Consider the following 71,324-nt stretch of genomic DNA (forward strand, 5'->3'; position numbering starts at 1 on the left):
GCTGGACCATAAAGAAGGCTGGTCGCCGAAGAATTGATGCTTTTGAATTATGGTGCTGGAGGAGACTCTTGAGAGTCCCATGGACTGCAAGAAGATCAAATCTATCCATTCTGAAGGAAATCAGCCCTGAGTGCTCACTGGAAGGACAGATCGTGAAGCTGAGGCTCCAGTACTTTGGCCACCTCATGAGAAGAGAAGACTCCCTAGAAAAGACCCTGATGTTGGGAAAGATGGAGGGCACGGGGAGAAGTGGACGAGATGGTTGGACATTGTTCTTGAAGTTGTGGGAGGCAGTGGAAGACAGGAGTGCCTGGCGTGCTCTGGTCCATGGGGTCACGAAGAGTCGGACACGACTAAACAACAACAACATTATTATTATTAATACACCACCCATCTGACTGGGTTTCCCCAGTCACTCTGTCCAGCTCCCAACAGAATATTAAAAAACATGATAAAACATTACATATTAAAAACTTCCCTAAACAGGACTGCCTTCAGCTGTTTTCTAAAAGTCAGATAGTTGTTTATTTCATTGACATCTGATGGGAGGGAATTCCACAAGGCCAGGTGCCACTACTGAGAAGGCCCTCTGCCTGGTTCCCTGCTTCTTTATCAGACTTCTGAAGCCACTAATGGTTGTTGCTTTGTTTATGGCAAGGCGGAGGGTGTGCCATGGAACAGAGGCAAGAGCAGAAATTGCCTGTTTTGGGATCACCATCCTGTGATATTCTTCAGGTTGTGATGCCACAAGTAGGACTTCCCCCGATGATCTAAGTGATCTTACAGGTTTTTACAGAGACAGGCGGTTGTTTAAGTAACAGCTGTTCCCAAGAAGTTCAGGACTCTATATGTTAACAAGTCTTTGACTGTGCTTGACAGTTCCCTCAGCACAGGTGTAATATGTGTGCATCCACAACTCAGCAGCTTGGTTGTGAGATTCTGGACCAGCCACAGCTTCCAAGGGAAGCTCCACACAGAACACACTGCAGTAGTCCAGCCCATGAGCTAAAGTGGCACATCGCTTTCCATTTTTTCCATATGCAGCCATATTGGGAGCAATTTGCTCATAAGTGTGTGAGAGAGAGAGAGAAAGAGAAGAAAGAGAAGAAAGAAAGAAAGAAAGAAAGAAAGAAAGAAAGAAAGAGAAAGAAAGAGAGAGAGAGAGAGAGAGAGAGAGAGAGAGAGAGAGAGAGAGATGTCTGACTCCTGTACCCTCCGTTTTTTGCCTGCTAGCAGTTCCCCGACCCTCACTGTTTTTACCCTGCAGGGGAGGAAAGAGTTAAACTTTATTCCATTTAGGGGTGTTGCAAGGGGTGAAAACAACATGCTGGTAATTTACATTATCTTTTACAGAAATCTCTTTGGAATGCAAGGCTGGCTATCAACACAAGGTGGCACTAATTAAGGCAAAATCTTTTAATCTGATCATTTGAGAATAATAACACGACAATGACGTGGATTTCAGCAGCTGGATTCGAATTAGGGGCTGGCTAAACCTCCCTGCAGCTGAATCCCAGATTATGTAGGGGAACTGCGGTTAGTCTGTGGTGAGGAAAACGAGCTCTGCACATGCTCACACAAACTCCATTTGCTGCTACACTGCATATTCAAAGGCTGGGCCCTGGTGCTGACAGGTGCTGTGATTTGGTAGTTAAAAACTTCCTAAGTTGTGTGTCCAACTCAGTTGCACTCGGAACAAACCTTTTTCCTGAATATTCAACTTCCATTCTTTTTTAAACAAACAGTAAATCTCTAGACCCTTTGCTTATCCTTATTTTGCTACCATTGCATGGCGGGACCTCTTTGTGTGGGAGCATAACCCGCCAAGCGTCCTGGGAAAAATGGGGTACCCCGTATTTCCATGTGAAATCACAGCAGCCATTTCAAGTGCTGCAATCTCTCATAGTCTCGCGCCACAATCTGCCCGCCCCCCAGCGCTTTTCCTGGGCAAGATTGGGGTGTGGGTCACATGACTCATCTGGGAGTGCGTCCCAGAAGACTCACATCCTGATTTTTCAGCTGGACGGTATGCGGGAAGCCAAGCCAGCCCTTTGATTGGCTGCTGTGCGGCTGCATCCCTGGCAGAACTCATCCCCAATAGCCAATCACGGGTCTAGCTAGTGCAGCTCCTGGGAATGGAAGTTGGAACTTCAAGGCCCCAGTCTTAGTTTGGGAGGCAGAAGCCTCTGCAATATACTCCAGTTTCTTTTCTTTTCTTTTAAAAAAGTTTTTATTTCTACTTTTCAAGTTTATACATTTCATTAGTTTTACAATCAATTCAGAATTTCAAAGTTTGACTTCCTTCTCCCTCTTTCTGCAGTTCTTTAAATTTATTTTTTCATATCTTCTGCATATCCAAATTCATTTCACTCGTTCATTTCAATATCTACTGTACTCTGTGTGTGTGTGTGTGTGTGTGTGTGTGTGTATGTGTGTGTGTATACACACACGATATCGCTCTATAGGACGCACCCAACCATAGGATGCACCTTGTTTTAGAGGGGGAGAACAAGAAAAAAAATCTCCCCCTCTCTGCTCAGTGCCCCTTCAGCGAAGCGGCAGGAGAAGCGAAGCCCCTTCTATTTCTCCTCCTGCTTCGCTGAAAGGGTGCTGCGCAGCTCTCCCTCTCTGCTGAAGCTGGGAAAGTCTTGCTCTCCCGGGTTCAGCAAAAGGAACCCGAAGCCTTTGGAGCGCAGCGCAAGGTCCCGTGGCGCTCCGAAGGCTTCAGGCAGCTATCCCTGAAGCCTGGAGAGCGAGAGGGGTCGGTGCGCACCAACCCCTCTCGCTCTCCAGGCTTCAGCGAAAGCAACACGAAGCCTCCGGAGTGAGGAGGGAGCGCTCCCTCTGCGCTTCGGAGGCTTCACGTTGCTATCGCTGAAGCCAAGGAGCCTGCATTCGCTCCATAGGACGCACACACATTTCCCCTCAATTTTTGGAGGGGAAAAAGTGCGTCCTATAGAGCGAAAAATACGGTGTGTGTGTGTGTGTGTGTGTGTGTGTATCCTCTTGTAAAACTGCAGGTTATTACAATAATCCTGCCAGTGTTTTTATCTGTCTACAATTTATCTGTAAATATTCAATAAGCCATTTCCATTCTTTTATAAAAAGTTTCTTATCTTGATTTCTTATTCTTCCGGTAAGTTTCGCCATTTCTGCATATTCCGTAAGTTTTTGTATCGACTCTCCCTTTGCTTGGACTTCTGCTTCTTTCCACTTTTGGCCAAGTAATATTCTTGCTGCTGTAGTTGCACACATAAATAAATTTCTATAAAATTTAGGTAATTCTGTCCCTATAATTCTCAGAAGAAAAGCTTCTGGGTTTTTTTACAGAAGTTATTTTGAACATCCTTTTCAATTCATTATACATCATTTCCCAGTAAACTACAAGACCACCACATATGATAAAAATAACCTTTTTCTCTTTACATTTCCGACACTTGTTTAATTTAGATTTATACATTTTTGCCAGGTTACACGGTGTCAGATACCAACGATATATCATTTTCATATAATTTTCTCTTGAACCATAAGTAAAGGTAAAGGGTAAAGGGACCCCTGACCATTAGGTCCAGTCGTGACCGACTCTGGGGTTGCGGTGCTCATCTCGCTTTATTGGCTGAGGGAGCCGGCGTACAGCTTCCGGGTCATGTGGCCAGCAGGACTAAGCCGCTTCTGGCGAACCAGAGCAGCACACGGAAACGCCGTATACCTTCCCGCCGGAGCGGTACCTATTTATCTACTTGCACTTTGACGTGCTTTCAAACTGCTAGGTTGGCAGGAGCAGGGACCGAACAACAGGAGCTCACCCTGTCGCAGGGATTCGAACCGCCCACCTTCTGATTGGCAAGTCCTAGGCTCTGTGGTTTAACCCACAGCGCCACCCGCGTCTCATAACATGCTGTAAATTTTATATCCATATTCCACAATCATTCCCATGCTTCTACGTCTATTTCTGCTTCAGTTTCTGGTTGATTCCTCAGGGACAGCCTGAACCATGGTGGGTAGTGGTCCCTTGCAGCAAATGGGACGCTGCTAGTAACCACGGATAGCCATGTGAATTTATCCAGTCCTCCTTTAAAGCCATCCAAATTGGTGGCCATTGTTGCCTCCTGTGGCAGTGAGTTCCATAGTTTAACTGTGCTGTGCTAAACTTTCTTTTCTCTGTCCCAACTCTCCCACCACCCACCCCTAAAATGCCTATTGCCTTCCATCCCACCTCTGGCAAGGTGATGACACAAAAGCACTTAACACTTTGTTTTTGTAATTTGATAAAAATTAAGTGCGGTTTTATTTACGTTTTCAGCTAAAGTTATTTCCAACATGAAATAACTTTAATTCAGACTCATTAAGCTGTTTATATTTCTCCCTTTTTGTTGCGGCGCACACAGATTTACGACACTCCCTTCTCCTCGTAGCCTGAGGCTCCAAGCCGCTTTGGTGTGCCCCTGCGGAGCTGCGTTCTACGACATCGCCTGATGCTGTCTCCCTTTGGTGAATAACCCTCGTCTCCCAACAACTTAATTTGCAAATGGCAACGGCATGCTAAGATGCTAATTTGTATGTACACGCTCGGCTTGTTCTTCAAGGTCTAGCTATATAATTTTCTCCCTGGCTGCCTCATCCCCTTTTGCGGGGATTTGAGCCAAGTCAGCAGAAAGGGTTGTCCATGCTTGTCTTTGGCACTTGGGCTTCTCTGATGAGAAGCCCAAATGGCTGACACCAAGTTGTGGCTTTCTAGTTCCCCCCACACCCTCCCAACCCCGGCGAGGCTGACTGCCAATGCTCGGAGCAAAGAATTAATGCCAAAGATTAAAAGCGTCTCGTATACACCAGTGTCATATATAATTTCCACCCCGTTTTGGGGGGGAAACAGCCTCCGGCATTCTCTTAAACGCTGCCTGCCTCTCGGTTCTGAGATCAACCAGAAAGGAAGAGGAAGCTGTTCTGATGCGTCGGTGCACATCCAAGTAGGACCGAGGGACCTGCAATTTGGTGGCTGGGCTCATCGTATTTTGCTTGGAATCGATGCGATTGCAGCTGCAACAAATCCTAACCCTTCCTCCCACCACCAGATGCACAGCGGGAACGGGCTCGCAGCATCTCTGAATGCAGGCCGTGCTGTCTGGGGTAGATGAGAATTCAACGATATAAGGCTCTAACAGCAAGAGGGTTTTGGGGTTACCTAGGAGGAGCCTTCAGGGGTGTCCTGGTGCGTCTGGGAGGGGAATGGTGGCTGCCAGACAGCTTTCCGGGTCATGTGCCCAGCAGGACTAAACTGCTTCTGGTGCAATGGAACACCATGATGGAAACCAGAGTGCATGGAAATGCTGCTTACCTTCCCGCTGCAGCGGTACCTATTTATCTACTTGCACTGGCGTGCTTTTGAACAGCTAGGTTGGCAGGAGCTGGGACAGAGCAACAGGAGCTCACCCCGTCGCAGGGATTCGAACCGCTGACCTTCTGATTGGCAAGCCCAAGAGACTCAGTGGTTTAGACCACAGCGCTACCCGAGACTACAGCTTGAATCCAATTAAGACATTGTGCAAGGGAACACTGGACCAAATCTGGGGGGCCCTGGGCGCCCGGATACCCATCAAAATTTTGTGTTGGGTGCTCAGCATCCACTCAGTGGGGCCTTGGATACAATTTCTGGTCCTGTTTGAGGCCTTGGGAGACCTTGGAAGCAGCGTCCCAGGCCTCTCAGGGCCTCTGACTCCACTTCCCAGGGGGACGTAACATGACGTCATGATGTCACGTTACGTTGGCGCCACTGGGCACTCATGATCTGGGGCCCAAGTTGGCGCCCCAGAAGAGGAATGACCTGCTCATGCAACAGAACTTCCCCTCCATCTCTTCCCTCCCTCTGCAGATCACTACATACTTCCAAATCTGTTTCAAAGTGTTTGGAGAAGCCCTGAACAGATTTTTTTTTGGGGGGGGGGGGAGCTTGTGCAACAATAGGAGAGGAAGATGAAGTTCCATTGGGTGAGCTGGGGGCCTTCTAATTGTAAAATGACTTCACTGGACTTCACAGCCATGGCAGATTGTATCCATGTGGCTCTGGGTGCCCACCAGAAAGGTCCCACTTCCAGGAGCCCATTCTCACCTTCCCTCAAAACTCCAAAACTTAAAGCTTCCCATGGAAATGGCATCAGAGGTAGCACAGGGAGGGATCCACACTGTGATTTCAGCTGAACATCAACCTGTTTATCTTTGCCCTAGGTGGGCCTCATGGCCTGATGTGGACAGAAGCAGAAGATTCAGCCCTTGTGTTTCTCAAAATTTCCAGGAACTTTGGCACCACTTAAATATACTTTTCCAGAAAGGGATGGTGATAATATTTACTTAGCAACTGCATCAAGGAGATGACACTGTTGGTTAGAGTGCCACCACTGAGCGAGTGATCATGCTGCGATGATTGATTCTGGCCATTGTGAGTGTAGCAGAGAGAGAGAGAGAGAGAGAGAGAGAGAGAGAGCTTTGAATCTCCAAAGAGTGGATGGCCTTCCTTAGGGAGGTGCCTACTTAGTTCCTGAGCTGAGAGAGCTTTGGTGGATTCATCCTGGGATGAGCAATACTCAGGGCAGAGAAGGGTCATCATAGCTTAATGATAGAGCATCTGCTTTGCATGCAAAAGGTCCCAAGTTCAAGCCCTGGTATCTCCAGGTAGGGCTGGGAGAGATCTCCTGCCTGAAACCCTGGATAGCTGCTGCCAGTCAGTGTAGACCAGGGGTCAGCAAACTTTTTGAACAATTCGGGGCAATTAAAATGTTAAAAGTTATATAAACCTTGTGGATGGAGGAGTGTTAACCTATATAAAATTGTACATATGGTTGATTTGAATATGTTATTATTGATTATGTATACCCAATGTACCAGCCACCTGGGGGGTTTCACTGTTCGTGTTTGGTTGTTGGTAAAAAATATGGGTTTTTATCATATTAGCTGGAAGAGACTCTTGAGAGTCCCATGGACTGCAAGAAGATCAAACCTATCCATTCTGAAAGAAATCAGCCCTGAGTGCTCACTGGAAGGACAGATCGTGAAGCTGAGGCTCCAATACTTTGGCCACCTCATGAGAAGAGAAGACTCCCTGGAAAAGACCCTGATGTTGGGAAAGATGGAGGGCGCAAGGAGAAGGGGACGACAGAGGACGAGATGGTTGGACAGTGTAAATTTGGTATTAAAATTCTCTATAAGAAATTTACAAAACAACTGATTTTACCTATTTAAAATGGCATCAGAAAGGATGCAGAAAACAAAGACACTTTTCTAAAACAACCTTAAGCTTGGTTAAAAGTAATGTTTTGTTTTAAACCAAGTATCAGATCTAATTTGCAAGGGCTATTCTGTCCACTCCCAAATAGCATCCACTGCAAATTATTTGTATAACCCCTACCTACCTCCACACTGTCGGATCAAACCTTTTTTCACTTATATAAACGTTTATAGAAGACAGGAGTGCCTGGCGTGCTCCGGTCCATGGGGTCACGAAGAGTCGGACACGACTAAACGACTAAACAACAACAAACTTTTATAAATCATTTATGTCATGGGTGATCAAAACGAAAACACATGAAGCTTCTTCATATTGGTACAGACCATTGGCACATCTGTTAAACCACAGAGCCTAGGACATGCCTATCAGAAGGCCAGCTGTTCAAATCCCCGCAACGGGGTGAGCTCCCGTTGTTCAGTCCCTGCTCCTGCCAACCTAGCAGTTCGAAAGCACGTCAAAGTGCAAGTAGATAAATAGGTACCGCTCCGCTGGGAAGGTAAATGGCGTTTCCGTGCGCTGCTCTGGTTCACCAGAAGCGGCTTAGTCCTGCTGGCCACACGACCCGGAAGCTGTACGCCGGCTTCCTCGGCCAGTAAAGTGAGATGAGCGCTGCAACCCCAGAGTCGGCCACGATTGGACCTAATGGTCAGGGGTCCCTTTACTTTTACTATTGGCACATCTAGCTCAGTATTGGGAAGGGCCATAGCTTAGTGAGAGATCATCTGCTTGGCATGCAGAAGGACTCAAGCTCAATCCCTGGGATTTCCCGGTAGGGCTGGGAGAAAACTCTGACTGCAACCCTATGGCCTATGCCCAGTATCCTGCAGCAGTGAATTCCACAGGCTCTTGCATGTTCATTGAGCGATGGATTTCAGTATTCCTGCAGCCACTGGGGAGTGGCAAAGATTCTGACTGGGCAAATAATCCAGGGAGGCAGGAGGTGCCATATTCTTCAGCAGCCCAAATCCAAAAGCAGCTGGTATTGTCTCTGAACTGGAATTTCCTGTAAGCATTGCACTTCTCGCAATAAAAATGAAAACAGTCAGGAAACAGCTGTGCACATGGCAAAACACTTTTTTTAAAAAAAATCCCTACTAGCTGGGCATTTTCCTTCCCATCCATTTTTCAATCCCCCCTCCTTCTTTCCAATTGCTAAATCCTGTGCAAACAACTTCATTTTCACCAGCTTCCCAGCCAAGAGAAACATCTCTGGGAGGTGGGGGTTGGGGGAGGAGGTGGCGATCGGCCCCAACCACACACCATATTGTCTAGGAATAAGGGGAACGGGGATTATACACTGAAAGCTGAAAAATGTCTTAAGGTTTTATCGGCCGCAGAGTAAACAGATAAAGTGGGAAACCAATCTCTGCTTTCCTGAAACGGCAATAATGGGCCGATAATCTTATAAACGAACACATTTCCTGCGATTGAAGGGGAAAGGAGGGACGCCGTGTACTGAACAGAGCACAATCGTGGCACGAGAAAGGAGTGCATTTGTAAAAAGAAGCGGTGCACACAATTCCCTGTCTGCCTTTTAACATATTCAAATCCACAAATGATGGGCTTTAGTTCTACAGATTGTGATGCGGAGCGACAATTCCCAGAGCGGTTTAACAAACAATCCCTTCTTCCCAGGGAACTCTGGGAATTGTAGCTCTGTGTCGGAAACGGGGGCGGCGTGTTGACTCCTGAGAACTCCCTACTCTCTTACTCAGAGTAGACAACACTGCACAGGATGCACACACAGGGCAAATTCATACCATACATTTTGAGCACAACGCTACTCCCGCTGTCAGTATTTATCATTTAGCCATTCTTTCATCCGTAGCACTGCATTTATGAATTGCTTCCCATCGACCTCCCAAAGCAATTTAGCAATAAAAAGCAGCAAAAGCACATTTTAAAAGCAATCTGATGTCGCTTAGCTCCTCCAGAGACAATTTCCAGAGACAAAGGCCACATTCAAGCCATGCATTTTAGCACTATCAAAAAAAGGTAAAGGACCCCTGACAGTTAAGTCCAGTCGCAGACAACCCTGGGGTTGCGGCGCTCATCTCGCTTTACTGACCGAGGGAGCCGGCGTTTGTCCGCAGACAGTTTTTCCTGGTCATGTGGCCAGTGAGGACTAAGCTGCTTCTGGCAGAACGGAACACCAAAACTAGAGCAGCACACAGAAATGCCGTTTACCTTCCTGCTGGAGCGGTACCTATTTATCTACTTGCACTGGTGTACTTTCAAACTGGCTGGAGCTGGGACCAAGCAATGGGAGCTCACCCCGTTGCAGGGATTCAAATTGCTGACCTTCTGTTCGGCAAGCCCAAGAGGCTCAGTGGCTTAGACCACAGTGCCACCAGCGTCCCCTTTAGCACTACCACACCCCCTTAAAAAGTCATGCCTTCCCCCAAAGAATTTGGGGAGCTCTTGTTTGCTAAGGGTGCTTTGAGTTGTCCGGAGGCCTCTGTTCCTCTCTCAGAGTTCCCTGGGAAGAGGGATTGAGTATCAATCTGGGAATTGTAGCTCTGTGAGGGGAAGAGGGGTCTCCTAAAAATACTCTCAGCAGTTTTAACAAATGACACTTCTCAGAATTCTTTGGGAAGAAGTGGTACAAGAGTTCATTAAATGGATGGCGCAGATGGGGCCTGAGTCATGAAGAAGGCTTTCCTATATTTAGCTGGTTCGGGGGAGGCCTGAGGCAAAAAATGGAAAGGCGCTGCCCCTCTCTATCCTTTCTCCATGTCTGCAGAAACCTCCTTCACTTGGTGGCACCTTCAAAGCAGCGAAAATGATGTCAAGTTCCAGTTCTCACAGAGCTTTCACGAGATCTCACGGAGCGCATAAGATCTCGTGAGATTTGGGAGGAAGTGGTGGAAGTAGCAGGGTGGGCACGGAGAAAGCCTCTTGGGCTTCCAATGCCCGAGGCAACTGCTTCAGGCCATCTTATGGTTGGGCCGGCCCTGAGCATGTTGTTATAAACAGAAAAGGAGGTTGATAATCAGCCCTAGTTGGTAGGGCCTGTGGTGCAGGACAGGTATGAGGGGAGAGAGACTTTTTACTGTCCATCAGGCAATGACTGATGGCACAGCAGAAATAGCTGGGAAGAGAGGAGTTCAGGGATATTTTTAAAAAATAATTTTATACGTTGTGTGTCCTTGTTTCTCAGTTTGACCCTTTTACATGGTTTGGTATGTTTTATGGTAATTTTATGCACTGTGACCTGCCATTATTTTTATTGTTTATAGTTTAGTAATTCTTTAGTGTAATGAATAAGTGCAAACTCTTTGATTTTTATTTGCTGATATTTAATTTTACTGTTTACTTTTATATTCTGATGGTTCATTGAATAGTGCTTTATTTGATATAAGTTGTATATTTTAAAGTTACTGTGATTTATTTATTTTTTGTATCGGAGCAGATTGTTATTACATATGCGATCTTTGCTGTCTATGTTGTTGTTTCTTCAGCTTGCAAACCGCCTTGTGTACAGGAATATAGAAAGGCGGTATACAAATTAAAAGTGAAATGAAATGGGGAGCTTCAGTTCCCAGGGGCCAAAGGCAGCTCTCCATGCCTAAGCCTAAGCCTTATTATGCCTTCCCCAGTCACATGCCCTCCACCCAGAATATGTCTCTCTTCAATCCTGTTTCATAGTCTCCTTAAGCATTTCTCCCTCTCTGGAAAGTGCCCTTGTACGCTGATAACGGCTCTTGTTTGTCTGGATTGAGTGCCTGTAGAAACCCGTGTTATAAGAATTCCAAGGTTCCAAATATAAAATAAACATTCATAAATGTACAAGGCAAACACATACATAAGTATACAGACCACATGTCTGAAATAGTACAGGGTAAAGATAAGGGACCCCTGACCATTAGGTCCAGTCGTAACTAACTCTGGGGTTGTGGCACTCATCTTGCTTTATTGCCCGAGGGAGCCGGCGTACAGCTTCAGGGTCATGTGGCCAGCATGACTAAGCTGCTTCTGGCGAACCAGAGCAGCACATGGAAACACCGGTTACCTTCCCGCCGGAGCGGTACCTATTTATCTACTTGCACTTTGATGTGCTTTCGAACTGCTAGGTTGGCAGGAGCAGGGACCGAGCAACGGGAGCTCACCCCGCCGTGGGGATTCAAACCGCCAACCTTCTGATCGGCAAGTCCTAGGCTCTGTGGTTTACCCCACAGCACCACCCGCATCCCAATAGTACAGGAGAGCAATCCTAAAGCCATTTTGACTCTCCCAAACCATTTTGACTCTCCCAAATTGACCTCAAATACTTCTATGCAAGGAGGAAGGAAATGGGAAAGCCTCTCCATTGTCTTTTGCTTACCTGTCTTAAGGGCATATTTGTGTATGGATAGGGTGAGCCCGTGACCTGGATTCAGGAATTAAAGTATTTACCATCACAAAAGAATGGCCGGCTGCCCAGGTAAAGCAATCAGTGACCATTAACAGATATCCTGGCAAACAGGATTTCTGCTGTAGACGGCCTCCTTCTGTGATGTATTTCTGCTGTAGACCGCCTCTTTCTGTGATGTATGTATGATGTTTTTTGGGGGTGGTCTTCGGCTACGGGGTGGGCAATTTCAAAAGTCTATATAAGGGCTTGCGCACCATTGTTCTGGGTTCCTCCTCCCTCCTGCGTGTGGTGAGTGAGGACCCTGTTGCAACAGTTTAATAAAGATCAGGCTTACTAGCTGCTTTGCTTCTCAATATTCTCTGGTTGGCCTCTGTTATTTTCTCCTACTGATAGGGAACCCACTTAAGGACTCTATACAGGCTCTTGGATACCCCATAAGGGGAAAGGAGCATGTTTTTTCTATAACACCAGACTACTGTACAAAAGGCTCAGCATTGTGCCTCTCAACAACAAGTGCTGGGAAGTGGGAAAAGTGCTGTTGGAGTTGCGCCCTGCTTGTTTCCTTCCCACAGGCATCTGATTGGCCATTTTGAGAACAGGATGTTGGACTAGATTAGCCACCGGCCTGATCGTGGGCGCCAGCTCCTGGGGAATGGAGCCCTTTTGGAACCACCCCCACCCACACCCCAACGTTGAAAAAGTGTGGAGGCCAAGGGTGGCACAGCTCCAGCAGCCAGCTTCTTCTCCTCCTCCTCCTGCCGCAGAAGAGGAGGGTAAAAGCAGACTCCTGTTTGTGGCAGTGCCAGGGGACGTTGTGGCTGCCGCATTCGACATCCTGACATCACACAAACAATGTCACATACAATGTCACCCCAATCGCCCGCACAAGCTGGCGCCTCTGGGCCTGATCCAGCAGACTTCAATAATAATAATAATAATAATAATAATAATAATAATAATAATAATAATAATATTTATACCCCGCCCATCTGGCTGGGCTTCCCCAGCCACTCTGGGCGGCTTCCAACAAAAGATTAAAATACAGTAATCCACCAAACATTAAAAGATTCCCAAAACAGGGCTGCCTTCAGATGTCTTCTAAAAGTCTGCTAGTTGTTTTTCTCTTTGACACCTGGTGGGAGGGCGTTCCACAGGGTGGGCGCCACTACTGAGAAGGCCCTCTGCCTGGTTCCCTTAACTTGGCTTCTCGCAGTGAGGGAACCAACAGGCGGCCCTCGGTGCTGGACCTCAGTGTCCGGGCAGAACGATGGGGGTGGAGACGCTCCTTCAGGTATACTGGACTGAGGCCGATTAGGGCTATAAAGGTCAGCACCAACACTTTGAATTGTGCTCGGAAACGTACTGGGAGTCAATGTAGGTCTTTTGTGTTCTTATGGTTATCAATGCATTCTCCCAAGAGTGAATGGAAATTCGAGCTGAACAGACCTTACCTGGTACAATTCCCCTTGCCAAAACAAAATGAAAAAAATCCTTCCAGTAGCACCTTAGAGACTAACTAAGTTAGTTACAGTGGTACCTCGGGTTAAGTACTTAATTCGTTCCGGAGGTCCGTACTTAACCTGAAACTGTTCTTAACATGAAGCACCACTTTAGCTAATGGCGCTTCCCGCTGCTGCCGCACGATTTCTGTTCTCATCCTGAAGCAAAGTTCTTAACCTGAAGTACTATTTCTGGGTTAGCAGAGTCTGTAACCTGAAGCGTATGTAACCTGAAGCGTATGTAACCCGAAGCGTATGTAACCCGAGGTACCACTGTATTGGTATGAGCTTTCATGTGCATGCACACTTCTTCAGATACGATTCCCCTTGCGTATCTAAACGCATGCTCCTTGCCCTGGCTGATAAATCTCAAGGAGAGTCAACAACCCCAGTACAAACCAATGGTTGCCAGTTACATTCCTTCAAGACATTGCAGGGCCTCCTTCCAGATTCTGCTGCTGGTATGCAGAACCGTATGAGCAGGTGATTATCCTGCTGCCAAAAGTGCAAATTCCTTAGACAAATGTCTAAGGAAACGCATGGCAGAAAAAGTACCTCGGGCTTTGGCAAGGGACGCTCATCTTCAATGTACCCATTCTGGCTTCCTAGTTGCAGAATGGAAAGAAGGGGTGAGTATCATGCTGGGAGCACGAGGAATACCTGTGGTTTTTGTTTTTTCTGGTCATTTCACAATTCTGAGGGATGGCAAGGAGCCAACTGAAGACTGGGCTTCTCAAATGGATGACCAGATGCCTATAGGAAGCCTGTAACAGGACCTGTGTTTTTCAGTGACTGGGACTCAGAAGCATCTGGAAGCAGAGCAGAGCCATTGTGTCAAGGTGCCATTGAACTGAATGTGTATGCCAAAGGCAGCCAAAGTAACTCATACCCTTCAACATTTCTCTGATGAAAATAGGAGCGTCCTAAGGAAAAGCGGGACATTCCGGGATCAAATCAGAAACCAGGATGTGTTCAGTAAATCCAAGACTGTCCCTGGAAAATAGGGACACTTGGAGGGTCTGGCGACCTCCTCCAGATGTTGTTGGACTCCAGCTGTTGTAGGAAAAGTGGGGTCTCCACACGGTGACGGAAGTCAAAAGAGGGAGCCCTGGAGTGCTTTTTGGCATCATGTCCAAATATCAAATGTGTTTCTCTGCTTACTTTTGCCTGTGGTCTGGATTCACGTTGGTATCTGGCCCCCAGAAACTTGCTTAGATGGGAATGTGGACCTCAGGATGAAAAGGGTTCTCCACCCTGATGTAGGGGAAAGGGAAACGGGGGAGGAGAGAGATTGTGTGTGTGTGTGTGTGTGTGTGTGTGTGAGAGAGAGAGAGAGAGAGAGAGAGAGAGAGAGAGAGAGAGAGAGAGAATGGAACAATTCATTAAAAAATGACAAAAAAATGACTGAAGGGATTCAGAGACCGTCTGGCACCCACCCTTGGCTCAACGTACAAGCCATGTAAACAGTTCTGGTCCTCGATTCCTGTTTGCCTTGAGTGTGAGAGAGACACATGAGGAAAAAGAAAAAAGTAGTTAAACAAATGAGTCAAGCCTACCGGCCCAGCCAAGTAGGTTAAGCCTTAACATAATGTTTTCTTCTATTATTTCCCTCCTTTCTTTTCTTGCTGTTCCCACAGCAATAACTAAATATTGACACAGTCCATTTGCCAAACGAGAAAAACCAGCGGATGAATAAATATGAAATCAGACACATGGGTTTTCCAAGTCGGCTGTTCACTTGGACAGCTAAGTTTCACGCCGATGACCAGTGTTGCCTTGAAAGCGGAAGCATGGGGCTGGATCGACCTTATACGAAGCATATTCTAGAGCAGGCCCCTGGCCAAAAAAGGAGGCCCCGCTGATGTAGAACCTAGCCACTGTTCTTGAGCAGCCTTACCCAGCATGCTGCTTTCCAGTTGTTCTGGAATTCAACTCCCATCAGTTGGCGGTGCCCAGGGATGGAGAAGACATTTGATTCAGTTTCCATTCAAAGCCAAATCTCTCAAGTTTTTGCTTTCATAAACCATAGATGGACCAAAACACATCACTGCCCCACCTTCAAGCAGCCCCACACCTGCCTGCCTACAGCCAGTTCATGGAGTCTGGTCCTGGCTGTCTAATAATAATAATAATAATAATAATAATAATAATAATAATAATAATTTATTTATATCCCACCCATCTGGCTGGGTTCCCCAGCCACTCTGGGCGGCTTCCAACAAATGATTAAAAATACATTAAAATATCAGTCATTAAAAACTTCCCTGCCTTCAGATGTCTTCTGAACATCAGATAGTTGTCTATTTCTTTGACATCTGATGGGAACCTCTGCCTGGTTCCCTGTCTTTGCTTCTCGCAGTGAGGGAACAGCCAGAAGGCCCTCGGCACTGGACCTCAGTGTCTGGGTTGAACGATGGAGGTGGAGACGCTCCTTTAGGTATACAGGGCTGAGGCCATTTAGTCTTAGTCTCAAGGTTGCCTTTGGAGAACTTATCAGGGAAGATGATGCTTCAGCTTTTGGTGGCCTCTCAGTTTTCTGCCCTACCAATCCCAGACGTCACCACCCAACCACCAGAATTAACACAAGAACCTTGAACCTGTCCCTGTAGCAAATTGGTAACCAGGGCAGCCTAGGGTTGCCATATGTCCTCTTTTAATCAGAGTATTGCGAAAGAATGATGTCAATCAACATTTGATGATCTCCTTCTACACAACAGAAAGTGTCCTTTCATACTGCATCACGGTGTGGTACGCTGGTTTGACATCCACTGATAGGAAGTGCCTACAGATGGTGGTGAATTCAGCACAAGATATTATGGGCTGTCCCGTGAATCCACTGGATGAAATAGCGGAAGAACATTGCCTCAGGAGAGTGAGGAAAATTCTCAGAGATGATTCAAACCCTGGCCGGCACTTTCTTGATCTCCTGCCCTCAGGCAGAAGATAAAGAAGCATGATTAGTGGCACCAACAGGGTAAAGAACAGCTTCTATCCGTGGGCTGTCAGGCTGCTGGATGAAAAGATAACAACAGGGCAACTGACTTTCGGGTTTGGTGGGTGTGCGTCAGTAAATGAGGGGAATTAAGACTAAGAGAGCTGAGTGGGGGTACTCGTGTAATCTCGCTGTATACACGTTGTACAAGTGACAATAAAGTATTTCAAAATTTCAAAATATTTCCAATTTCAAATTTAAAGCCACCTGACCCAGAAAATTGTCTGTGGACAAACGCTGGCTCCCTCGGCCTGAATCGAGATGAGCGCCACACCCCATAGTCGCCTTTGACTGGACTTAACCGTCCAGGGGTCATTTACTTTTACCTTTAAAGGGACATGCCCTCTTTTTCTTTCTTTCTTTTTTTAAAAAAATTGCTTTATTAACAATCTCTTATATCATATGACACATTTCATAGAATATCTCGTATAACATATACATATGTATTGTACATCTTCTTGAGTAAACATACAGTATATATAATCCGTGTAAGCAAAAACCATATACAAGTTGTATTCTGATTACTTACATAAATTAAACTAATACGTACTTTTACTATCTTTTGTTGTCTTATCTATTTATTAACATGATTTAAGAAAGAAAAAACCAGAAAAAAAGAAAAAGGTGAAGTTGGACTTCCTATCTTTTCCCGGTGTATAGCCTTATTCTAGTAATGAATATACCTAACATTACTGAGTTATTCTTTATATTCCTTTTAATACATTCTTACAACAGTTAGTACCTTTTGACTTTATTTCTCATAAGTTTCACTATATAAGGGTCAATCAAATGCTTCCATAAACGTTATACCACTGTTTTCATGGGTAGAGTCATCATAGCGATCCATAGTTAGAATAAAACAAAATCATTATAAATTAATTTGGAGATGGCATTTAACACCAGTCAGATTAAATCATATAAACAAGGAATATTTGGTGTTATGTCGGAGGGGATGCCAGGAAACAGGGAATTAAGTTCACATGTGATGGGAGTGTAAATATGTACAATTTTGCGGGCAAAGGGTGTTTAAGGAGATAACACATCACCGCGTTAAAGCTGACCAAAAGTCCAGAGGTAGCATTATTATCAATTTACGATGGGGTGGAAGGCTGGCAGGCTATGAAGGACTTGCTCACAAACTTATTGACAGCTGCACAAATTATTATAGCCAGGAAGTGGAAGGGGCAAGCAGAATATAAAACCGAAGAATGGTGTAAAGAGGTGTGGGATATAACTATGAATGATGAATTAACATGTGCCATTAAGGTAAGACAGGGAATGTGCAGGAGAAATGATTTTGAGGAGATATTGAGGGTGTTTGTGGAACTTGTACTGTTAAAACAGAAAGGGGTCAAACCATCGCAAGAGGCGTTGAATTTTGGGGAGGCTGGGTAGTTACAATGGAGTGGTCTCAGTGGTGGGGTGCACATTTTTATTCTTATTTATGATTATTAGTTTGTCAATATAAAACACCGTATTTTTCGCTCTATAAGATGCACCAGACCACAAGACCACCTAGCTTTTGGAGGAGGAAAACAAGAAAAAAATTATTCTGAATCTCAGAAGCCAGAACAGCAAGAGGGATCGCTGCGCAGTGAAGGCAGCGATCCCTCTTGCTGTTCTGGCTTCTGTGATAGCTGTGCAGCCTGCATTCGCTCCATAAAACGCACACATATTACTTTTTAGAAGGGAAAAAGTGAGTCTTATAGAGCAAAAAATACGGTAAATAAAAAAGTTGAAGTTGGCAAATGTGTCCTCTTTTTTTGCTCTTCAAACTATGGCAACCCTAGCAAATTATCACCCTCATCCCAATATGCAAACGTATTGTAGCCTCCAGCTATCACAAGCCAACACCATCCATAATAAGATGCTGACACTATCCACACGGATTTCTCTCTCTGCCGTTGCATCTTCTCTGCCCCAACAGGTGCTCCCTAGTTCCCTCGGGGCTGTGAGACAGTCTCTCCCCCCTGAGAAATCAACGTGGTTTTCCAGCAAAGCCTGGGTTTTTCACACTACTGTACATCTGTCCTGAGTAAAGCAAGAAGAGATGAAGTCAGACTCAAGGAGGTTCAAAATGTTAGGCTGCGGCTTAAGCAGGATTAGAACCTAGGATTTTCCGAGATTAAGCTCGATGAGAAAGTGGGATTTGCCTAGATCAGTCCGTTACTTGCTCTAACGACGGCTGGACACAGTACTTCTCCTTGGGGTTCAGCAGGGAAAGGATTGCAGGGCAAACTAACCGCATTAGTCTCTTGTGAAAACAACGGAGCATCAGGTGGCATCTTAAAGGCTGGCCATTTTATTCTGGCATTGGATTTCACAGACTACAGCATCGTGTGCTTCTCGCTGAATATTTCCATCTGCTTTTTTTTAGACTCCGCAAGTATGTGATAGACAGTCGATCTGCAAAAGTACGGTATCTTGATACACAGCTAATTATATCGTACTTAGTACACCCGTAATTGCTGCTTAGTTTGCTTTGTGCTGCTTCCAACGTAATAAAAAAAATGTAGAGTTAAATTATATCATACTTCAGACACCCATAATTGGGATTCATTTGTTTTGTGTTGATGCCAATGTAAGGAAAACTGCAAGCTCCCCACTTTAAAGTCTCTGTAAGTTGTAACCTATCCTCCTGTATCTGCTCATATCTCATCATGTTATAACTTTGCATTATAGTCCATATTTTTCTCTTCCAGTGGTCTGCTGGTGCAGTGGCGTAGCATGGGTTATCAGTACCCGGGGCAAAGCAAGTAATTTGCGCCCCCTAACCCATGGATTTGCACCCCCTAACCCATGGATTTGCGCCCCCTAACCCGTGGATTTCCCTAACCCCCAGATGTTGCGCCCGGTGCAGCCGGGCCCCCCTGCACCCCCCACGCTACGCCACTGTGCTGGTGGGACTACCTGCGCTCCTGTTCTATAGAAGAGTTTGGATTTGATATCCCGCCTTTCACTCCCTTTAAGGAGTCTCAAAGCAGCTAACATTCTCCTTTCCCTTCCTCCCCCACAACAAACAGTGTTGTGAGGTGAGTGAGGCTGAGAGACTTCAAAGAAGTGTGACTGGCCCAAGGTCACCCAGCAGCTGCATGTGGAGGAGCGGAGACGCGAACCCGGTTCCCCAGATTACGAGACTACTGCTCTTAACCACTACACTATACTGGCTCTTGATGCACTTAGCTTTATTGTACTTTTGTTTTGCTGTGTCTTCTATTCTGCTCCTGAATTTTGCTTTGTTATTGGCATCTGTCTGTCTCAGGAGTCAATTGAGGAGTGTGCCTTTGGGGGTGAAGTCAAAATGTTGGTCAGGTGGAGCTAATAACTTGTAACTGCTGCCTCCTTTATTGTTTTGGTTGTGTTTCTAGCACCAAAGTGACCTTCCCAGGGTGCAAGCCTGGGCAGTGTGTCTGGAGGTCCTGATGACAGGACTTCCTCTCCCAGCCTCACTGATGTGATCCGAAGGAAAGGAAAGCAAGACTCCACTCCGTATTTGTGTAGGGTTTACGCCTTATCCTTCTCTTTTGCGTGTTCAGACCCAGATACCTCCCCCCTAAATAAATTCACACAGGACTCAAATTTTGGTTTTTGGCAGAATTTAGGCCACAACTTTATTGATTACAGAAAGTGACTGGTTGCCTAGGCTCTGGTTCGACTAGCTCCCTGCCATGCATGATTATTTTCAGTTGTTATCCTTGAGAAATGTAGATATATTTATCCCAAAGTCTTCAAACTTACATGACCCTTTAAAAAGAAGGTAAGGAACCGAATGTTATATAATACTGTTTTATAAATTATAATAATTTAGAATTTAAATGTATTTTCATGTAATATTTGATACTTCCAGCTGATGAAGGTGAATACCGGTACATTGAAACAGGGCCTTGTCCTAGTTTCTAATCCATAATTGACTTCTGACTTCTGCTCTGTAATTGAAACTAAGACCTCCAAGACGAATCTAACTATGGACTAATATGAACTTATCTCTGCTCATAAACTCTTATCTTTAATTCTGTAACAAATTATTGTGTTATACATATTTTTATGAGTTTGAGTTTGTAATCTCTGTTAGCGTTTGTAATCTCTATTTGAGTTTGTAATCCTTGTCAGGCTACATACTTTTGAATGGATTAGTTTTTGTTACTATTGACTATTGATTTGTGAGTAGGGACCACTCCCACTATTGAAACTTACATTGGCCTGAGTTCTTGGTGTGCTTTTGTCATGGTATATTTAACTGGAGTTTTCCTTCTCCTTGACGATCTACCTTCCCAGGTTGATGAGCCCCATCTGCCCTTCATTTCCCTCTTGAATGGGGCAACACCTCCCTACCTCTTGAAATCAAGCAGGAACCTGCTTAAAACAGCACTAAAGCCTATCCAGACATGTTGACATTATCTGTTTTATTTCTTTTTAGCCTCTGTTGATTTTAATAAACTTTTGGACACTTTGAAATATCTGTAATCAACCATTTTTAATCAACTTTTGAATTTTATATTTCTGCAAACTGCTTAGAGGTGTGTGGTTTGTTGTGGGGGTTTTTTAAACACCCAATCAAATTAGTTAAATAAATAATAATAATTTAATTACAGAAGTAAATTTGTGGAGCCAGCACAGTCTGCCAGAGTTTTCAAAGCCTTTAATTTGTTTGCAGTTCCTGCCTTCTCCACCTAGTTTGGATGTTCGTATATTGACAGATCTCTGCAGCAAACCACTCCTGTCTTAATTGTGTGCATTGTTGTGTTTTTGCTGTGGCATTTCACTGATACACACATCTGTAAAAAGCAGCCCTTTAAAAAAAGAACCTGATTCAAGTATACAATCATATCAGGATGGCTTTATAGCAGGGTGTGGTCATATCTTGATGGTAGACCTTAAGAACATCATTTTGAGTTTTAGGATGAGATGACATTGGGATATAAGCAAGTTCATATGGCCTTAACTTCATGATTTTGTTGGGGAGTCAAAGGTCTCCAAGACCACTCCACTCACACTGGCAGCTTCATGAGAGTGAAACTCAGATATTGCTGTTTTCAGTTACATTCATATACCACCTTTTCTTCCTAGGAACTCAAGCTGGTCACATGGTTCTCTGCCTCCCCATTTCATCCTCACAGCAACCCTGTGAGGTAGTTTAGGCTAAGAGACAGTGAATGGCGCATAGTCATCCAGTGTGCTTCATGGCTGAGTGGGGATTCGAACTCTCGTCTCACAGGTCATAGTCCAACACTCTAACCATTACGCCCACACTGGCTCTCTTTAGCAGCAGTCATCCTGAAATTGGGCCTTAAATGGGGTTTGCACACTGCAAGGGAAATAGGGCTGTGTGACCCCAACAACTCTCAGCACCCTTAATGAACGGCAGTTCTTTGAGGGAAGCCATGACTGCTTAAAGTGGTATGATATTGCTTTAAATGTATAATGCAAATGGCGCCCTGGTGTAAGGTAATTTCCTTTGTTCCTTGGCAATTATTTTTCTTTTTTCTGAAATGGGACCAGTAGGGGCAAGGTGTTTGAGGGATTACAACTACTCATTGTTTCCTTTGTCTTTTTTGTTCTTCCTGGAAGAAGAATATTATTATTTTATTCTTCCTGGCAGGAGTTTCGCAGGTCTCCAGATGGTAGTTTCAAGCAGCAGGGAGAAACACGATTCCTGGCTTAGCGGATAAGTTTTGCAGATCAAGTCTTTTGTTTGCTTTAATGTATTAGAGAACACAAGGGCAGAGGAGATAAAGAGAAAGTGACAGAGAGCAGGGAGACAATCACAGAAAAATCTGAGGGCCACACTACATTATACAGAGGAACCTGAGGGCCGGACTACACATTACATCTAAATGTAATTAAGAGTAGCTATGGATCTAAAAATGCTGATCTATATCCCTTACATTCGGCACTGTTTTAATTCCTCTGCGGTTCAGCTTCTGACGAAAGTAGTTCTTCATATCCCTGCTACAGAATTTTATGTAATTAATTACATAATTAATCACAATAGGTTGTACACAACTAACATTAACTGGGGTAGATGCTTTTAAATTAATGGCCATGACTAACATAGGTTCATTAATTTCAGTGGGTCTATCATGAGTAAAAGTTACTTGAATTTAACCTATTATTATTATTATTATTATTATTATTATTATTATTATTATTATCATTCTACACCATTGATTTTGAAGCAAAGGAAGGCAATGCAAATAGGAGCAGGTGGGGTGTCATCAATTACATTTCACAGACTGGAAACAACAACAGTGAATACCAATCGCATTCAAGAACTATGTTCTGTTCCAAATATAGAATGAATAAGTGAAGACTGGCGATTTCTGCTCCGTTTCTGTCAGAATTCTCTGACATTCTTAATAGCAGCCCATTAGTGTCCTCTCTCTTTTCTTTCTTGAAAAGCCACTGGTGCTAACCTTTAAAACCCTAAATGGCCTCGGTCAAGTATACCTGAAGGAGCGTCTCCACCCCCATCGTTCAGCCTGGACACTGAGGTCCAGCTCCAAGGGCCTTCTGGCGGTTCCCTCTTTGCAAGAAGTGAGGTTACAGGGAACCAGACAGAGGGCCTTCTCGGTAGTGGCACCTGCCCTGTGGAATGCCCTCCCATAAGATGTCAAGGAAATAAACAACTATCTGACTTTTAGAAGACATCTGAAGGCAGCCCTGTTTAGGGAAGCTTTTAATGTTTGATGCATTCCTGTATTTTAATGTTTTGTTGGAAGCCACCCAGAGTAGCTGGGGAAGCCCAGCCAGATGGGCGGGGTATAAATAATAAATTATTATTATTATTATTATTATTATTATTATTACTTTGAGAAGGGGAAATTGGGGTGTGTGTGTGGAAAATTAGCCCTGGGGAGGGCTTACTTAACTCCTTCTCTGCCCACCATCTTCCTGTTCCAAATTCTCTCCCTCCAACAGCATTTCCCATTGTGAGATATCAACTGCTTTTTTGAAGAGAGTGACATTGTCAAACTGACTCTGCCAAACACTCAGATTTGGGAATGGTTGGTCGGCAGGATTTGTCCTTTTGATAGTATCGCTGGATGAACATGTTCGGGAAATTTTGTTTTTAACCAATTTCAGCTGTTTCTCATTTTATGATGCTGCAAGAAAGAAGATTCCACCTAAACATTAGGAAGAACTTCCTGACAGTAAGAGCTGTTCGACAGTGGAGTTTGCTGCCAAGGAGTGTGGTGGAGTCTCCTTCTTTGGAGGTCTTTAAGCAGAGGCTTGACAACCATATGTCAGGAGTGCTCTGATGGTGTTTCCTGCTTGGCAGGGGGTTGGACTCGATGGCCCTTGTGGTCTCTTCCAACTCTATGATTCTATGATTCTAGGTTGCCTTGAGAGATTTATTTTTTTTAATAACTGGATGGCACAACAAGAACTTAAATGACTCAAAGCATAGCAGGCTACTTACACTTTGTGACAGTCCTGCAACGATTAAACCCACCTTCTTGAGCCCTGTCCCCACAGAATTTGGCTACTGCTCTGCTTCAGTGTTCAAAGATAACATCACAAGAGTGAGTGCCAAAATGAAATGTCATCAGAATGAAAGTGAGCCCAAACACCCACCCCGTATTCACAGCAGATGACTTGGTTTTGGGATGCTCATGACTGAACAGAGATTTTGCAATGCAAATCCACTCTTTCTAGGACAAGAAATCAGCACCATGCACACAAGACGCGGTGATAGAACCTTGCTGTTTGAAAATCATCCATGGCAAATTTAAAGTTGTAAGCACTTTCGTGGTGTATCTGAACTTCAGATCTCTCCTCCCATTCATTTCACCTACATGGAGCAATAATGGAATGCTCCCATTTCCCATTGTTCGCCCTTCATAGCTCATGCATTCTGGCCCCTAATGATGTGAGGAGAGAAAAGGGGAAGAAGTCATATATCACTCGGAGGTGAAACTAGCCAGAACTTAGTCCTGACTTCCTCTCCCGCTCCTCCCTGATAGCCTACCTTCGGGGAAAGATGAGCCTGTGAAATGAATATTCATATCCCCCTTTGTCTGGTTTTTTGGCAAACGTTGCGTTTCACATCGCCCTAACAAGGAAGCAGCAACACATTGACAGGTTGGCCTTCTCTCTCTCTCGGATGACTGCATCGTGAAAGCCGCTCCGAATCGACAGAAAGGAAGGATGGTTTTGAGTCAGCGTGGATACAGGCAGGCCTCTGTGCCTATTCGCCTTGGCAGGGTGTGATTGAAGAGGAGTCACGATAAGGATGGCCAGGAGACGCTGGTATGTTTGGAATAGCGAGAGGAAATACCGCAAGCCTTGATTAATCAGGTCCAATTCCCCACAATGGAGCTTTGGCCAAACCAAGGTAACTGGAATCCTTGTTCCCCAAGCCCATTGGGTAATTAATTTAATTCTGCAGGAATACAGATGCTTGGCACCTACAAGTGCTCCTTAATTGCCCATAAAAAGGCCTTCCCCCCATGTACATATGGTTTGCTCTTAAAAAAACAAGGGGAAATAATGGTTGGTCCACTTGGCTGGAGAACGGCGTTTTGCTGAAAGGAGTGCGGTGACAATTCAGTCAAACCTGTTAAATACATCTAACCATAACCAGGTTATATATATATACATAATATAATAAAGACGGCTAATTAATTTAATGGCACTGAGTTTTCAACAGCTCATTTCCCACCTTTGAATTTCCCTCCTCCTATTAATCTTATCTCCAGCCAGATCTCAAATATGTGGACTAACAGGCAACCACTCGATATTTCTCTCAAATTCCAGAAGGAAGAAAGAATTACTTCGTTGGTTTGCTACAGCTAGAATACTACAGCAGAGCTTTCCAAAGTGTGTCATGACACGTTAATGTGTCGGCTGCAGTGTGTAGGTGTGTTGCGCGAACGTTCCTTGCGCTCCTACCGAGGCTGGAAAGGGGTTAGTTTAACCTCTGGTCTGCTAGTAAAACTGAATTACTGTGTCACTAAATGACGCATGTCTAAAAAGTGTGTCACCAACATGAAAAGTTTGGAAAGCTCTGGACTACAGACTCTGCTAATATGAGGTTTGTTGTTGTTGTTGTTTAATCATTTAGTCGTATCCGACTCTTCGTGACCCCATGGACCAGAGCACGCCAGGCACTCCTGTCTTCCACTGCCTCCCGCAGTTTGGTCAAACTCATGTTAGTAGCTTCAACAACACTGTCCAGCCATCTTGTCCTCTGTTGTCCCCTTCTCCTTGTGCCCTCCATCTTTCCCAACATCAGGGTCATTTCTAGGGAGTCTTTTCTTCTCATGAGGTGGCCAAATTATTGGAGCCTCAGCTTCACGATCTGTCCTTCTAGTGAGCAATCAGGGCTGATTTCCTTCAGAATGGAGAGGTTTGATCTTCTTGCAGTCCATGGGACTCTCAAGAGTCTCCTCCAGCACCATAATTCAAAAGCATCCATTCTTCGGCGACCAGCCTTCTTTATGGTCCAGCTCTCACTTCCATACATCACTACTGGGAAAACCATAGCTTTAACTATACGGACCTTTGTTGGCAAGGTGATGTCTCTGCTTTTTAAGATGCTGTCTAGGTTTGTCATTGCTTTTCTCCCAAGAAGCAGGTGTCTTTTAATTTCGTGACTGCTGTCACCATCTGCAGTGATCATGGAGCAATATGAGGTTAGAGATGGGCAAACCAATGATTTGCACTTGCCCTCCTTTTCCCAATGTGAAGTTCAGTTCTTCACATTTACATGTCGATTTATGATGTACTGTCAACATGCATCTTTACTTGCGCGATGACAGCTTGGCAGCCCATCAGCTGCCATCTCACAAATTACCTCTTCGGCTTCTGACATCACCTCTTCCCAGACTTCTCTCTTCTCTCTCTCTAACCACTCATCATTGTCCCACCACCAATCTCCTGGTTCTGAGCATTCTTCCCTTGGGGGTCCCCTCTGTGTTCAACCAGTCCAAGATAACAGTTTTCATTAAACTTTATCTTCACTGATTAATCTAAACCCGCTGCCATGCCTGGACCTTCTTATCTGGAAATAAGTTCCATTGAACTTGATAGGGCTTAGTTTTGAATAGACATGTATAAAATGGGCCTGTTGGTTAGCCCACCAATAAATGGATTAAAGTCTGCAACCCCAATTTGAACACAGGGCATTTGTCATCCAAAACACCAGGGACTTTTGGATCACTTGGGGACTGAACGATTCCTGCTGTGGTGCCACTAGCGTTTTCAAAAAGAAAAAGAAAGAAAGAAAGAAAGAAAGAAAGAAAGAAAGAAAGAAAGAAAGAAAGAAAATGTATGAAGAACTAAAATTCCATCCCTGAAAAATAATTTCTTTGAGAGCTACTGTGCTGCACTGAGAGGTGAGTGGAGTCGTTCAAGATATATTAAACACACGTTCCAGTTAATTTATGTGGCCTGGCGGTGCAGAAACGAATAAAACTGGCTCATACTTCTACTCACACATGATTAATGAGGGAGCACTCCATCATACATTTCAGACCGTGCCCAAGTGTGGGACAAAAATATACAGATTATGGGAGAAATTGGGAATTAACAAAACATCTGTTAACCCGAGCTAGACGCATACTTTGCACCACAGCCGTGTCATAAATCAGAACACGTAACAGCTCCGTTTTGCTTTTCTGGGACTGGAGTTGTTTTGACGACTCAGTCTAAAGGTTCTCTTAAGAACCATATCAGCTTAGCTAGTGCTTTTTATTGTTGTTATTTAAATCTACGGTGGGAAGGAAGCAGAACTCGAACCCGGGACAAAAGAGGCAGCGTTCAGATCTGTATCTGACACCCTGCCTCACCCATATCCATATCCCTTCAGCCTCACAGAGTTGTCCTGTCTACCTCACAGGGTTGTTGTGGTGAGTAAATGAGGAGGGGGAGAGCCGGATTTAGAAGGCGATGGGGCCGGATCCAGCCCCCGGGCCTTACTTTGCCTACCCATGATCTAATGACTCTCTGAGGGGCCAATAAAGGGCCCGTTCCGCAGGATGGAAGGAGTTCAGAGCATTGTTCAACTGGTCACCTGCTCCCCACAAAACAAAAGAAGGTGCTTCACTGCTAAAAAAAATAACGATATGCCCAGCATCTGATGTCATTTCCTGCTGAGCGGTCATAGAGCAAGATAACAGGAAGAGGTCCCACTGTCATTTCCTGGAGAGCTGAGTCCATTTCCCATAACCCGGGAGGCCGCATAATATAGAGAAGTGATCCTGAAAACCTTTGGAGGTATCCGGCTTCCCAGCACGGATTTCCCCGCCAGCACCAGCACCAACTGCTTTGACTGACACCTGGCTTATATGCAGGAAGGAGGCATACATGACAAGAGCGAACTATGCATGCTCGGAGAGCTGTTGAGGAGGCGAGGGCGCCGCCTGAAAAAATAAACAAGGCGCATATTCGTTTCCCATGAAGCCAGTGATCTGGATGCTCATGATTGAGCCCTTCAGGCAGGAGCTAGGCTAGCCAGATCTGAAGGTTGGAGGGCTTATGTTGCCTATTGCAAGCTCCTTGGACAGTCACTTTAGCACCTGGGCTAAAACAGTAAAAAAGGAGCTTCAGCGCATATGCAAGGTGGACCGAAAGACTCTACAGTGGTACCTTGGTTAATAATAATAATAATAATAATAATTTTTATTTATACCCCACCCTCCCCAGCCACGACCGGGCTCAAGGCAGCTAACACCAGGTATAAAACAACTCATTAAAATACAACTTAAAAACAAGATTAAAATACAACATTAAAAGGCAGCCTCATTTCAGTAGAAACTCAAATCAAAAACGTTTGGGGGATGAAAACGTCAAATCTTCACCAAGGCCAACTATCCAGACTGGTCCTATGTGGGCCAGAAAAAAAGCTAAGGAAGTCCCCAAATAGGAGTTCCATCACACAAGAAGAAAGGAAAAAGGATAGTGGGGAAGGGGATCAAGTTGATTCCAAGCCAAAGGCCAGGCAGAACAACTCTGTCTTACAGGCCCTGCGGAAAGAAATCAGATCCCGCAGGGCCCTGGTCTCATGAGACAGAGCCTTCCACCAGGCCGGAGCCAGTGTTGAAAAGGCCCTGGCTCCGGTTGAGGCTAATCTGACTTCCTTAGGGCCTGGGATCTCTAAGGTGTTGCTATTTATGGACCTTAAGGTTTTCCGCGGGGCATACCAGGAGAGGCAGTCCCATAGGTACAAGGCCTCAGCCCAGTATACCTGAAGGAGCATCTCCACTCCCATCGTTCAACCAGGACATTGAGATCCTGCGCCGAGGGCCTTCTAGCGGTTCCCTCACTGCGAGATATGAGGTTACAGGGAACCAGGCAGAGGGCCTTCTCGGTGGTGGCACCCACCCTGTGGAACGCCCTCCCATCAGATGTCAAGGAAATAAACAACTATCTGACTTTTAGAAGACATCTGAAGGCAGCCCTGTTTAGGGAAGTTTTAAATGTTTGATGTTTTATCGTGCTTTTAATATTATGTTGGGAGCCGCCTAGAGTGGCTGGGGAAACCCAGCCAGATGGGCGGGGAATAAATTTATTACTACAGAAGAAGAAGAAGAAGAAGAAGAAGAAGAAGAAGAAGAAGAAGAAGAAGAAGAGGAGGAGGAGGAGGAGGAGTAGTAGTTTGGATTTGATATCCCGCTTTATCACTACCCGAAGGAGTCTCAAAGCAGCTAACATTCTCCTTTCCCTTCGTCCCCCACAACAAACACTCTGTGAGGTGAGTGGGGCTGAGAGACTTCAAAGAAGTGTGACTGGCCCAAGGTCACCCAGCAGCTGCATGTGGAGGAACAGGGAAGCGAACCCGGTTCACCAGATTACTAGACTACCGCTCTTAACCACTACACCACACTGGCTCACAGGAAAAGTCTTTCTGGGATAGATGGTGCACTCTCCAGGGCTGGCGCCAGTACAGTCATACCATGGATTACAGATGCTTCAGGTTGTGTGTTTTTTGGGTTACGGACATGCCGAAACCCGGAAGTACTGGAACGGGTTACTTCCAGGTTTCGATGGTTGCTCATATCCAGAAGTGCTATATTGCGCTTTGCGCATGCACAGAAGCGCCGAATTGCAACCCGTGTGTGCGCAGACATGCCGCTGTTGTGTGCGCAGACAGAGAGCTATTTCCCATCAGTGCAGACAACACTGAGATAGATGCAGTGGCGTAGCATGGGGGGTGCAGGGGGGGCCCGGCCGCACCGGGCGCAACATCGGGGGGGGGGGCGCTCGCACTCGCAGCTCTCTGCCCCTACCTGGCTCACTCTCTCACTGCAGTGCTGGCTGTGTGAATCTGAACCGAGCTGCCGGGTCGCCGCCCACTGTGGAGGGGGTGGGTGCCAGGCGTGCGGTGTGGAGAGAGAGCGAGGGACTATCTGGGGGAGGGACACTGCAGCGGCCACCCAGCGCAGCGCTGAGCGCGGGAGAGAACCACACCAGACCAGACCAGGCAGCAGCAAGAAGAAGCTGGCAGCGGCGGCAGGTTAGGGGTTAGGGGGCGCAAATTACTTGCCTTGCCCCAGGTGCTGACAACCCACGCTATGCCGCTGGATAGATGGACCAGTGGCTTGACTCAGTATAAAGCCTGTGGCTGCAGGTGAAGCAGTGGCTGGTGGGCAGCCAGACTGGGGTGGTCTGCAGATGTGCCACCCCTCCTGTTCTGCCGCCTGAGGCCAAGGTCTCCGCGTGGCTAATGGGTGGGCCGGCCTGGACTTTTCACGCATGAAGGCTCTGGCGCGATCACTTTCAAATGTGTGTGAGAGCCCAGAAGGTTACAACAGAAGCAGTCCTAATCCCAGCTGTTAAACCTCTCCCAAACTTGCATTATATCCAGATATCTAGTAGCCAGTTGTCTACAAATCAGGAGTTCTTTCCTTCTCTCTGTCTGCCTCCCTTGAAAGGAGAAATCCCAGCATTTCTGATAGATGACAACGGTTTAGGCCCCCGGAGAGCTCAGTTTCGCCCACGTTTGAGTCGTGAAATTGGCCGCAGGTTGGGAATCTGATACACATCAATGTGATTTCACGGTGAGACAGTCTAATGGAAGATAAAAGGAGCATAGGTTAATGCTGTTAGGTTAAGGCCTTTCCTGCTATCCAAGACACAGGAACATTTTAAGGATAATCCAAGACCTACATGTTGGGAAAATGTGGAGCTGTTTTTCCAAGCCCCAGAAAAACCTGGTAGCTTTTGCTCCCAACACACAAGCTATGAGGTGTACGGGACCTTTCTGTACTTACAGTTTGTAGTGGTACAATTGGTGTTTTAACCAACATTTTTCAGAGCAAATCTGGAGCTAATTGTCTGCACCTTCAGTCCCACATTGCTGTTACCAGAGGGTACAGTTTTTTTCTTTCTACAACAATGGCAGATTACACCAGAACTGAGGAAAGTTCTGTGGCCACAGTCACATTCTTTATGTATATAAAGTGCACATGATTTCAGGAATTGTGTGAGTGGTTAGATAGCAAAAATAAGTAGCAGGTCTGGGGTCTTTATCTGAACTGGGACCCTGGTAAGGGATGTGGGAGCTATAACCCTGTGCCCCCACACCAGTCCTGCTCTCGATTGGGTCGCTGCAACCTGCTCTTTGCATCAGAAAGGAAACTTTTCTGGCATAATAAAACATCGCAACACAGAGAGACTCACACAGACAGTGGATTGTGAATGGTTTAATGCCCAGTCACTAAAAATTATGAAGCTAAAAAGTCTAAAGTATTTTTTTTTAAAAAAACTCACATGTATGAAACAAACTTAAAGATGAACTAGAAATCACTACCCCAAAGTGAACTTAATTCATGATCACTCCCCCTGGCAATGATGGGAATGACTTTCAGGTTTAGTGCAGAGATTTTTGAACTGATTTGTACCTATAAATGGACCTATAAATTTTGGATTTATAGGATGTACCTATAAATTTTGGAGGATCTGGAGTAATGCAACCCCCAAGACAAGGAGGTAAGTAGCTATACAGTGGTACCTCAGGTTAAGAACTTAATTCGTTCTGGACGTCTGTTCTTAACCTGAAACTGTTCTTAACCTGAAGCAACACTTTAGCTAATGGGGCCTCCTGCGCTGCCGGAGCACGATTTCTGTTCTCATCCTGAAGCAAAGTTCTTAACCTGAGGTACTATTTCTGGGTTAGCGGAGTCTGTAACCTGAAGCATCTGTAACCTGAGGTACCACTGTACAACCTTTAGAAGACAGTTAGCCCTGTATAGTTATGTTTTTATATATGTTAGAAGCAGCCCAGATTGGGCTGGGGTATTAATAATAATAATAATAATAATAATAATAATAATAATAATGGAATAGGACATCCCTATTTTCATCCAAGAAATAGGATATGGAATCTCAAGGCCTTTGAGAGGCACAGCTAGCTCTCCCTTTCTCTCTTTCTCCCCGCCCCCCAGGCTGCTGAATAAAATAAGTTCCATAATGCAAGGAAAATCCATCCTAAGCTGTTCGTGCTTGGTGGTTCTTTGGGGCCCGGCTGCAGCTGTCTCCATTTAATACTCCCTGCCTGGAATCCTTGTGTGCACAGCTGGCTGGATAGCGGCACCTGCATGACACTGACAGCCCTCCTCTCTTAGAAGTCCGTGGAGAGGCTGTTGCCACTGCCGTCGACATCTTCCTTATTGGCAAGCCCCCCCCCCCAGCCCCCCGAAAGAAGGGGTAGATAGGAGTGCAGGAAATTCAGCAGCAGCCAGGCTGAAATCACTATGAGAAGAACCCAGGTGAATTCGAGCGCAGTTGCCATCAGAATATTTCTCCAATGAAAATCGGGAAGTCCTATTCCATCGTAATAATTTTACTATTTATACACCACACATCTTATTAGGTTGTGCCAGCACTCTGGGCAGCTTCCAGCATATATAGAAACGTAATAAAACATTAAACATTAAAAAAAAAAAAAAACTTCCCTATACAGGACTGCTTTCAGACAGCTCAGGAGTTGGATAACTCCATATCCTCCAACATTTCTCCAATGAAAATAGGGACATCCTAAGGAAAAGCTCATCTCGACAGGGTGAGCTCCCGTTGCTTGGTTCCTGCTTCTGCCAACCTAGCAGTTTGAAAGCACGTCAAAGTGCAAGTAGATAAATAGGTACCACTCTGGCGGGAAGGTAAATGGCGTTTCCATGCGCTGCTCTGGTTCGCCAGAAGTGGCTTAGTCATGCTGGCCACATGACCCGGAAGCTGTACGCCGGCTCCCTTGGCCAGTAAAGCGAGATGAGTGTCGCAACCCCAGAGTCAGCCACGACTGGACCTAATGGTCAGGGTCCCTTTACCTTTAAGGAAAAGCGAGACATTCCAGGATCAAATCAGAAACCGGGACGGCTTCTCCAAATCAGGGACATCCCTGGAAAATAGAGACACTTGGAGGGTCTGTAACAGGGGAAAGGAGCTCAATGTGTGCCCAGTGTTTTTATCACTAGAGATTCTTCCAAGACTTGCAGGCCCAGGCACAGTGTACCTTTCCCTATGGAGAAAGATTGATGTATTCACCAGATAACAGATTGACACAACAACTTTAAGGGATTAAAAATTGGCCGCAGCTTTATTGATTACAGATGTAGGCAGGCTTTGGCTCAGGCACTGGGCGTGTATCCTGAATTAGCCTTTGGGCTGAAGGCGGGAATTTAATCAGGGTCGTGCCTGGGTTAAGGACCATCTCAAGACACAAGTCAACTAAGCTGGCCCTCCCCAGGTTGCTACTGGGTGTTCTATGGCCTGTATGCCCTCCTCTTGCCTCCAGGACAGAAACCCCTGGAGTTTCCGCCCAGACCCCTTTTCCAGGGTGCCTTGTGATATCACGCCTGCATGAGGTAGGATGATGCACGAAATCACCCCCACACCTGTAATTAGACTAAGGATTCCAACCAATGCCTTATCTGCTGCAAGTTGCAACGACTGCTATGAGGAAGGTAAAACCTACAAATGGGTCCAATTTGTTTGAAGGCAAATTCCTTCCCCGCCCCAAATATGGTGATCCTTTAGAACAGGGGTCAGCAAGGTTTATCTTGCCTGGGCCAGATCGGTCCCACAGAGATCCCTCCGTGGACTGGATCGTGCGCGATTTTCGTCATCTGCGCATGCGCAGATGCATTTTTCATCATCTGTATATTATTTTCACTAACACAAACATTTTATGGACATTGTACCCCAGTACATACAAAATTTAAAAAAATGCACACATTACTTAGCTGGTGAACGACACTGCAAAATTTGGAGAAATGCAAATTTTGACGGATGGCTGTTACTCATTGTATCAGAAAGTGTAAACTAGGTAGGTTCACCTGTAAATGCAAACTGAATCCAATTTCTTCCCTGCCCCTAGTCCATATTAATGATTACTCGGGTTTATCTGATATTACTGGATGGATCAAGTTTTTATGTCAACCAATGTCCAATTCCTATAACTTGCAGTTGCTTGGTATCTACATTAAAGGTAAAGGGACCCCTGACCGTTAGGTCCAGTCGCGAACGACTCTGGGGTTGTGGCGCTCATCTCACTTTAATGGCCGAGGGAGCTGATGTACAGCTTCTGGGTCATATGGCCAGCATGACTAAGCTGCTTCTGGCGAACCAGAGCAGCGCATGGAAATGCCGTTTACCTTCCGGCCGGAGCGGTACCTATTTATCTACTTGCACTTTGATGTGCTTTTGAACTGCTAGGTTGGCAGGAGCAGGGACTGAGCAATGGGAGCTCACCCCGTCGCGGGGATTCAAACCACCGACCTTCTGATCGGCAAGCCCTAGGCTCTGTGGTTTAGACAACAGTGCTGCCTGCATCTACATTATCCCACTGCAAATTCCATCTTGACCACTATACACAGCTAAAAACTGAAAACCATGTTTTAAAGAGACCGAAGAAGACTGGGTTTAAAGGTAATTAGGACGAGGAGGGGGAATACACCTGTGGCGTAAACTCACTGGACCCGAGGGAACTGCGGTAGGAGTTACATTTATTTAACTTATTTTGGACTGCCGACGGTCTCACATTTTCTAGGGACATCATTAGGGTGATATACACAAGATATGGGTCTTTAAAGACTTTACAAGCTCGGTTTACAAGCTCTATAAAATTACAAGTTTCTACCCCCCGCCACAAAGGGAGGTCTGTAGCTTGCTTTATTTTGTGTTTAATGGGTATAAAGGGTAGCGCTGGTAACAGAGAGACAGTGTTTTAAGGAACAGCCTCTGGCCTGAGAGGAGAATCACCAGTAAGAAGTGGCAAGGCCTGGGAAAGACGGAGACCTCAGTGGGAGGGGCAGATCTGTGCCATTGTAACTAGGAAGGATATCCTGTCAGCAGAGAATCACATAGTGCTACTGCAGGTGGAAACAGTGGCACAGAGCTGGGGAACCCCTGGCCCCGGGGGTAGGCTTAATCAGGCCCTCAAGACCTCTCTATCAGGCCCTCAGAAGTCTTCTCAGGTGTCAGGGACTGTGCTGAGGAGGGCTGCACTGAGAAAGAATGGTGGGAGCCACCCCCTCCTCCTGATCCTGAATCTTCCCAGGAGCAGGAGGACAGTATAGATTTGGAACAGTGGTTTGCAGAGGGGCCTAGTTCAGAAGGCAGAAGCTGGGAAATACTGGATGGGGAGCAGCTAGCAGAAGAAACACTAGAAGAGAACAAGTTAACAGATTCACGGTCTCTGGATAGTATCCACCCCCCTTCCCCAAAGTGCTGATTGGGTGTCTCTGCAGAAAGGGACTCTGCTGGGATCCTGCTGCAGAAATAGCAATAGGTGTTTGACACACACTACAACCCTAGATCACTGCACCACTGCTTGCATCAAAATCTCCTTGAATGTTTTTGCTTAGCCGGAATGTGACCTTGAACTCTGACAATGCCTCTTGCTTGTCCAGATGGAAGCTAGAGAGGTGCATGCACATAGAAACTAGTCTAATGTTTAAAGGTTTAAAAATACATTTGTTGCTCCACCCACTTGCCCCCCACAGCACTGCAGCCCTGGAGTCCAAGACATTTCTCCCAGTCAGCCTTCGGCCAGCCTGCCCAAGATGGATCCCAGTCTTTCTTCCTCCTCCTCCTCCTTCCCAGAACACCTTGCTAAAAACTTTCTTTTTTTCTGTCACTTCAAACACACACCCCCATCACCATCTGTCTCTCCCTGCCCTGCCCTGCCCTGCCCTGCCAGCCAAAGGAATCCTCTCAGATCAACTCCTTTTGTCATGTTAACAGATTTGCTCTTCACTAAGCCAGCCCTGGGATTCCTTCTCCGGCACAGCTCTGCAGCTGGTACTTTCATCCGTATCCCGATTAATCAAAATCCTACAATTTATTAATTTCTAGGGTATAACAATACGTTCCCGCACAGAGAAAAACAGCAAGTTCAACAGGCCTTCACAGTAGTCTGAACCTTCATATGCTTCAGCTGCTGATATGTTTAGAACTTCAGATATTGTAAGGCAATTGGTTTTTTCCTAGGATATCTTTCAAACTTTGGAGAAACGGGAGGGGGCGTGTTACTAAATCAATGTGCTTTTTTGGGAGAGTGTTAAGCAGGAAGCAGGCTAGAAGCAGACCAGACATCACCCCCCCCCCCAAAAAAAAGGAACAGTGTTCAGATTCAGGTTTTGGGGTGGGGTTATGACTTGTTCCCTCAGGGATTCATAAATCCTCTCTGCAACTCTAATAATTTCAGCAGTGTGTACGCACCGCAACAGCAAATTAGACACCTCGCTCAGTTTAATATATCATAACATTCCTCTTTGGGAATGGAAAATAACATATATCCTGGGTCTGTTTGCCAACCGTCAACGCTATCAGTGAGGTGTGCGTTTTCTTAAAAGAGAGAGAAAGAGAATATAAGAGTCCTCCCAGACTCATTGAAATTTATCCAGCAAAAGTTGGGAGGAAAAGAAGGGGGGGGACCTAGACTCCGCAGATATTCTACACCAATCAATCAAGTCATGGAAAAGATTTGATGGACATGTCAAAGGGGCATTACCCAGCAAAGCTCCAGATGGACTGAGGCGTGTGGAGCGGCAAAGAGGAAGGAGTGATAGCCAGGGCAGCAAAAGGTCCAGAGTGCTCGAAGGAAAAATTGTTGCGAAGAAACACTGTCACTTTAAAAAACAACAACGATAGTTTGTTTTGGTTCTCCTTTATGCCAGACCACACAAGGACATTTTGCCCATTTCTGCAACACTTTGGGTTTTCAGAAAGCCCCCTTGCCAAAAGTAAATTATGTTTCTTCTGCTATAAATAGCTGAATTCAGACACACACACACACACAAAGTGTGACACTTTTAACGGTGCTTTGCAAAAGAAAACTCAGAAGGAGATCTGTACAGTGGAATAACAAAGCCATTTGCACATGCAATCCTTATTTGCTTTCTTCCATATTCCTCCCTCCTCAAAATATTTTATGATTTTCACTTACTTATTGCTTCCATGTTTTTATACAAGGAACAACAATTATACAAGGAGAAATAATTAACGTTCAACAATCCGACCCACCCCTAGCAGCCAAATGTCTATTGAATTATATTAACTTTTTAAGGCATTCTGGTTTTTAAACAAAGATTTTGTTCCCCCAGTTGCTATGTGCCATGGGATGGAGAGATCTGTCCATTTTGCTTTCTCTCAGTTTCTAGTTTTTCAAGTCAACTGCACTCAGTTCCTGCTTGCTAGCTGTCCATTAGGCATGGAAGGGAACTCTCTCCTTCTGCCAACAGGTGAACACTTTCTGCTTTTAACTGACTGCTTTTAATGAAACAGCTAGTGCCATGCTGCTTTTTATTGTAATTGTTTGTATGCTTCTATGCTTGTATGCTTTATAAAGTTTTAATTCCAATCAATGTTTAACTGTTTTTTAATTATTTCTATTCTATATTTTAGCAGTTCTTGTTTTTATCTGCAAGCCGCCTTGAGACCAATCAAAGGAATATCCAGGGGATAAATACATTATTATTATTATTATTATTATTATTATTATTATTATTATTATTGTAGTAGTAGTTGTTTATTTAATTAAATCATCCTGAAAAAGCACCAGCATTTTAGTGGTGATGTCTCCTAATACACACAGTTTTGTATGCAGTTTTGACCAATGTGCAATTTTTTGCAAGCAATCTCCCCGAATACAGTAATGCATTTTGGTAAGTTTTCCCTAACATAGCCATTCAATGCCCACTTTCCTCTAATATATGCATTTTTGAAAACATGGTTTGATTGGCGAACTGCGTCAGAAAATGTAAATATGTGTAAATTTGGAAGGATGGCTGCGTTTTGGAGCTCATGTTGTTTCGAAAACTGCAAATTCCAAACAGATTAGCCTTTAAGTTTGAATCAAATTTCTCCACCTTCTCTACTTTCTGTCGACACCTTGGTTGACCACTGTGAGGACAGGGTGTGGGGCAAAACGAGCTTTGGGGATGATACAGCCATGCACTTTTTCTATGTTCATGTTTTAAGATTCTGGGCATTTTGGGGAGACACGTTCTCTGTGTTCCTGGCTGCCCCGTCCTCAAGCTGGTGGACACAATACAGAGGGCTTTCTTAAGCATGGGTTGCTCTCAAAGCAAGTCTCATGTCTCCTGAAGCAAAGCATGATTAATGAGACAAAACTCATTCTCAACCCTCCGAGGGCTTGTGTTTCATTAGTGCCAACCAGTCTTGATTTGTGTGGCCAAATGGACATTCTCTGGAGTGGCAGCCCATGTCCCGTGACAAGGGGGCTTGGGGGCATCTCTGCTAAGAGACTGCCTGCTGGCTATTGGCTTCCCCACCCAGCTCTCCAAATCCCTTACCAATGTGCCAACGTATCTGCAACATTTTTAAGATGCTCCAGAGGGCAGACGTTGATAAATGATGCTCCTGCTCAACCCCCTGCTAATTTTGGACTTGCAGTGTTTACAAACAGCTGTTATAACATCCCGAAGGTCTACAGGGGAAGGGGGTGGGTGGAAAAAAAGAATATTCTCCGTTAAAGAAAAGGAGAGTTCTTACCTGGAAGGAGTCCAGGAATGCCACAAAGCACGGCCAAGGATCTCCTCTCCCTTCCTGCCTGCTCCAGACTGCTCCTTGCTCTGGTGCACTTTAATGGGGGATGTTAAGAATGTATCGTTTATAGCAGCTGCCGCGATCGTAGAAGGACTTCCCATCGCATCTTCCTTATGAATGCCAGCATCAGGTGGGCATCCATTCATAGACGCCACGGCTGTGATGGTAGCAACGGACCTTTATCAGCCGGATGCTATTTTGATATGTCCCCTAAGGCTGTCGGAGAGCGCTGGGTTTTTCCACCTACTGTTGAATTTTTAGACCCGGGTTCTTATCTGTGTCACCCTAAATAGCACCAGTGTAAATGAATGCCACGGTGCCATCTGAGCATGGAAACTGTAGCTGCACTGAGCTGCGTACAGCGTGCACATAATAATAATAATACTCCATCAAACTGCACGAAGGCATTTTGAGTTGACCTCTGGGGCTTTGTCGGAATTATCCAGCAGGATGCAGGCAACCTCTACAATCTGCTTCAAGATGCCAAGATTTATTAATTAGATTTATTTCTTCCCCAAGAGGCTGAAGGTGGCGAATGCAATTCCTCACCCCACCCCTTTGCATCTAGCACTATCTATGTTCATCTGCAGGAGCTCTCCAGAATTTCAGATTTATCGCCCTAACTAGAGATGCTGGGGATCAAACCGGGGACCCTCTGCACGCAAAACAGTTGCTCCACCACTGAGCCATGGTCCTTCCCAAGCCCTTGGCCACCTTGCAGGGTTAAGTAAGGTAAATAAAGTGGTGGCCTGCCCTCCCAAAACATTCAGATTTTTTTTTTACCCACTATGATTTTTTAAAAAATATTCCTTTTGTCCATAACCACCCAATGAATCATTGAGGGCTTTTATTTTATTTTTAATGCCTGCCGTAGCTCTAATCTCTTCCTGCATACCCAGCAGCGCTGGATAGAAAAAGAAAGCTTAAAGAGGTCTTTAATTAACACGAGAGGGACGGGTGCATATCGCTCTGCCCCAGCTGCTAGATAGGACTTTGGAGTGGTGGGTAGGATCTGTACATACTGTTCCTGTTTCAGCTGGAGTTATGCAGACAGGAGCCTGCTAGTGCTTCTGAATCTACGCACAGATGCCTTCTGCTAGTTTGGAACAGCGTGCAGAGTGCCTTTCCCCTGCCATCTGGGGAGAAGCAGTAGGGAAGGCACCGCCTTGCACCAGATCTGAGATGTTTTATTTTTCATTTCTTCATGAAATTTGAGACAGTTCCACGCAGCGCAAGGAAACTCAAAGCAGGCGCAGCTTGCGTTGCTATCAAAGCAGCGACTGGAAATGTTTGGAAGTTACATCTGACCACAAGGGTCTTTGCCAAATCGGAGGAAACAATTCACCACCTTGGTCATTAATATCAGCAGTGGAAGGGGCAACTAGGTAATGGAGAACGTTGTCCCGGAAAGTAGAAGAAGACACTGTGATCTTCGAGCTGGAAAAATTTTCCTTACCCCTGAAATAAACGATGCCTTTCAGAGGACAGTCCCTCTGAAAGCCCTTCAGAGAGAAGTTTGTGGTCCGAAAAGCAGGGTATATATGACCATTCCAGAATCATAAAATTGTCACGTTGGAAGGGATCCCGAGGATCATCTACTCCAACCCCCGGCAATGCAGGCATCTTTGGTGCAATGTGGGTACTCGAACCCACAACCCTGAGATTAAGAATCCAGTGCTCTATCAACTGAGCGAGCCCCGTGCGTTTTGAATTTTGAAATTTGAATTTTGGCACCTTTTAGAAATTAATCGCAATCTAACAGTTCTTTTTTCTGGGGGTACTCAAAATGTTAAATGTTAAAAGTGTGGCACTAACTGTAACAACTTCTGCATGAGTAGTTGCCCATTTTATTCTTAAAAACAAAACAAAAAACACTGCTATCTAGATACTGTAAGAAAACTAATGGCCACCAGTATATTTTTAGCATTGGGTAGGTTTGCACAGTTGCCTCCAAAAAAAAAGAGGAGTGAATGAACAAGAGAAAGAGGTGCAAATACAGACAAACTGATCTTTGTTAAGAAATCTTTGACGCTTTCAAAGGTGTGTGTGTGTGTGTGTGTAGAAAGTGTTTATTGCATTTCATTAGGAGAGACTAAGTTTTGCTTTTTTTCTTCCATGGCGGAGACTTGAGAGGCCACTTCAGTTAATCGAGGATACAGAACGGAGCCAAATCAGATGTTTTTCCTATCAAGGCCCTTTAAAAAACAAAAAATTAAGATGGCTGTTTAGAGTCTCCAATGGACCAAGGTTCATTAAGGCTGTTAACATCCCAGAGCCGCTGTCTTCTGACCCTCCTCTCGGTTTGGGTGGCCTGAACGAGACTCTCCCCAAGGGTTCATTACAGGTGGTAGGCAGACAGGCCTGGAGCCTAGGCCATACCACAGAGCCCTGAGAGAAATGTGTTTCCCTGACCAAAAAAGCACAATCTTATATTCTTAAAAACATTCCAGCCCTGTCTGGGTGTTCCTCTGCATGCATTCCTGTACGTGGGATTATTATTGTAGAGAATTTATAAAGTCATTCATTTCTCTGGAAGTGTACGGCGCGGGCTCTGCTTGAATGGTCGGGCCTAGCGCGAAAACCCCGAGCCATGTGGGCCTATAAAAACACAACAGTAAATAAATCAGCAGGGAGAATTTACACTTTGTCCTTCTGATTGTTTTTACACTCCATGGCTCAGAAGCAGAGCCCAGAGTGTAAAATAAATAACCTTGTGGCAATGCTCCACTAGCCTGTTAGTAGCAGGGCGAGACCCAGATATATTTACAAGCTGTGCTCTCCAGGCAAAAGCCAGGCGAGGCTGCAGAGGCAGCACAGGAGGGCGATGTATTCGGTGGTTCATTATTTTGTCATACATCAGAGTTTTATTACATGGCTGTCATGGCCAATGCTTTCAGGCCAGAGCGACAGAAGAGTTATACATTTCTGGAGCAGGAAATTCAGGCGCTGCCATCTTTTCTTCACCTCCCTCCTTCCACAGTTTTGCTCTCCTGCCCTGAACTCTGGCATGGCGGTGTTCAGTATGGCCATTCCAAGACTGCCATATTTGAAGTCCCTAAAATATCAGATCAAGAATTTCAAGAAGGCTGCCCATGTTTTCTGGAACAGCCCTTACTTGTTTCCGGAAACAACTGAAGGCATTTCTTCTTTCGACAAGCTTTCTGACGGGATGAAAGCATCCCGATTGTTTATCCCGTATTCCTTTTAGATCTATCTTTAGTTGGGTTTTGTACTTCTTTCGAAACTATTTTTAGATGGTTTCATGGCATCCTTGCAAAATTGCCTTGAGACTCAGCGCGTAAGGCAATTCATAAATCGGTAAACCAACAACAGTGCTGTTACAAAGTTTAGTGCCAGGAATGCTGCATCACCAAAATGGATGTTTGTATGGGATAGGAGAGCATAAGGCCTGGGTGGAATGTACACACAATTTTTTTAAAATGCTGTGAAAATGCTTTTTTAAAAACAAACAAAAACGTTTTGAAAAATACATTGAATTTGCTATAGCTCACTGTCGCCATCTAGTGTCACATTTGTATATTGCACTTTCCAACACATTTTAAAGCTGAGTCCCTGGGCTCTGTATCCAGACCTCAGCCACACCTCTCTGCGGGCCACAGCCCTCACTAATCCTCCTTCACCCCCTCCTGAAGTGCTAGCTGGATAGAGTTATGTGCATGTAGAGAGCTCTCACTTTACATGGCTCTAATGTGTTTATTTCTTGCATTTATATCTCACCTTCTTCTCCAAGGAGCCCAAGATGGCATACATGGTTTTCCCACTCCCCACTCCACAATGACCCTATGAAGTAGGTTAAGCTAAGAGTGAGTGAATTGCCCAAGGTCTCCTAGTGAGTTTCATGGCCAAGTGGCGATTTGAACCTTGCTCTCCCAGGTCCAACACTCTAGCCAAGACACTACACACCTAGCATTAAACAGTGGAAGCCACAACTATTACTCTGCCCCCCAATTCATGGCCTACCAATGGGGCTGTGAAAGTGGAAGGGGCATTTTTTGTTCAGTGCTGTGTCCTGGCAACCTCAGAGTTGGCATACCTGTCAGTGTACGCCACTTAAAAGCTTGCACAACCCACAACCCACTTCATTTTGTCTACCTGGCAAGTTCTTCTTGAGAGACCCATGATCCACTACTTGGCAGGATGTACAAACATCTTGTACGTGGTGCCACCTGACAAATAATATTTCGGTGGCACAAGAAAGGATTCTGTTGAGTATTCTGGAAACAAGTCCCTTCTAGCAATTTGATTTCTACTTGAGCTGCTAAGAAGTTCTTCTTGAAGAGGAGGTGAGGGGAGAACAGCACACACAGTGGTACCTCCAGAGAAAAGTCTTTCTTGCGTTCTGAAGAACTAATGAATACAAAGTCGTGTTATAGACAGATGTCTCTCGTCGGCTTTACTCAGAAGCGAGAAGGAAATTCTGATGTTCTCCATCATCACGGCACCAGGTCTTTGGGTAGCAACATGTTTATTTAACAAGCTCCCTTCCTAGACTAGACCTTGCCCTCCACTAGAAGCTTCTTTTTTTTAAGCCTTCTTTGCAAGCTTTGATGTTAATTTAGAGTCAGAATTGGTTCAGAACAAGGGGAATGAATGGGCGTCTCCACACAACAGCTTACTGTGGACTTATTGTGCCCATTCTTACATATTTTGCACAGTATCCATGTGACATCATCATCATCAAAATGGCTGCCAGTTAGTTACCAATCAGGGTTCAAAGTACTGGTATTGGAGTACAAAGCCCTATGCAACTTGGGCTCTCGGTACTTTAAAGATTATTTCACACCATATAAACCCAACCAATCACTACATTCTGCAGGATGCAAGAATTTAAGAGGAGCCCTACTGGATCAGGCCAATAGCCCATCTAGCCCAAAATCCTGTTCTCAAAGTAGCCAACCAAATGCCTGTGAGAAACTCAAAAGCAGGATTCAGGCACAAGAGCCGTCTCCCCTCCTGTACTTTCCAGCAACGGGTATTCAGAAGAATTGCTGCCTTCAATCATGGAGGCAAAGCATCACCATCAATGTCCCTGTCCTCCATGCATTAGTCTAACCCTCTCTAAAAGATAAATAGGTTGGTGGCTGTCACTACCTCCAGTGGGAGTGAGTTCCATAGTTTAACTATGTGCTGCATGTAGTTTCATTTATCCGTCCTGAATCTTCCAAAATTCAACTTCATTGGATATCCATGAGTTCCAGTGTTATGAGAGACAGAGACAGAGGGAGGGAAGAAGAAGAAGAAGAAGAAGAAGAAGAAGAAGAAGAAGAAGAAGAAGAGGAGGAGGAGGAGGAGGAGGAGGAGGAGGAGGAGTTTGGATTTGATATCCCACTTTATCACTACCCACAGGAGTCTTAAAGTGACTAACATTCTCCTTTCCCTTCCTCCCCCACAACAAACACTCTGTGAGATGAGTGGGGCTGAGAGACTAGCCAAAGTGTGACTAGCCCAAGGTCACCCAGCAGCTGCACGTGGAGGAGCGGGGAATCGAACCCGGTTCACCAGATTACGAGTCTACAGCTCTTAACCACTACAGTGGTACCTCTGGATTCAAACGGGATCCAATCCAGAGCCCAGTTCGCATCCTGAAGCGAACGTAACCCGCGTCTGCGCATGTGCGGGTCATGATTCGCCGCTTCTGCGCATGTGTGTGACGTCATTTTGAGCGTCTGCGCATGTGCGAGAGACAAAACCCGGAAGTAACGCGTTCCGTTACTTCCGGGTTGCCGTGGAACGTAACCTGAAAACGCTCAATCTGAAGCGTATTTAACCTGAGATATGACTGTACACCACAGAGAGAGAGGGAGAGAGAAACTTCGTTCTATTTTCTCCATGCCATGCGTATTTTTATAAACCTTTCTCATGTCACCTCTCACTCAACTTTTCTCTAAACTAAGAGGTCCCAGATGCTGCAACCCTTTTTCCAACTCTGCAATATCCTTTTGGAGGTGAGGCAGCCAGAACTGTACACAGTATTCCAAATGTAATTGCACCATGGATTTGTATCACAGTATAGGATGCCCTGCTAATGCCATCCTGTCAGGAGGCCCATTGTGCGTGATGTCCGAACTGGGCCTTTAGTGTGGTGGCATCTATACCCTTTGGAACTCACTCCCGTTGCATATAAGAAAGTTGCCTTTTCTGTCTTTTCTTTTGCTCCTTTTAAAGGTGTTCTTCTTTCAACAACCTTCTAAAAACGTTATCCCACTTGATTCTGTTGTTCTTTCTTTCAGACTGTTTTTATATTTATAATAGTTTGCTTTTTTATATATTTTTTAAAAAAGCTTTTAAAATTTACGTAACTGTTTTATAGATCTCTTTACTATATCGTAAATCATTTTGGGATATCTCACAGGAAGCAAGTTGTGAATGAAATAAATAAATAATCAACATACTAGCCCATACTTTTTCTTCATTTAATCCAGATTTTCCTTACCACAGAAAATCTAATAAATTAGGGGGGAACCTGATATACATCTGTGGTGACTGCTGGCATGGAAGCCCCTTAGTACATTTTTGGGGAGTGGGCAGTTTGTCATGTGCATGGTAATGTTGCAGTGGGTAGCCTCTGGTGTAGTTGTTTGGGGTTTGGGGATAACTGGATCCAATTACCTATGGAAACACATTTAGTATGCAGAGGAAGCAGTGCTTGATGAGTGACTGTTGGGTAAAGAGTAGTCTTTACACATTGCAATCACACACAGAGAGAGATGCTTTCAGAATAAGAAAAACAGCAAACTGGTTTGTTGTAGGAAATACACAACTTGGATTGAAAATTTTCTTGTTCTAGATTAACTAACTACTCTAGAACAAGGCAGCCATGCTTGCTCCATCATTCTCTCAGAGGAAAGCTCCAAGGTGACATCGCATCTTGAGGTCCGAGAGAGAAGTGTGAGGAGCAGGAACTTGTAGAACAGGATGGAACTTAAGAACATCAGTCTAAACTTCAAGGGAGACAGAGGTCAGCTGAGACATTAAAGGTATAGCCTGGGAATGTGGATGTCTCTCACTCTATATATGTTAACCCCATGCACACTCCTCTTCTGCAAGCTCAGACCCTCCAAGTGTCCCTATTTTCCAGGGACAGTACCAGATTTACAGAAGCTGTCTCGGTTTTTCATATGATCTCAGAATGTCTTGCTTTTCTTTAGGACGTCCCTGTTTTCATAAGAGAAACGCTGGAAGGTATGATAGTAACGTTAAATAAGTTGGAGTTCTTGTTATTAAATATACCAAGAAGAAAGCACACCAAGAACTCAGGCCAATGTAAGTTTCAATAGTGGGAGTGGTCCCTACTCGCAAATCAATAGTCAATTGTAACAAAAACTAATCCATTCAAAAGTATGTATTCCGACAAAGATTACAAACTCAAATAGAGATTACAAACTCAAACGCACAGAAAGGCTCAAGATACACGTTGATCTACCCACATGTAGTTGTTATCTCTGAGAAACGTAGAAAATAACAGGATATATTTATCCAAAAGTCTTCAAACTTACACAACCCTTTAAAAATTAGCTGATGAAGGTGAACACATCGAAACAGGGCTCTGTCCTGGTTTCTGATCCATAATTGACTTCTGACTTCTGCTCAATTATTGAAACTAAGATCTTCACGTCGAATATGACTATGGACTAACATGAACTTATCTCTACTCATAAACTCTTATCTCTAATTCTGTAATGAATTATTGTGTTATACATATCTTTATGAGTTTGTAATCTCTATTTGAGTTTGTAATCTTTGTCAGAATACATACTTTTGAATGGATTAGTTTTTGTTACAATTGACTATTGATTTGCGAGTAGGGGCCACTCCCACTATTGAAATTTACATTGGCCTGAGTTCTTGGTGTGCTTTCTTCTTGGAAGGTATGATAGGACGTTACTATTTTCATTGGAGAAATGTTGCAGGTATGGAAAAGGATGTCGTCAGAGCTGCTGCTTCGGCCGGAACTCGACGGAACTCAGTTCCAGCACCTCTCAGGTGAGCGCCATTGCTATTCTAAGAGAGGTAAAGGTAAAGGACCCCTCGACGGTTAAGTCCAATCAAATTCAACCATGGGGTGTGGAGCTTATCTCCGCTTTTAGGCCGAAGGAGCTGGCATTTTCCTCAGACACCTTTTCTGGGTCATGTGGCCAGCATGACCAAACCGCTTCTGGCGCAACAGGACACCGTGACAAGTTCCAGAGCGCATGGAAACGCCATTTACCTTCCTGCTGCAGCAGTAGCTATTTATCTACTCTCACTGGTGTGCTTTCGAACTGCTGGGTTGGCAGGAACTGGAACAAAGCGACAGGAGCTCACCCTGTCATGCGGATTCGAACTGCAGACCTTACAAGGTGTTCATGGTGAGTTCTGGCACCTCTTTTTCTTGAAAAATAACACTGGCCGTCCCTATTTTCATCAGAGAAATGTTGGTGGGTACGCAAGCTGAGTTGCACGTAAACTTCCAAAAAGAGAGAACATTTTCAGCCTGAGGGCTGCATTTCCTTCTGAGCAAACATTTAGTAGCCGTATGCCAGTGCTGGGCAGGGTCAGAGGCAAAGTGAGCACAGCAACGAGTATAATTTTAACATTTGTACAGTACGCTAGCTTCTACACACACACACACACACACACACACACACACACCTCTGTCCTCCATCCAGGGAAGCAACAGGCATTATCAGAATTCAGGGAGATATCCCAGGACCATGCAGAGCTGGTCTGAGGCCTGAGGCGGAAGTCTTGTTAGAATAAAGTTATAAACTCAAAGAAGCAGCCGAACCCTTGTGGGACTCCCCCTCCCAGCCTGCTTAGCTGTCCGAGGCAGGGGTCAGCAAACTTTTTCAGCAGGGGGCCGGTCCACTGTCCTTCAGACCTTGTGGGGGGGCCAGACTATATTTTGAAGGGGGGGAAATGAACGAATTCCTATGCCCCACAAATAACCCAGAGATGCATTTGAAATAAAAGGACACATTCTACTCATGTAAAAACATGCTGATTCCCGGACTGTCCGCGGGCCAGATTTAGAAAGCGATTGGGCTGGATCCGGCCCCCAGGCCTTAGTTTGCCTACTCATGGGTATGAAGGAATGCTAGAGTTTGTGGTAGGGTGACCTAGAGAGAGGTCTGGAAAAGCCCTCCAAGTCAGCAGCCATCCCTACAGCTTTTGGGAGCTCATTCCAAAATTCACAAGGCATCTGAAGCAACTGCTTAATGATGTTTCATAACAGTGTTTCGGTTCTGTGACTCACCCCAGAATCAAAATCAAGGCAACCCCCAACGTTCAGATTGGGAAGGCTTTGATTATCAGGACATCGGAGCCACATCCTAACCGCCAACCAAGATGCTCAGTAATCATGTTTTTAAAAGCCACACATGTTTTCTTTGGAAGAAAGAGTCTCTCTTGAATTCTCTGGTTGTACAGGAGGTTATTTTAGCTTTATCTGTTTGGCTGCATTAGAGCCCAGATTCCAGCTACTTGGTTTAAAACTGGATATTCCCTGAGCTGTTGCACTCCTGAGTATTTTGGATTTGGTCGTCCGCATAAGTAACAAAAATAAATATACAGCGAAGGAGCTGCAATTTAACAGTACACCAATCTACATGTTAGGATCCAAACTTTCTCCTTTATTTTTTATGTATGACTAGCACATGTATGGGGGGCGGGGAGGAACCCAGCATTTATGTTGTATAACAGCCGAGGTTGTAATTTCAAGAGAACCACAAAAAGTGTAGGCTAAAGAAAGAAAAATAGACAATTCAAGTCCAATTATGTGATAAAAGCCAATAGGTCTGCCTTGGCTACAAAAATTGTGATGGTTCCCTAAAGTCTAAAATTAATCTTATACAGAATCATGAAGGTTGTTTTCTTTTTTTTTTAGAAAGAAAGAAAGAAATTCTGCTCTATGATTTTGATGATTATGGTAAATTAGTGGGCAGCTGGCTGTTGGACCAATCCACATAGCAAGCCCAACCAACCATATTAACAGTTCAGTTCTTGCATCTTTGAAGTATTTTTAAAATTAACATCTGTCTTTCTTTTCAAATTGTCTTCTATCCATAATGTTATGCAATTTAACATACAGTGGTACCTCGGGTTAAGTACTTAATTCGTTCCGGAGGTCCGTTCTTAACCTCAAGCACCACTTTAGCTAATGGGGCCTCCTGCTGCTGCCGCACCACCAGAGCACGATTTCTGTTCTCATCCTGAAGCAAAGTTCTTAACCCGAAGCACTATTTCTGGGTTAGCGGAGTCTGTAACCTGAAGCGTATGTAACCTGAAGCATCTGTAACCGGAGGTTCCACTGTAGTAGAAGCCGCATTCAAAACGCAGAGGAAGTAAAATGTTCTTCTGAAGGGACTAATGCAAATTGGATGGGAGGGGAGAGAGAAGAGACACACATTTCAGCTTACAATAACACAGAGAAGGAGCAGCCCACCTACCACCTCCTCAGACCTTGACAAGGGATATAATTGCCCTACGGGAATTGTAACGGGATACAATGCCTTCCACCTCTGGGTTTCGAGTTCGAATTCCAAATCCATCTTAGCTCAGCAGCGATCAAAGGTCACTACCATCCAACTGCTGCTCAGTAGCTTATTTGAAACAAGACGGTGGTCGCCTCTTGGTTTCTAAAGGGAGAGGATTTTATTTTATTTTATTTTTAATCTTTTCAGAGAGGGGTAGCGATGGTTTAAAGACGTCTGCCTATCTCCATGGAGGAATCCTGAGGGCAGCATCTTGAGTAGAGATGTCAGAAGGCTTCGTTTTTCATTCCATCGCATGCAGTACTGTTTGCATTCTGCTGCTGTTCATCTTCCACCGCAAACTGCTAGGACTTGCCGATCAGAAGGTCGGCGGTTCGAATGCCCGCAACAGGGTGAGCTCCCGTTGCTCGGTCCCTGCTCCTGCCAACCTAGCAGTTCAAAAGCATGTCAAAGTGCAAGTAGATAAATAGGTACCACTGCGGCAGGAAGGTAAACAGCGTTTCCGTGTGCTGCTCTGGTTCACCAGAAGCGGCTTAGTCATGCTGGCCACATGACCCAGAAGCTGTACACCGACTCCCTCAGCCAATAAAGCGAGATGAGCGCCGCAACCCCAGAGTCATTTGCGACTGGACCTAATGGTCAGGGGTCCCTTTACCTTTACGTATTTTCTCTAGTTAACTTTTTACTTCTATCTTCAGTACATTTTATTTTATTTTATTTTATTGCTATGGCTAGTATAGGTAAAGGGTAAAGGGACCCCTGACCGTTAGGCTTAGTAGCCTTGCACAAAGAGATTTGCATTTCCTTTTCTTTTTTCAATGTATAGATTTGCATTCGGCATTTGGAAAGAAAGAAAGAAAGAAAGAAAGAAAGAAAGAAAGAAAGAAAGAAAGAAAGAAAATGAGAATAAAAAACAACAAAGCAATGGTCCATAGTTCGTACGCTTAGAGTTCCAGCATACAGTAGCTAGTGTCAGGCATGGACATGGGAGACCAGAATTCACCGATTATCCGGGACTTAGGGATGTTTCGAGGGACCGCGGTGGCAGTCAGTTATCGACAAGATGAAGCTATTTTTGCAGACCTGCTATGATTAGTTCACTCTAGGAAACAATTCCACTTGTATGGTCCTCCATGTGATTCCCAGAAAGCCATCTATTTAAGGATGCACTGTCCTTGTAAACGTATCTGTCTGAAACACAGGAAGGGGTTACAGGAGGCAAAAAGATAAATAACTGGTGCCCTGGGAGTGCCTCACCATTCCCAGAGTGCTACATGGCCTGATTAAAGCAAATGGAGCGCACAGGCGCTGCAAGTCCCCTTTTTTTACCAAGGAAGTAATCCTTACTGTTATCTGAGGTTCAGGCTGTGTGTGTGCCAATCCTTATGTAGGCAAATGGCTCCATTCACACATAAGAAAGAGGTACCTGCAGACTTGGGGAAGCGCTGAGGTCTGTAGAAAAATTGGAGTGGGGGCTAAAGCCATGACATCCTCACCCCCCCCCCAAACAACCAGTAAATGAAAGCTGAGCATGTTCAGTGGTGGGGAGAGAGAAAAAAACTGGAGGTGGGGGCATGGGATGGAGTGGCTTAAGTTATTGAAAAAGCAGCACAACACACTGCAACATTTTGTTGCAGATCCTACATGACCCTGCCATTCCTGGTCTTTGTCATTAGGAAGCCACTCCCTCTATTATTGCGTTGTTTTTGTTGCTGTTGCTGTTGTTGCTATCTCTTATTTAATAATAATAATAATAATAATAATAATAATAATAATAATAATAATAATTTGTTTATTTATACCCCACCCATCCAGCTGGGTTTCCCCAGCCACTCTGGGCAGCTCCCAAAAGAATATTATTATTATTATTATTATTATTATTATTATTATTATTATTAAGAAAGTGTACAGAGGCTACACGGTGGTGCTGTGGTCTAAACCACAGAGCCTAGGGCTTGCTGATCAGAAGGTCGGTGGTTCGAATTCCTGCGATGGGGTGAGCTCCTGTTGCTCGGTACCGCTCCGGCGGGAAGGTAAACGGCGTTTCTGTGCGCTGCTCTGGTTCGCCAGAAGCAGCTTAGTCATGCTGGCCACATGACCCGGAAGCTGTACGCCGGCTCCCTTGGCCAGTAAAGTGAGATGAGTGCTGCAACCCCAGAGTCAGCCATGACTGGACCTAATGGTCAGGGGTCGCTTTACCTTTACCATGAATTTGGCTCACCCTCTTTTAAAGCCATCCTAGTTGGTGGTGCCTCTTGTGGGAGCAAATTCACTGTTTTAACTATTTGACTTTCCATTTCCCTGAATCCCAGCTTGTTCCATACAAACAAGAGATCGTGGCTTAAAACAAATTCCGGTCGGTTTCTAAACAAATCCAGAGCCCCAAGCCACAGATTACGAAGCTGGCTTGTTTAACCAGAGTGTGTTTCAAACCACCAAGCTCTGTTTGTACACAAATGACAAGCCAGGATTAGGAGGGAAACTGCAAGGAAACTCCACAAAACCTCCTAGACCAGGAGGAGAGGAGCCAAAGACTTTGCCCAGGCTCCTAGATGACGCCTGTAGCACAAACCAGGGTTTAGTGTTACTTGTGAACCAGCCCCGTGATCTTATACCTTTACTGTTTTAATAATATAATTTGATGTTATATATACAGTCGTGCTTTGGAAGTCGAATGGAATCAGTTCCGGAAGTCCGTTCAACTTCCAAAACATTTGAAAACCAGATTGTGGCTTCTGATTGGCTGTAGGAAGCTCCTGCAGCCAATCAGAAGCTGTGGAAGCCCCATCGGACGTTCGGCTTGCAAAAATAGTTTGTCACTTCCGGGTTTGCAATGTTTGGAAGCCAAAACGTTCGGGAACTAAGCTGTTCGAAAACCAAGGTACGACTGTATTGATTAACAGCTCGGGGAGGTGAGGTGGCAACCTCAAAGATTTACGGCTGGGTTTTTTGTTTTGTTTTAAAGATAGTAGCTGTATTTTCAACATTGTGTCGTGGGGAGTTAGGGACAATATGCCACCTGTTTGAAATCAAGGTTTGGAACCATAGTCAATGGCAGTGTCGGAAACTGAGAATCTTAGAATTGTAAAGTTATAAGGGACCACGAAGGTCATCTAGTACAGAAATATTTTACCCAGTGTGGGGCTCAAACCCACAACCCCCAGATTAAAAGTTTCATGTTCTACCAACTGAGCTATCCCAGAAGACTCACATTTGCTCATTATAATGCTTGGATTGTCAATAACGAAGTACCTTCTCTTAGGGTTAGGCAGATGCGGCATGGGAGATCTGTCACTTAATTTCCTGAAGGGTTGTGTTGTGTTGTGTTGTTAAAAGAAACATTAGAGGAGCAGCACAAGGGGAGAGCTCTGATTTCTTTTTTTTTAATAACTTTTTTATTCAAAATTAAAACAAAACATATTATCCAGAAACATATCATCCTTATTCCCCCCCCATTTTTCCTCCCTCCCCCTTCCTTCCCCCACAGAACCCACCCACCCCCACCCCCTGACTTCCCTCAGTTCCAGTCTTTGATTTCTCTGAGACTGCTGTTTTCTGCATGTTACACAGTTGTATAGATCCTCAAACTATTTAGCTGATTATTATCAATAAAAAGTTTGTGAATGTTTATTCAAAGCCAGCCAAGGAGTCCAGTTTGCTTTGTTGCGTCTTCAAATACTTTGTAAAGGGTTCCCATTCATCTTTAAAGTCACAGTTATCCTTGTCCCATAGCTTGTATGGGAGAGAGCTCTGATTTCAATTGGGGCAGCGGGTGTTTAACCCGCCCCTCCTTGATTTTTATATATTAGTCCTCTGGTGAGAAGATACATAGCCGTGATAAGGACATCTATAGGGTATGTCCAAAGTTAGTCATACACAGAGTAGGAGTTCCAATAAGCTTAATGGTTCTACTTTGAGTAGAACTTCGCTGGCTACAATCCAAGATCTCTTTCCACCAGGCCCCAGGAAGATGTGCGAGGAATCAATCTTTTTGTGTAGCAAACCCTAAACTCTGGAACTTCTTGCCAATTGAAGTTCTTGGCAAGTGCCCTCATGAAACCGCTGGTTTCACTTCTATTTTGATAAATTACATGATTTCTACTTGGTTTTGGTTTTATCAATATTTTCCTGTGAATATTTTTATTGTAAGGATAAAGAAAGGTTTTTCTTTATTAAGAGGTGCATGAATCTTGCTAAATAAATAATATAAAGAGCAACCTTTTTTAAAACAGATTTTTATTATGTGTAATGAGAAGAGAAGACTCCCTGGAAAAGACCCTGATGTTGGGAAAGATGGAGGGCACAAGGAGAAGGGGACGACAGAGGACGAGGTGGTTGGACAGTGTTCTCGAAGCTACCAGCATGAGTTTGACCAAACTGCAGGAGGCAGTGGAAGACAGGAGTGCCTGGCGTGCTGTGGTCCATGGGTCACGAAGAGTCGGACATGACTAAACAACAACAATTATGTGTAAAGGTAATCTTTGTATGAGTTCATACTTCAGTATCCCTTTGGAGCTGTATCTTTTGTAGTTTCATCCTTCCAGGCTGTGACCCTTTATGGTTTAAATTTGCTTTTCTTTCATTTTGTTAAGTTTGCACATTTTTGGTTATTAAATCACTAAAGAGAATAAAATAAAATAATAGCAATCTTTGGCAGGGAGAGGATCATACTGGGGGAATAATGTGGTGGGGGTGTTAAACACTCCTGTCCCCCCCCCTTTTATTGCTCTGATCAAAGCTGGGACTCTCTCTCTCTCTCTCTCTCTCTCTCACACACACACACACAAACATATATACACTGCTACTTTAGCTTAAGCAGACAGCACCAGGAGCTGCAGTCATTGTTCCCTCTACATCACAAATGCCCTCCCTAGTGCAAAACAATGGCACCTCTTTTATCTGACAGATGGAGGATGGAGGTTGCTGCCTGGCTAACCTGAATTGCTCATCTCTGCCCTTCAGAGAAGAGTTATTTGTTGCAAACAGGAAAACCTCTTGCGGAAAAATGTGCCCCGTCCAAATCCTCTTCCTCCTTTTTGGAGCCTTCCCACCCTCGCTTGGTCACCAGCCAAGTTCACCAGGGAAAATCCTATTGCCTTTCCACCCCTCGCCCCCCACCCTGCTGACATTGTTCCCAATAGCCAGGCGCTTCCTGGATTCCACATGGAAGAACAGAGAGAAAGGGAAGCAGAATCTGTTTTGTTTCCAAACTCCTTTCCTTTCTTTGCAAATGTAATAATAACTGCAGTCCTGCTCCAAATTGCAATCGTATTCCATTTGTAATGAAAGGTGAATGATTTTTCTTGCTAGATAGTGCTTATTGGTGGAATGAAGTTAATGCAATAAAGTTGTAAAACACTTTCACTCCACCACCATTACTTCAGATCTGTACTTAACCAATTATGATTTTGCTCTATATTGCTGGGCACGCTTTTTTTGCTGCTGAAATTTTTCTTGCTCTTTTGATTGACTCTGTTTATAGGTTGTTGTATGGTTTTTCTTGTAATGTGTTGTTCTTTTCCCTGATTTTATTTTATCCTTTATGTTTTCAAAAGATATGTAAGTCACTTGAGGATTTCATATGTGTCAAGCAGCTAATAAATCACTATTCCCGTCATTATCGTCATTACCATGGTGACGATATTGCTTTCCTACAGGACCATATAACACCGGTCCTGAAAGACCTTCATTGGCTCCCAGTACATTTCCAAGCACAATTCAGTGTGTTGGTGCTGACCTTTAAAGCCCTAAATGGCCTTGCTCCTGTATATCTGAAGGAGCATCTCCACCCCCCTCATCCAACCCGGACCCCGAGGTCCAGCGCTGAGGGCCTTCTGGCGATTCCCTCACTACGAGAAGTGAGGTTACAGGGAACCAGGCAGAGGGCCTTCTCGGTAGTGGCGCCTGACCTGTGGAACGCCCTCCCACCAGATGTCAAAGCAATAAAAAACTATTTTACTTTTAAAAGACAACTGAAGGCGGCTCTGTTTAGGGAAGTTTTTAATGTCTGATGCTGTATTGTTTTTAATATTCAGTTGGAAGTTGCCCAGATGGGCGGGGTAAAAATTATTATTATTATTATTATTATTATTATTATTATTATTATTATTATTCCTACAGCGAATAACGCTTCATGCATTTGATGAAGTTGACAGTAGCCCACAAAATCTTATGTATGCCAAAATAAATTTGTTAACTGTGTATACATTTCCACATCGGTTTTCAATCATTTTCAAAGATTCTCATGCAAATTCAGCTGCATTTTTTGCTTGAGTTTCTTTTATGGTATACATCATTATATGCAGTTTTCAATACTGTAGGTTAGGTTGGCATCTGTCAGTCTCCAGAGACAGTGAAGGATTGCGTATCTGGCGGTAAGGTCAAGCTGTTGGGAGGTTGCAGCGCCTGCTGTGACTGTAGAGACCAATACAGGAGAGACATGTTTTGTTGCAGCTGGGGCGGATGAAGGCATCCGGTTGCGCTGATGGAGATGGAGTGTTGATGAAGAGATTGCTGGTTATGGTGGAACCCAGGGAGACAAAATCATCTACCGCCTCAAGCTTGTGATCACCAGTACTGATGTGTAGAGTGTTGGCAACAACCTGACCTGAGATGCTGGTTTTCGTCAGGCTGATGGAAGGCCCTACAGGCTTGGGAAAAATACTATACGCATTTCACAAAGCCATATAATGCATTTTTACATTGTTTTCACTAATGTAAAGCCCTATATGGCTTGGGCCCCGGCTACCTCAAAGATCTCCCCATACAAAGCTGCTCAGGATCCTCAGGTGAGCACTACCTCTTTGTCCCACCAGCATCAGAGGCATGGTTGGAGGTGACTAGAGAGACAGAGCCTTTTCTGTGGCTGCTCCCATATTGTGGAATTCCTTCCCAAGTGCAGTTGGACTGCCTGCTTCTCTGTTATCTTTCCACCAGCAAGCTAAGACCTTCCTTTTCAGATAGGCCTTTGAAAACTACAGTGCAAGTGATGCTGATCACTGGGCTGCCATCAGGGCAAACTATATTTTAATTACTAGCTCTGAATGCATTTTAATGTATCTTAACCATAAAAAAACTATGTGGGTTTTTTTTAAATTGCTTTGAATTTTATCCTGATTTGAAAAATATTAGAAGCCACCTTGAATCCCAGCTTGAGAGAAAGGGGGCAAACCAATTAACCAACAAACATTCACCCTAGCATTGTTGTACATGTTATCGAGAGCCAGTGTGGTGTAGTGGTTAAGAGCGATAGACTTGTAATCTGGTGAACCGGGTTCGATTCCCCGCTCCTCCACATGCAGCTGCTGGGTGACCTTGGGCCAGTCACACTTCTCTGAAGTCTCTCAGCCCCGCTCACCTCACAGAGTGTTTGTTGTGGGGGAGGAAGGGAAAGGAGAATGTTAGCCACTTTGAGACTCCTTAAAGGGAATGAAAGGCGGGATATCAAATCCAAACTCTTTATCTAGCCGGACAGTTGCATTGCAAAATTCAGAGAAGTGTGAATTTCGTAGGAGAACTTTTGGCTTCGTGCAGCATTTTTGCAAAATACAGTTTTGGTAAGTTTGCCTTTCGATCCAAATCGAATCACTAACCTCCCATCCCAGCTTGAGAGTCATGCCACAGGAATCTGTGCGTTGTCCAAGTTTCTTTAGGCGTTCTCCCACGGCGAGCCTGTGGGCTCTGAAAAATTGCAAGTGCATAGGATGGCTTTCAAGTGTTCCGTGCAAATGAATATATATATATTTTTTAATGAAGCCCTCCTCCAGCACGACAACTTGAAACCAAAAGCAGGTGTTATTGCAAAGCCAGCAGGAGGGATCAGCCTGATTAAGGAACATTCCAGTGGCCTTGTCTTTTTTGACCCTGGCACAAGGCACAAGAGAGTCTGGTTGAAGGAGAAGGACACCCCCCCAAACACCCAATAAAAAAAGCCCTTTGTACATAGTGTCGGCCTGAGAAGGAATAATACTGAAATCAGCCTTCCTTTTCAGCAGCTGGCAAGCAGCAGGCAGAGATTTGATGTCAGGAGGAATTACGAAAGCAGAGGGTTGTGCCATTGCCAGTGTGCAACAGGAACGCTCTGGGACTCTGCGGTGCAGACAGAGAGCTGAAACTCCACACTAAGCATGTGCGAGGACACTAAGCTGTTGGAACTAAAGGATAATTTGAAAAGTATTTTCTCCTAATGCGGGAATTAGGTTTCCTCCAGCTTTACGGTTGGAACTGAGGAGGAGGAGAAGTAAAAGAATGTCAAGTGACGAAAGGTGAGGGAAGATTGGGTAAAACCCAGAGACATTCTAAGGGATGAATTCTGCTGGGGGTGGCACTGTGGGTTAAACCACAGAGCCTAGGATTTGCCGATCAGAAGGTCGGCGGTTCGAATCCCCGCGACGGGGTGAGCTCCCGTTGTTCGGTCCCTGCTCCTGCCAACCTAGCAGTTCAAAAGCACGTCAAAGTGCAAGTAGATAAATAAGTACCGCTCAGAGAGCCAGTGTGGTGTAGTGGTTAAGAGTGGTAGTCTTGTAATCTGGGGAACCGGGTTCGAGTCTCCGCTCCTCCACATGCAGCTGCTGGGTGACCTTGGGCTAGTCACACTTCTTTGAAGTCTCTCAGCCCCACTCACCTCACAGAGTGTTTGTTGTGGGGGAGGAAGGGAAAGGAGAATGTTAGCCGCTTTGAGACTCCTGAAGGGGAGTGAAAGGCGGGATATCAAATCCAAACTCTTCTTCTTCTTCTTCAGGCGGGAAGGTAAATGGCGTTTCCGTGCGCTGCTCTGGTTCGCCAGAAGCGGCTTAGTTATGCTGGCCACATGACCCAGAAGCTGTATGCCGGCTCTCTCAGCTAATAAAGCGAGATGAGCGCCACAACCCCAGAGTCATCCACGACTGGACCTAATGGTCAGGGGTCCCTTTACCTTTTAATATTTGATGGAGTGACAATTCTGTGGGACTACCTTGGATGGAGACCCAGAAACTACAATTAATCCAGAATGCGGCTGCCATACTGGTGACTGGGAGTGGCCGCCAGGAACATAGAACACTGGTCCTGAGAGATCTGCATTGGCTCCCAGTACATTTCCAAGCACAATTCAAAGTGTTGGTGCTGACCTTTAAAGTCCTAAATGGCCTTGGCCCAGTATACTTGAAGGAGCGTCTCCACCCCCATCATTCAGCCCAGACATTGAGATTTAGCGCCGGGGACGTTCTGGTGGTTCCCTCACTGCGAGAAGTGAAGTTACAGGGAACCAGACAGAGGGCCTTCTCAGTAGTAGCACCCTTCCTGTGGAACGTCCTCCCATCAGATGTCAAAGAGATAAACAACTACACAGCTTTCTGGACACACCTGAAGGCAGCCCTGTATTGGGAAGTTTTTAATATTTGATGTTTTGTGTTCTTTTTACATTCTGATAGAAGCCGCCAAGAGTGGCTAAGGCAACCCAATCAGATGGGTGGAGTACAAATACCGTATTTTTCGCTCTATAGGACGCACTTTTTCCCCTCCAAAAATGAAGGGGAAATGTGTGTGCGTCCTATGGAGCGAATGCAGACTTTCGCTGAAGCCTGGAGAGTGAGAGGGGTCGGTGCGCACCGACCCCTCTCGCTCTCCAGGCTTCAGGAAGGTATCCGCAAGGCTTCGGTGCACGGTGTTCTTGCCGGGCCCCAAAGGCTTGTGGATAGCAGCCTGCAGCCCGAAGCACGGGGAGCGCAGCGCTGCGCACCCCGGGCTTCGGGCAGCTATCCGATTATTGTAATATATGTAATATATGTAATATATTGTAATATATGTTGTTGTTGTTGCAGAGGCAGCAGCAAACAGTCTTAGGAAGCATCCAGACTGTCACTGTTTTACAGGAGGGTTTCACGTGCATGACAGAATTTAGCCTTGCGCCATTAAAGTGCTCAGTTGCCCTGTCTTTTTTATTTATTGTATTTGTGTTGCATTTGTGCCTCACCTCTTCTTCAAAGAGCTCAAGGTGGAGTCCTTTTTGTTGGGGATAATTCAGATGGAAATTCCCAGGTGTCAAAAAAGGTTAGCTGCCCACTTTTAGCAGGGCTTTTAGATAGCTAACTGTTTGTACAAGAAATAAGGTCTCAAAACAGCTTCCTATGTTCCTAGAAGCCATCAAAGGCAGGTGTTCTTTTGACACTGTAGGTCAAAATATGGGGAGTACACTTGCGCTAGTTGACCAAGCAAACTCTTCCGTAGTTTATTTGCAGGGAGGAGGGAGAGCTTGAGAAATAACCAGTTATGGGCTCTTCCCCAAAGGATAATGGTATTTTCAGATGGTCTTTTTGGGGGGCGAAGGCAGAATACAAAGTCAAGGAGTTTGGCTTCAAAAGGAAAGGGTCTTTAATTAATTTGGGAGATCGCTAAGCCCCAGTCCTATGTCATCAGTTCTTTCAGTTTGGAATTCAAGATATTTGCACAGGAGCCAATCGGTAGTGACCAGTGGCCAAGGTGATGAAATCTTCAAACAGAGGGAAAAGAGAGAATCCTTTGAGAAAAGAAGGAGCAAGGAAGTACCCGAGAAAAGGAAGTGGCGCAGTGCTGAGCATTGAGAGCCTGTTGAAATCTCTTGCATTCAGTGAGAGCGGTTGTGGGTTCTTTAAGTGGGCCTAATGATTTGGAGAAGATCTTAAATGCACAAAACTGGCTGGCCCAACCTGGTGCCCTCCAAATATTCCACTTACCATGCATGCTGGGGCTGACATCTGGGGCTTAGGAATCTCTCAGCCTAAGGGTGTAAGGCAAATAAGGAAGGCTCATATTAAGATTCCTTAGAATAAGGACCTTACAGAGTCAGCTAAATAACACTGGTGGAGTCCAGAGAGAAAAGAAATCCTGAAAACACTGAGGAAACTAAACAGAAACAGTGCATAATTTGAGGAGAAAGGAACAGAGAGGTTTTGTCTTTCTTAACTGAGGCCTTGTACATAGCAGCGAGACATTCAACCAAGCATACAGAGGGGAAACTCCTACATAGCTGTTTAGATGGCGATTAATAAATCAATGGTGATGTTAATAATAATAATAAACTGGCGTCCAACAACATAATGGGAAATGGAGTCCAAAAACGTCAAGAGAGCCCCATATTGGCTATGCCTGTCTTAAAAGAGCCACATCCACACAATACATTCAAAGCACTGTTATTTAGGCTTGCCATATGTCCTATTTTTGTAGAACATGTCCTCTTTTTTTCATGGGTAGAGTCATCATGGTGATCCATAGTCAGGGCCATCTTAAGCATATCTGGCACCGTGGTGCAAAGCTCCCTCTGGTGCTGCCCCCCTTTCCCAGAGTGTTCCACCATTTTTTAGGGAGGATGGCACTGCCGGCGGGGCTGGAGGAGGCAGGCAGCAGCTGGAGGGCGGCTCCTGTGGCAGGGAAGAGGCGGAGGCTGGACGGGGCACCTCCCGGCTCAGCTGGCCGCTTCGTGCCGCAGTGGCCACGGCAGACAGAGGCTCCGGGTGCGGCACTGCTTTGGCACAGCATGGTGGAGGCGAGCGAGGGCGGTGAGTTGATGCCGGGAGGTGCCACATCCAGCCCCCGCCTCTTCCCTGGTGCCCTCCAGAACTTGCTGCCCTGGCGCCCCACACCACTAGCCTCTATGGGTAAGACTAGTTAAAAGTAGAAGTTGGGAAATGTGTCCTCTTCTTTGCTCTTCAAAATATAGCAACCCTACTGTTATGCCACTATTTACAGTCCCTCTTCCCCCAAAGAAGCCTGGAAGCTGGAGTTTGTGAAGGGAAATGAGTGTTGCTAGCAGACCCTCTACGCTCCTCACACAACTACAATCCCCAGTGTTTCCTGCAAAGAGGTTTTGATTGTTCAGCCGCTGTGGGATTTGTAGTTCTGTGAGGGGAACGGGGATCTGCTTGCAACTTTCAGCACCCTTAACGATCTACAGTCGGCAGGTTTCTTTGGGAGAAGCCATGCCTGTTAAAGTGGTATGGTAATACTGCTTTAAAATGTAGGGTGCAGATGATGTTTCATGGCCCAGAGCCTGCTTCGTCCCTCTGACCCAAGTGGCCTCAACTCTACAAAAACTTGTGCCCGAAGAGATCTCTCTGAGGTATAACAAGCCTCCCACGTGTTTTTGAATTAATTCTGTGTTGCTTCCTGAGACCACCCATTTTGGTTAACCTAGGCATCATTTTACTATGCGCTACAAAGACCCTTCTCTCTCTCTTTCTCCTGCACACAACACACACACAAACGCACTCTTTTCTCAGCCCAAGCATCCATTTTCTGTCAGAATTCCTCTGACAGCTGTCAACACTTCCCTGTTTATTTGTTCAACAGGAAGTGGTGGTGGTGGGTGGCAGGTGAAGACCCCGTGGCAGCAGAGAAAGGGGGGGGTCAATGACATTATGGGATAATCGTCTCCCTCCATCAGCAAAACTCCAGGAGTTAACAGAGAGCGGGACTTCCATGGGAAAACAGGAAGTCCCGCATGCCATGGTGAAAAGTGAGGGAACAAAACCAACTGGAGCCAAAGAATCCTGGGAAGTATAGTTTCTTAAGGGTGCTGAGAGTTGTCAAGAAAGCCAGACTTCCCTCACAGAGCTACAGTTTCCAGAGTTCCCTGGAAAGAGGAATTGACTGTTAAACCACTCTGGAAATGGTAGTTCTATGAGGGGAATAAAGGTCTCCTAACAACTCTCTCTTTTTTTAATGTTTTATTGAAATTAAAAAGAAATAGCGAACAAAAGTTCATCCCAGAAGTAAAAACAGTAATATATGTTACATCAGATCATGATCAATTCTTCTTACATCTATAATGACTTCCTGTCACCCCATCACACCTCCACCACTTATTTCGTCTATTCATTTTCCTTTGTTAATCTTCATTCATGACTTATTATCCTATAAGTTTCCACGATATCACAGAAATCATTCAAGGCCTGCCACTGACGTCATGTTATTGTAATGTTTCTTAAGGTGTTTTTTATACATGCCCCATTGTCTAATAAAAGTTTGATCACTATGACCTCTTAGTTTCCCTCTCATTTTTGCCAACTCTGCGTATTCTAAGAGTTAGCTTTGCCATTTTTAGTTCAGTCGGGATTTTTTCCCCCTTTCCAATTTGTAGCAATCAAAACTCTTGCAGCTACCATGGCTTACAGGAATACATCCCTCGCTTTTTCAGGTGTGTCTGTTCCTAGTATTCCCAAAAGGAAAGCTTCCGTTTTTTTAAAGAAAGGAGATCTTACACATTCTTTTGAGCTCGTTATAGACTACATCCCAAAATTCCTTTACTTTCTTACACTTTCACCACATATGTAGAATTGAGCCTTCTGCTTCCCCACATCTCCAACATTTACTTGAGGGTTTTTTTTAATGCATTTTAGATAATTTTAGTAGTGTTAGGTACCAGCAAAATTGCATCTTCATAAAATTTTCTCTCAAGGTATAATACGTCACGAACTTCATATCTACCTTCCATAGCCTCTCCAATGTAACCAAAGTCTTGAGCCCATTTTATCATTGCTGATTTGACCTTCTCCACCTTGGCTTCCCGGTCAAGGAGTCTCCTAATAATTCTCAGCACCCTTAAGAAATGACATTTCCCAGATTTAACATGTTCATCTTTTAAATCTGTAATGATACACTGGGCAAAGGATTTGGGACATAAAATCCAGGTGGCAGGTTGGGGAAGGTTAAGGAAAACAGATCTGAAATTCATGGCATGTTGTAGGCGGAAAGAAAAGGATATGAAAATGATGTACCAGCGGTATTTGACTCCTAGTAAGTTAGCAAAAAGGGACGTGGGTGGCGCTGTGGGTTAAACCACAGAGCCTAGGACTTGCCGATCAGAAGGTCAACGGTTCGAATCCCTGCGACAGGGTGAGCTCCCGTTGCTTGGTCCCAGCTCCTGCCAACCTAGCAGTTCGAAAACATGCCAGTGAAAGTAGATAAATAGGTAGCGCTCTGGCGGGAAGGTAAACGGCATTTCCGTGTGCTGCTCTGGTTCGCCAGAAGCGGCTTAGTCATGCTGGCCACATGACCTGGAAGCTGTACGCCTGCTCCCTCGGCCAATAAAGCGAGATGAGCGCCGCAACCCCAGAGTCGGTCACGACTGGACCTAATGGTCAGGGGTCCCTTTACCTTTAAAGTTAGCAAAAATGTATAAAACAAGTACAAATACATGCTGGAAATGTAAAGAAAAAGAAGGTACCTTTTATCATATGTGGTGGTCGTGTAATGTAATAAAAGCTTTCTGGGAGATGATATAATGAAATGGGGGGAAATGTTTAAAACAACTTTTGTTTCAAAACCAGAAACTTTTCTATTAGGAATTATAGGTACCAAAGGAGCAGAAAAGACTTTTGATGTACGTGGCAACAGCCACTCAGGTGCTACTAGCCCAGAGATGGAAAGAAGAAAGAGTCCCTATCAGAGAGGAATAACAAGCCAAGCTGATGGACTATGCCACAATGGCAAAGCTGTCTGGAAAGCTCAGGAACCAAGAGGACAAAAACTTTAAAAAAAGAATGGGGGGAAATTATAATCTATTTAAGAGACCACTGCAAGCAGATGAAAACACTAGCAGGATTTTATTCTCACTTGTAATGTAACAATCACTATGGACAATATGGACAGATACAGAATACAGATTATGAAATAATATGCAGTTGTAAATGTTGACAATAGGACCCATGGAGGTGATGGGGGGAGGTCTTGAGATTCAGAGCAAGCTCTATATATGGATATACATTTGGATTGTTATAAATTTATATTTGTAAAATCAAATAAAAACGATTTCAAAAAGAAGAAGAACCAAGCAACTGTGAAAAATAAAAACAGTTTTGCCAGAAAAAAAGAAAAGACACTTCCCAGGGTTCTTTGCTCAAAATACAGTAGTACCTCGGGTTAAGAATCTAATTCGTTATGGAGGTCCGTTCTTAACCTGAAACTGTTCTTAACCTGAAGCACCACTTTAGCAAATGGGGCCTCCTGCTGCCACTGCGACGCTGGAGCACGATTTCTGTTCTCATCCTGAAGCAAAGTTCTTAACCTGAGGTACTATTTCTGGGTTAGCGGAGTCTGTAACCTGAAGCGCCTGTAACCCGAGGTACCACTGTATGTCACATCAAGCAGGATGGGGAAGCTGTGCCGCACCCCCAAATGCTCCAACCCTTATTCTGGCCAATGGTCAGGGATGATGGGAATTAAGAGTCCAACCATGTCTAGAGAGGCAGAGGTTCCCCGTCCCCAGAAGATGTGATGGTCTGGGATTGTGGGAGGTCAAAGACCCATTACTAAGTCTGTAGCATGATCCCTGTCTCCAGTGTCCTAGTACCACTCGGCCATCATGAAAGGGGGGCTTTTTAGCCATTGAGATGAATTCTCCTCAGCCTTTGTGTTGGCTGGAACCAGAGTGAAAGGAGGTGAGTCGACCACTGGCTCCCAGGTTCACTCTGCAGACGCCATGTGGGGAGAATAACAAAGATAAGCATCTAGGTACATTGGCAACACAAAGCTGCTTCGGTGTCAAGAGAGTGGGGTGCAAGTTCTGTGATGTGCAATGGAACTCCAAGAAAAGCACAAATCAAATTTAATAATAATAATAATAATAATAATAATAATAATAATAATAATAATAATAAATTATTATTTATACCCCACCCACTCTGGGTGGCTCCCAACAGAATATTCTAAAAGTTGGATACAGTGGTACCTCGGGTTAAGTACTTAATTTGTTCCGGAGGTCCATTCTTAACCTGAAGCACCACTTTAGCTAATGGGGCCTCCTGCTGCCGCTGCACTGGCGGAGCACAACTTCTGTTCTCATCCTGAAGCAAAGTTCTTAACCCGAGGTACTATTTCTGGGTTAGCGGAGTCTGTAACCTGAAGTGTATGTAACCTGAAGTGTATGTAACCCGAGGTACCACTTTATTTGTTTATTTCCCTGACATCTGATGGGAGGGCGTTCCACAGGGCAGGCGCCACTACCAAGAAGGCCCTCTGCTTGGTTCCCTGTAACCTCACTTCTCGTGGTGAGGGAACCGGCAGAAGGCCCTTGGAGCTGGACCTCAGTGTCCTTGCTGAATGATGGGGATGGAGACGCTCCTTCAGGTATACTGGGCTGAGGCTGTTTAGGGTTTTAAAGGTCAGCACCAACACTTTGATTTAGCTTGGAAACACACTGGGAGCCAATATAGGTCTTTCAGGACCAGTGTTCTATAGTCTCGGCGGCCAATCCCAGTCACCATAAGGAGATATTGGAACACTCCAAATTATTTCCCCATGTACGTACACAGAAAATAATATGTCTAGCTGCAAGGCAGCCTACTGAGATCTGCATTGACCATTGCAATGCATTCCTGTCAGGGGTTCAGAAGGAGAGACACAGGAGGGGGAGCAAATGGAGAGTGAGGAGGAGGAGTACGAGGGGGGCGCAGGCAGTGACAGTGGCCAGAGTTATTCCACAAGCCTCTCTAGCGAATCGGAGGACTCACAGAAGGGAGCGCCGGTGGCCAGAGCGAGGGGGGCTCCAGGGGGGAAGCCCCAGGAGGAAGGGGCCAGCGGGGAGTCCCTGAGCAGCAGTTGGAGATCAGGACCAGCGTCTCCACCAGAGCGCAGTGGGGAGGGGGAGTCCCAGGAGTCGGGACCAGTGTCCTCACCACCAGAGGGAGGAGAGGAGTCAGGTTTGGCAACGCCCACATCAGGAAGCGGGGAAACGGTCAGAAGGAAAGTCACCGGCTGGGCGCGCGCGCCAAGTTCAAATGTACAGGAGCGCGGCACAGCGGGGAGCCCGGGAAGGGAGCCGGGTCCTAAAGCCGGCTGGAGGGAGGGGCAAGACTCAGGAGGCTCAGCGTCAGAGGAGTCCAGGAAGGAGGGAACCCCAGAGGGCAGAAGGACCCAGCGAAGGAAAGAACAGCGTAAGAGGTGGAGCCGGGCTAGAATCTTAAACTGGTGTGGGTGGAGCAGTGAGTCAGAGGGGACTTAGCCGGTCTAGCGTCGAGACGTGGGTCTGCGCGCCCAGAGCTTGGAAATGGAAACTAAACTTTAATAAAGACTTTTGTATATAACATCCACTGGGCGTTGGTCCTCTGTGAGCTGGGACCTAGCGGCAGTCCTGACAATTCCTAATTATCATTATTCTATAATGATAAAATTATTATGTAAGCTTAGAAGGGGGCATGGCTGTAAGTGGGTGTAGCTGTGGTGATCATGGCGGGACCCCACCCTTCTGTATTTGCGGCTACACTGCTGGACCTGACTCAAAATAAGGCTTCTTCCTTTGTTGTGAACTGCCCTGGGATTTTCAGATGAAGGGTGGTATACAAATTTAATAAATAATTTTAATAATATGCTCTTAAAATCTCAGCAAACGCTGACATGTTGACTGAATCCTCAGTACATTTTAATTTACAGCAAAGATGTGAAAGTCTGAACATCTGGGTTTCATCTTTCTTTCCGACTCCTTCCCACCTGCCTTCAATCGACTGAACACAAGAACCCCTGGCGTGAGTCATGTCCATTTAAATATGGAAGCACATTATGAAACGCCATGGAGAGTCCAAAAGGTGAGGTTTTCTGTGGTTAGAGCTTACACAAGGGTCAAGACTGTTTGCTTTAAACATGGCGGGGGCTCCGCCATATCAGAGATGTAGGTGGCTTCCCAAATGCGGCGCAACTTCTCGCTTGCTCCTCTCGTGCATTTGGTGCTCCTCTGCAACATGTCTCGACAGAGAAAGTCACTGGAAGAACCAGAATACATGCACAAAGGAAGCATCTTTGCCAAGCTCTAGTTATCTCCCGCTTGGACTACTGCAATGCACTCTACGTGGGGCTACCTTTGAAGGTGACTCAGAAACTACAACTAATCCAGAATGCGGCAGCTAGACTGGTGACTGGGAGCGGCCGCCGAGACCATATAACACCGGTCTTGAAAGACCTACATTGGCTCCCAGTATGTTTCCGAGCACAATTCAAAGTGTTGGTGCTAACCTTTAAAGCCCTAAATGGCCTCGGTCCAGTATACCTGAAGGAGCGTCTCCACCCCCATCGCTCTGCCCGGACGCTGAGGTCCAGCGCCGAGGGCCTTCTGGCGGTTCCCTCATTGCGAGAAGCAAAGCTACAGGGAACCAGGCAGAGGGCCTTCTCGGTAGTGGCACCCACCCTGTGGAACGCCCTTCCAGCAGATGTCAAAGCGATAAACAACTACCTGACATTCAGAAGACATCTTAAGGCAGCCCTGTTCAGGGAAGTTTTTAACGTGTGATATTTTACTGTATTTTTGGTTTTTATGGAAGCCGCCCAGAGTGGCTGGGGAGGCCCAGCCAGATGGGCGGGGTATAAATAATAAATTATTATTATTATTATTATTATTATTATTATTATTATTATTTAGTGTATTTTTGGTCTCTGTGGAAGCTGCCCAGAGTGGCTCGGGAAACCCCCCCCCCAAGTGGGCGGGGTACAAATAAGTTGTTGTTGTTGTTGTTGTCGTTGTTGTTATTATTATTATTATTATTATTATTATTACCTGGTGCCCTCCATATGCTTTTGACTACAACTGCCATTGGAACCAGCCAGCATGGCAGTGCTAGCCGAGGCTGCTGGGAGTTATGTCCCAAGTATTTAAAGGGCACTGAGGTGGCAAAGGCTCATCTGCCAGCACAGTACTGGAAGGCCCATTGGCAGAGGTACAGCATCTGCTTTGCACATGGAAGATCCCAGGTTCTGGCATCTCCAGGTAAATACCTTGTAATCCAAAGCCTCTTGACCCAATATCAATTACAAGATCTTCAGAAGTGTATCTGAAGAAGTGTGCATGCACACGAAAGCTCATACCAAGAACTAACTTAGTTGGTCTTTAAGGTGCTACTGGAAGGAATTTTTTTTGTTTTGACTATGGCAGACCAACACGGCTACCTATCTGTAACAAGATCTTCAGGTGATCATGAAGATGGATAAGAGGCACTTAAGAGATTGTCTCTTCAGGTCCGATGCAGAAAGGGGTTTAACCACGATTGCCTCTACCAAAAGTTCACCATGGTTCCCACTTACCAAAATGGAGCACATCTGAGCTAGTTATCTGACAAAGCTCCCACTTGCCTACTAAGAGTCGCTTTTACAGAATTACAATTCCAATCGATGCCCTCAGCGGTGGTGGATGGTCGGTACGGCAAAGTACAGTACAAGGAGAGACTTTGTCTGTGTGGGCAACCTTGTGTGGAGGACCTGTACCACTATTTATTGCAATGCCCACTATATATAGAACCAAGAGACTGATTTATAAAACCCCTGCTTACGAATGGAACTCACTTGAACAGGGCGGAAAGGGTGAAATGGCTGCTGAGTGATACTGATGACTTCGTAACTTATAAAGTAGCACTATACACGTTGGCAGCTAAGAAGATCAGGAGAAAAGAACTAGATAAAATAGCGGTCAATTGCAAAGGTGATTTGGACATTTAAGCTGGCACATTCTATCTGAGAACCCCCTGCTATTCTATCGTATGCAACAAATAATTTCTAGGAGACGTAACCATGGTTTATTGTATTTGCAGTGCCTGATGTTTTTATGGTTTTTATGGTTATTGTTGTTTTTCTTATTGTTTCCTTTGTGAATGATGCCATGGCCTTCGGCTAGTGCAATAAAGTTTATGAAAAATACCTTGTACAGTGGTACCTCGGGTTACATACGCTTCAGGTTACAGAGTCCGCTAACCCAGAAATAGTGCTTCAGGTTAAGAACTTTGCTTCAGGATAAGAACAGAAATCATGCTCCGGCAGCGCAGCAGCAACAGGAGGCCCCATTAGCTAACGTGGTGCTTCAGGTTAAGAACAGTTTCAGGTTACGTACGGACCTCCGGAACAAATTAAGTACTTAACCCGAGGTACCACTGTATCTGAAAGCTGCTGCCAGTCATTGAATACTGAGCTGGGTGGACCACCTGTGTGGCCTAATGTAAGGCTGATTCCTGTACTCCTGTGTTCTTTACTGCAGTGATGGCTTTGGTGTTTATATTGTGGAAGACATGCCTTGCTGCTGTATAATCCACACGCATGTGAAGAACAAGCACACCTAACCCCAGTTCTTCTCTCTCAGAAGGATCACGTTGATTGAAGCCAGGCATGGATAACAGAGCTTGCCATGCCTGCTACCCCTGGTTCTTCACCTTGCAAATAGCCTCCTCTTTGGGACAAAACAACTCTGCCCCCAGGGAAAGTGAAGGATAAGCCTTGCACCTGGAAACGGCACCTCAACCAAACAGCTTTGCTCTTTTTTGAAGGACAAAAGTCCACACAATCTGCTCCTTCCTCTGAGTGGGCAGTTAGAGTTAAGGGTAGGAATCGCATGGCAGCGCTTTGGGGAAAATGGTCCTCTGCGCCACCAAGCTCAGTTTAGGCAACACTTAGCTAGATGGATCATTGATCTGATTCAGGACTGGGCAGCATTCTTCGCTATTAGGAAGGACAACAGGTTCAAACCACAGCTGAATTATCTCCTGTCTGTGTTCTTGCATTAATAGCCTTGAATAAAGGGTACTGTAGTCTGAACAGTGAGGATGCGACTATTTCTTACGCTAGTCACTGGGAGCTAACCTTGGCCCACCATGTTTAGTTCCATTTTCAGAAGTAAGAGAAAGCCCTTGTACAACCAATAACCTCATTCAGCTTCCTCCATGTGTCTCTGAACCATAGTTCCATTCTGTTTTTTGTAAGTTTTTTTTTACCTTAAAAAGATATAAACATATAACAAAAACAATTTAAAAAACATGTTTGGTGCGAGGGGGTTATTTAGAAAGTTTTGCTATTCATACAAAAATTAAAAAGGTGTACAGAGGCTACATGTGGATGGTGCTGTGGGTTAAACCACAGAGCCTAGGGCTTGCCAATCAGAAGGTCGGCGGTTCGAATTCCCGCGACGGGGTGAGCTCATGTTACTCGGGCCCTGCTCCTGCCAACCCAACAGTTCGAAAGCACGTCAAAGTGCAAGTAGATAAATAGGCATCACTCCAGTGGGAAGGTAAATGGCATTTCTGTGCGCTGCTCTGGTTTGCCAGAAGCGGCTTAGTCATGCTGGCCACATGACCCGGAAGCTGTACGCTGGCTCCCTCCGCTAGTAAAGCGAGATGAGCGCCGCAACCCCAGAGTCAGTCACGACTGGACCTAATGGTCAGGGGTCCCTTTACCTTTACAGAGGCTAAGGTTTCAACTCGGCCATTTTTGCAGGGACAAACTTTCATTAGCCTCGTGATTTATTCCTGTTATTATTCCCTTAATCTTTCCCAGGTTGCATCGGGTACTAACCGCTCTCTGCTATCGAAAAAATCCTGCAGCCAAACATGAAACTGAAGTCAAAATAATGCCTGGATTTGTTTTACCCAACCCTCGCAGTTCAGTGGGGTTTTCTTTCCAATTATGGGGCTCGCTTTGGTTTGAAATAATAGGGTTTCTTGATGTAGCTCGCTCAGCTGGTTTGAGGCTAATGCTGGGCAGTCCGGGGTTCATATCAAGGACGGGAAAAGGAAAGGTTTTCCAACTTTCGAGAAATCCCTCTGCGCTTACTTTCCACATCAAAGATTGTGTGGGTTATTGTATTAAGAACCCGCAGGATCCTGGAAGCCTTCGACTTCTGAGTCCCACCACCACAAGGGAAACCAGGTTTTGCAGCCACATAATCCTTTGCATTTTATAGTCAGAATTAGATCGGCTTGTTTTAAATTATGGGTTCACAGTAGCGCAGCAAGCAAGTGACTTTCTGGGTCAAGTACATCTTGCCCCATTCCTAATAAAAGTGCAGAATCTGGCACTGGGCAGAATTGCAAATGTCTGGTGTATCTTGGCACTACTACAGGTGCCACCTAATACCCGTTCTGTATTTGTAAGAACTCAATTCAGCACCTAAACCTTGGAACTTCCTGCCCCTTTAGATCAAGCAGGCGCCTTCGCTACCCTTTTTTCATTGCCTGCTAAAAAACATTCTTGTTTAGACAAGCCTACCCAAGTGCCTAGAAAGTTGAGGTAATTTTAATCTGTTCCCATATTTTAACTTTTGTATGTTTTAAGTATGGATGTAAATTTTCCTTAATTTTATTATCTCTTTGTAAATCGCTTTGGGTCTCATTTTAAAAAGACATGAACCAACAGTGTGACACGGCAGCTAAAAAAGCCAATGCAATTCTGGGCTGCATCAATAGGAGTATAGCATCTAGATCAAGGGAATTAATAGTGCCACTGTATTCTGCTCTGGTCAGACCTCACCTGGAGTACTGTGTCCAGTTCTGGGCACCACAGTTCAAGAAGTCCGTTCAGCCCGGACTCTGAGATCCAGCGCCGAGGGCCTTCTGGCGGTTCCCTCATTGCGAGAAGTGAGGCTACAGGGAAGCAGACAGAGGGCCTTCTCGGTAGCGGCGCCCGCCCTGTGGAACGCCCTCCCATCAGATGTCAAAGAGACATCTTAAGGCAGCCCTGTTCAGGGAAATTTTTAATATGTAATGCTGTACGGTTTTTAACACTGATTGGGAGCCGCCCAGAGTGGCTGGGGAAAACTCAGCCAGATGGGCGGGGTATAAATAATAAATTATTATTATTATTATTATTATTATTATTATTATTATTATTATTATTAGAAGGACACTGACAAACTGGAACGTGTCCAGAGGAGGGCAACCAAAATGGTCAAAGGCCTGGAAACAATGCCTTATGAGGAACGGCTAAGGGAGCTGGGCATGTTTAG

At 45.1% G+C, this 71,324-nt stretch overlaps 1 long non-coding RNA gene across 2 annotated transcripts; it reads right to left on the reverse strand.

Annotated features, from left to right (window-relative positions):
- Positions 1 to 40,183: 40,183 nt before the first annotated feature.
- On the reverse strand, positions 40,184 to 41,533 carry LOC310833086. 2 transcript variants are annotated; one of them, XR_014558554.1, is made up of 2 exons: positions 41,248 to 41,533; positions 40,184 to 40,327 (listed from the first exon to the last, which is right to left on the reverse strand). It is a non-coding gene; the product is annotated as an uncharacterized lncRNA (long non-coding RNA). The 2 variants fall into 2 exon arrangements; XR_014558555.1 differs by having other exon boundaries at positions 41,054 to 41,533.
- Between the last annotated feature and the right edge of the window lie 29,791 nt (positions 41,534 to 71,324).

Source organism: Podarcis gaigeae (assembly GCF_964106915.1).
Source record: "Podarcis gaigeae genome assembly, chromosome: 16".
Classification (NCBI taxonomy): domain Eukaryota; kingdom Metazoa; phylum Chordata; class Lepidosauria; order Squamata; family Lacertidae; genus Podarcis; species Podarcis gaigeae.